Source organism: Helianthus annuus, chromosome 9 (assembly GCF_002127325.2).
Source record: "Helianthus annuus cultivar XRQ/B chromosome 9, HanXRQr2.0-SUNRISE, whole genome shotgun sequence".
NCBI classification, from domain to species: Eukaryota; Viridiplantae; Streptophyta; class Magnoliopsida; order Asterales; family Asteraceae; genus Helianthus; species Helianthus annuus.
This window is the reverse complement of record NC_035441.2, coordinates 33,069,250-33,141,338: the sequence shown is the minus strand read 5'-3', so window position 1 is coordinate 33,141,338 and position 72,089 is coordinate 33,069,250. Positions and strand designations below refer to the sequence as shown.

General features: G+C 39.5%; 2 protein-coding genes, 2 long non-coding RNA genes and 1 pseudogene across 4 annotated transcripts; 4 read left to right on the top strand and 1 right to left on the bottom strand.

Annotated features, from left to right (window-relative positions):
- The first annotated feature begins 14,254 nt into the window (after positions 1-14,254).
- On the top strand, positions 14,255-14,975 carry LOC110874247. The gene is made up of 3 exons (XR_002555770.2): positions 14,255-14,577; positions 14,661-14,739; positions 14,900-14,975. It is a non-coding gene; the product is annotated as an uncharacterized LOC110874247 (long non-coding RNA).
- Positions 14,976-18,214: 3,239 nt separating this feature from the next.
- LOC110877453 lies at positions 18,215-20,223 on the bottom strand. The gene is made up of 2 exons (XR_002557057.2): positions 19,582-20,223; positions 18,215-18,501 (listed from the first exon to the last, which is right to left on the bottom strand). It is a non-coding gene; the product is annotated as an uncharacterized LOC110877453 (long non-coding RNA).
- Positions 20,224-26,804: 6,581 nt separating this feature from the next.
- LOC118481695 (myb-like protein X) lies at positions 26,805-27,584 on the top strand. The gene is made up of 2 exons (XM_035976899.1): positions 26,805-27,047; positions 27,111-27,584. Exons 1-2 carry the CDS (start codon positions 26,805-26,807, stop codon positions 27,582-27,584), a joined length of 717 nt encoding a protein of 238 aa, XP_035832792.1.
- Positions 27,585-28,835: 1,251 nt separating this feature from the next.
- On the top strand, positions 28,836-29,935 carry LOC118481694 (annotated as a pseudogene).
- Positions 29,936-35,533: 5,598 nt separating this feature from the next.
- Positions 35,534-44,619, top strand: LOC110877455. The gene is made up of 10 exons (XM_022125605.2): positions 35,534-35,834; positions 37,163-37,240; positions 38,269-38,433; positions 38,531-39,229; positions 39,608-40,184; positions 40,278-40,363; positions 40,493-40,621; positions 41,813-41,952; positions 43,012-44,063; positions 44,141-44,619. Exons 1-9 carry the CDS (start codon positions 35,748-35,750, stop codon positions 44,060-44,062), a joined length of 3,012 nt encoding a protein of 1,003 aa, XP_021981297.1. The 5' UTR covers positions 35,534-35,747; the 3' UTR covers position 44,063; positions 44,141-44,619.
- The last annotated feature ends 27,470 nt before the right edge of the window (positions 44,620-72,089 follow it).

Below are 72,089 nucleotides of genomic sequence, written 5' to 3'. Positions count from 1 at the left end.
TTATTTTGATAGTGAATCTTTCCCAGTTCCCTTTTTGTTGGTGCATTTCAGTCATTCGTGTTTTTTTATCCTGTCATTGAAGTTATGATAATCTAAACATAAGTTTATTTGGAATTGTGCTTCCAAACTATTACCTCACTAAGGCTTATTGTGTTAACCTGTCTAGAACAAGAATAAACTGTTTTGGGTTAAGATTGTTTTTTCAGTTAGGAGTCCATGCGTTCTAATCTGGTAAAATATATACTTTTTAACAGGAAAGTCACAAAAAAAAAACTTGTAATGTTGAAATGTAGTGGAAATTGTTACCTCAATAAGGTTATGATTGTTTTATAACGGAGAAAAATGGATGAAGGTATCAATGCTTTATGTTACCTTTTCATTCTAAAGTTTTGTTTGGTGCTTTAATACTTGGTCCAGAGACGTAAAGCCTAACTTTGGAAAGGCCTAGAACAAATGATAATTTACATGGGCTTCAATGCCAGTAGATATTATATGTTTGTGTTAAGCCACCCGCGAAACTCGTGGGATCTTAGACGAGTTATTATTATAATAAATGATTTTAAAGAATGTCACACTACTAGAATCACTCTCCTATATTTATCTTTTACACTAATTTTATTTTAAATATTAACTTTTAAATCACACAATATAGGAAGGTAGATGTTAAATGTTTATATAATCCCTGTTATTATCGGTATCTATATCCTTTCACTATCTATATCTCTCTTTTATACCTAATAAATAATTAAGGGAAAATTGAATTTAGATAATCCAATCTTATTGTTTTTGGCCAATAATAATCTCATCTGAGATAGATATTCCGGCTTGTGGTCCAATTATTTTCATTTTAATTTTGTTTGTATAATGGTATGCCATTAAAAATACAAACAGATGCTTTAGAGCAACACGGTTAATCATTAAAAAGTATGAACACATAATGTAAACAATTAATAAACCCGTTCACCTATCCTTATATGTTGTTGAAGAGCAACACGTTTTGATTGGGTCAAGGGTTTGGAGGAACTAATGTTTGAGAATCCAGAGTTTCGATTGAAGTTTTGATATTTTGTATTTGAGGGTTTTGTTTTTTGTTAATCAAAACTTTATGTGATGGATGTTTCAAAAGTATCCATACACTACTTTTGAAACATCCATCACATAAAGATTTTCACCTGAACTTCCAAAGTTCAGAATTAAAGTTTAACCGCGGAAAATTGGTTATGACTTCTTGAAAACATATTATTTTCCCTGATACGGTGCTGCAACTGATGATTAAATTGCAAAACAATCAATGTGACCACATAATTAACTAGTTGAACCCGTCCGTAGGCCGGGTACCTTAACGGCATAATAACATGAATACCCATAGAACATAATAAAGAAAACGATAAAACGTATTTATAATGCCACTAAATAAATAACGAAACATTATAATGAACAAAACAAAAGAGCATACTTAATAGAACTAAATATTTGGTGAAGCAAGAGTCTCGGTGTATATTGCTCCTTATAACCCATGAAACCAAAGTACAGGATAGTAACAATCATCCCGTCCGTAGGCTTTTTTATACTAGTATATTTACACATTTGTAAATGGCCAATAATACACTAAGTTGATACTTCTTTCAATATAATGTGTGTCGATATTATCTATTAATTAATTAAATAACTATAAATTTGTAACAAAGAAAGGCATTTGCGAGTTGTATGTATATAACTATAAATTTGTAACATAGTTAGGCATTTGCGAGTTGTACGTTGGGCTAATGTGGTGTTTCTCGCAAGGTTGCTTGTACATTTTGTTTTAGGGTTTAGACATTCTTCTGCTTTTGACAAGTCCCTTCCTTTTTTCTTACTCATTATCCACCAATGTTTTTAAAACCGGACCGGTAATCGACCTGGTCGCTCTACCGGTTCACCGGTTCGACCGGTCGAACCGTTTCAAGAACCGGGTTAATCTATATAATTATTATTAAATTAATAAATACAAAAGGTATAAAATTGTAAATATGGTTATAATTCATTTATGAAAAATAAGTTAAACATACTGGATGTTTATTAAACTATATGATATTAAATCTATACTATATAATAAAAGAAACCAACTTTGGGACACATGTTATTCATTGGAGCCATCTATTTTTTAGTTTTCTCATCTTTATCTTCTACTTAATTATAGATAATTAATATTAATTAAAAGGTAATTATAAAATTAAATTTAAACAATTCGTATAGGAGATAATATAATCTTTTGAAATATTTATTAGATTAAAAATTATTTATCTTGACATTAACAAAAGATGTACACTAAATATAAATTAAAATAATGTAAAGAGTTAAATGTCATTTTAGTCCCTGTGGTTTGGCCATTTTGTCATTTAGTCCAAAAGTTTTATAATAAACAGGGTTTATAAAGATATAATAAGATATAACTTTTTATTGATTGGTATATAAAATTACATGTGTTCAACCCATACAATACATGAGGTTCTTAAAAATGTAACTTTTTTCATTATTAATATATAAAATAAAATTTACTCAAACCGTACAATACACAGAGTTCTTAAAGATATAACTTTTTATTTTTTAATATATAAAATTACATTTATTCAACCCATGTAATAAATGAGATTTTTAAAGATATATTTTTTTATTATTTGGTATGTAAAATTACATTTATTCAACCTGTGTAATAAACGAGGTTTCAAAAATATATTTTTTTATTACTTGATATATAAAATTACATTTATTTAACCCGTGTATTACACGGGGTTCTAACTTAGTCTTAAATAATATACTAATTATGAAACAAAGATATTTAATAAAGAAATTTGCATTGAACTCGCAAAAACAAATTGCCTGCAATGAAACCTTACAACCCATTAAATAAAAACTACTTTTACTTAAGCTACACATCTACCCAAGCAACATAGGGTCTTCAACATTTAAGTCAAATAAATAAATCTGAAATCTTACAACCCATTAAATAAAAACTACTTTTACTGAGGCTACACGTCTTCTTCTATACGCTTCTTTTTCCACCAAACAAAATAAACACACAAATCTTCTTCTTGGCTACAACCTACAACCAAATCGTCACTCTAATTGCCTCTGGACGGAGCCATTCCTGAAAGCTCTCACCACTTACGTCTCCATCGACGCCACTCTCTCCTTCAGCTTCCGGCGATCTCAAATCTCTTACAGGTATAATCGCATCTTTTATTCAGTTTGTTATGGTTTAGAGTTGTGATTTACTCTGCAAATAGTTGAATCGTATTGTGGTTTCCTGAAAACACCGTTACATTATGTGCAATAAACCGGTATCATGGAGATGCAGACGGTTCAGGGGGTTCTACCCAAGTTAGGGTTCTGGCGAGTTTTCCGGTAAGTTGTATTTCACCTGCATGTTCTATTCTTGGGTACATTGGGGTTCTTATGATGAAGTGATTAAGAAGAAACCCTTTTTGGTTTGTGATGATAATCTCTTGGTTCTTTTTGGCCAATGATATAACCAATTGTCCTGGCTATGATGATGCATTTGTATATGTCTGAGCCTATGCATACCCTTTTGTTTTGATGAATTTGGATGATTGAAGGGTCCAAAGAGCACCCTTTTACCCCTGGGTTTGCTAAATTGTAACTGAGGTGTGTGATGAACTGAATTCGTATAATAGAATGGAGCAATTTTGGATCTTAATGTAGTTTGATTTCTGGTAATTAGCAATGAGTTGATAAAGGTTGCTATAAAGCTTCGTTTGGATGTCAGTTTGGTACTTTTAATGATATCAACGGATGAGTCTAATGGGCGTAACGTTGAGTTTCAGTGACATATATAACTAAACTCGCTTTCACCCAGTAGCCTCTTATTTAGCCATGACGTATATGTAATATCGCATAGCTTGGCTTGGCATTCAAGTTGGTTTGGTCTCTGACAGAGCTCCCCTTGGTGTAAGCCAGTTTCAATGGTCAATATTTTGATGGGCTAGCTTATGATGTAAAAAAGGTCCATCTATGGCCCCTCTCAAACACTGTCAATTATTAAAGATGAAAAAACAAACATACTTCCATAGCTAGGGGTGTATGTTTCAAATGCCCTCAAATCTGTTGACCTTTATTTGGCGAAATATAATCTCCAGATGGGTGTTAAGGTAACTTGCCTCTTAAATCATCTTTAGAAATCATCTCTGAGATCTCAATAAATTTTGTCTAATATTATTTCTATATGTGCAGGTGGAGGGGTGGATGTTTGAAATTCGAGTAAACATGATGAAGTTTATTATTTAATTTTCTGTCTTTCTACTATGTGCAATGCACTTATTATTTGAAAAACTTGAAGAGGGTTCTAGATAACTGAAATTCGAATAAACATGATGAACACGGAGGATAACTCGAATTTTCTGGTGCGTGTGTTTGTTTAATGATTTTGTTTGAAATCTGAATTATAAATACATGTACAGGATTGGTTGTTTCATCTAATCTAACCTCTGTGCCTTACATGACTTAGTAACTAACTGTTTATTCTTTTTTATTCATGTAGACCCATGAGGTTATATTATACAAACAACATTTTCATTTCTTTTATGACTAACTATAAACAAATACACCGACTCCATTTTTTCCGTTATGCACCTTTATAGTTTTGAGAAATCTAATGGAATTGTGCAGATATTCTTTTAGATCTTTTTTATTTTTTATTTTCTTTATTTTTTAGAATTCTTTTAGATTTTCTATTTTTTAGAATTTTTTTTATTTTTTAGAATTTTTTCAGATTTATTTTATTTTTTAGAATTTTTTAGATATTTTTGAATTTTTACATTTTTTGTGATTTTTTTAATTTTTAGAGGTTTTTTATTATATTTTTTATATGGGTTGATCGGATAGTGATCCATCCATTAAAATTATTTGGATATAGATCGGATCACGATCCATTATGTTGGATCATGGATCAGATCATGTTCCATTTAAGTTGGATCATTAATGGATTGGATCATGATCCAATCCATATCCATCCATTAACAAACCTAGTTGTAGGATGGTTTTCACGACCAAACGAGTCGTTCAGAAGAGTTTTTCCTCAATACGAGTGGTGGAAACAAACGTATCAAGTTGATTCAGCTTGCAATTCACTTTAAACTGTCTTTTGATTGATACAACAATGTTTTACAGCAAGTAGACACTTCGGCAGCAGTTCAGCACTGAAACCGGAAAGTTACAAATGACAAGGCACATCAAGTATTTATAGGGCTGGCTATTTCGTACGAAATAGCTCACATGAAATCAACTTCACACGAAATAGTCATTTCGTGCGAAATGCCCACAAACACACATTTTGACATTTTTCTCGTACTACGTGCCCTGATCTATCTAATACAATACAAGACTCGATACAAGACGAAGTCGACAGACATATGCACCAACAGAGTCCCCCTTGGTTGTTGACGAAGTCTTTAGTGTCGAGTCTTCAATCTTCAGTCTTTATCAGTCTTCCTGTTCTCTCCCGAAGTATCTGACAATGTATAGCATCCTCAACCTTCTCTTTATCATCTAATCTCTCTTCACTTTATCAATTAAACTCCCTCTTGGATGTTGATCTTCATAGGTTCAGAATCGCAACCTGGCTCTCAAACCTCCTAATTCTCTTAATCAGATCTCTTGATTTCTTAAGTTCATCAGCATCAGCAGATTGCGTGAATACAGCTCCAGGATCAGAATCTGGCTCTTTTCATCTAAAGACTCCCCCAACCAATAAGCTAGGATCAGGATCATGACCTGGCACACACTCTGCTTAGGAATCCAAACCTAGCTCTTTCTCATACCTGCACAATCTCTACCTCACAATAAATTTCACAAATTTAAAATTTGACAAATTTATACACCACTTGCAGGTATCAATCAATCAATAAATGATTTTACAATGTTAATATCTGATAAACCACTTGTAGAAATAACATTTTTCTTTTCAAACAATTTTTCAACATTCACAAACTCTCCCAGACCTTTTGTTCATCATGATTAGCACTTGGAATTTTGAAAATCAGCTTTTCAACATCAGTTGTCAAAAAATAAGATGAAATAAAATCTTTTTGACTTTTTCAAAACTTTAAGCTAAAACACATTCTTTTTGGATTTTTGTTTTTAATAAAAAGCAGTAAAGAAATATATACAGACAATATTTTTGAGAATTTGTGTAAGAGGATCATATCAGTTTATGATTCAAATCACTAACACCATTAAGCTTTAAACATTTTAAGATCTAAACAATTCACTTAGATTGTCAGTATACTGATCCATTTAATTTTCATACAAATTTCAACTGTTCTGAGATACGAGATTAGTGTTTTAAGCACTTAAACTTATTTGCGTGTCCCACCTCAGAATATACTCCCGTATCCGGACTTCTATATTCAGTCTTACAGGTGAATGTACACTAATGATATCTGTAAATGGGTAAATGCGAGACCATGAGAGCTCAGGTTAGAACTTCCGTTCAGACAAAGAGATGATGGCTCGTCTTTAGGTGTGTCCCGTTTGGGGATCTTTTCTTCAATAGCACATGATTAGCATTTTTCAATGTTTCATCATTTATTGTACTGAGGGTTGGCTTTAAGATTAAAGCTTTTACAAAGTATTATACGAGGACTAGGCTATTGCTTCCGCAAAATCAGAAGTCCAGGTATAATATCCCAGATATCACCACGCACAAAGACCTAGTATGTCAGAATTAGAAAGCCCTTCAAACAAGATTTTAGGGGTTACCTATATATCCGAGAGATGTTCCCCACGAAATAAGTAAGTTTAATTTTTAAGTTTATGTCTCGAAAACAATCTACTGAATGTATAAAAACCTACTGGCACATCCTCAGTGAGATTGTTTATCACATTTTGACTTTCCAATTCTTTAGCATGCTGTGATAGTCCACTAATGTACTATCATTTCCTCTTTTCACAACAAAACTCTTTTTCATTTTACGATGTTTTTGGCCTTTTTCAAATTTTCTAATGTTTTTGGATTTTATGAAATTTCTTACTCCCCCTAAAATTCAAAACCATTTAAAAAATTTGAAAACAAACTGTACAAGTAAAGTGACAACTGTTGTGAATTGCTTCAATTCACCATCCTCTTGGCATAAACAATCCGAACTCCCCCTTTCAACAAACTATTTTCCCATTATGATTTCAAAACACTTAAGTTTGTTTTAATCAAAATGGTTTTTCCGGAAAATTAGTTTTGTTGATTTTACAAACCACTTGTAGGTTAGGGGATAAACTCATCATTTTGTTTTTCTCAACCACTTGTATGAAAGCTAAAATAAGTTCAATTTAATGACCTTGATTAACCACTTGTAGGAACACAAACCAAACATACCACTTGTAAAGATAAGATATGACAGTTTCAAGAAAATACCACTTGTAGGATGAAATATCACAGTTACCAACCTGTGAATTTCTCAAGAAAGATGCCGATTCCTACCCCCCAATTACCAACCTGGGAGTTCCGGCAAGTCAGGTTTTTCAGTTAAAGAGATTCTCCCAAGCTTGACAGTCCTTGGGAGATTTCGAGTTATCAACACTCGGTTTCTTTCCTTTCATTTTCTTCTCATAAAATTCCTTTACCCATTTGACCTTCCCATCAATCATTTTTCCAAAAATATTTTTCACTTTGGGGTTAAAAGCTTTTTCAACATCAAATTCTTTCTTTTCAGAGAAGAATTGATTTGAAATCTCAACTTTGTCAACTTTTTGTTTAAAATTTTCAGCCCTCAATGGTGGAAAATTTGCATCATCAACTGGAGGAACTGATTTTCCACCTTTTGATTCAACTTGTGGCTCCTCTGACTTTATGGAATCAGATTCATCGCCAGAAGATAGCTCCTCTGATTTTGATGAATCAGAATCATTGCTAAGACTATCATCAGATTTCTTAACAACCCACTTTTGGTTGTCAAGATTTTCTTTTCTCTTGTAAAACCTTTTTGAACATTCACCAACCTCAAATTTTCAGTTTTTGAAAACTATAAAAGATTTGGTTGGTGGTTCATTTTCAACCAACTTTTCTTTCATTTTAAGAGACACTCCCTGTTTTGTTTGAATTGCCTTTGGACAATTCCTGGTAATATGACCAATTGTTTTGCATTGAAAACAAGTTCTCATCTCTTTCTTCTGAACAACTTCATTTTTCATTTCTTCTTGCTTCTTAGCAAGGAATTCTTTGTTTGTCTGCTTCCAGAATACACTTTTCTCCTCTTCCTTTGAGCTTGCTCCTGAAACAAATACTGTTTTTGGTTTATAAGTTTTCTCATTTTTATGATTTTCTGGTGGTATAAAACCAAGACCTTTCTTTTTGAAATTACCGTTATGGTTTGGTTTCTTTCGATAACCATAACCAAAATTGTAACCCTTTTTCTTGTTTTCTCTTTTTTCTACTCTTGAAGTGGATTTTTTAGGTTTTTTCAGAAAGATTTACATCTTTTATTTCAGAAATATTAATTTCTATTAGTTTGAAAACCTTTTTGATCATTTCAGTTTTGACACCTCTTATTAGAAATTCTTCATCAGAATATAATTTGTAAGAATCATTCAAAGTATATGCAACTTTGAATGTTTCATCATTCAAATTAGATTTTGATAACAAGAATTCTTTATTATAAACCCTTTTGTCCTATTTAACTGCTTGACTTGGAGTGCCGAACTCAGACTTTGACCCTAACTTTGACTCCTCGGTTTCATCTTTATCTAACACATGATCCACCACTTTCTTCATCAATTGAGATTGTTGATCAGTGTCAGACGATGTATAAGTGACATCAATGTTTTTTGGCAAATTATCTGATGGATCAGATTCCCACACTAAGTTGATTGCCGTTTCGACTCTTTCTAAATTTGGATTTCTTGGAGAATATCCATTTTCAAGTGGGGGTGGACACTTGTTGTAACTGAAACCTTGTTTCTTACTAGAATCTTTCACATCAGTTTCTTCTTTTGTTTCAGAAGTCTTTTCTTCAGATGTAACTTCTTCAAACGCATTCATGCATTCAACGGTTGGATAAATCCTGTCAATAACACAAGAAGTACATGAGTAACTTTTTAACAACCTATTTACTCTTTCTGTTTCAATCCTCTGAGTTTCCAGTTTCTGTTCCAGAACAGCACATTTTTCAATATAATTATTGACAACTTTCTGCTTTGTCATGAAAGCTCCTTGAAGTGTCTTCATGGCTGTTGCTTGTTCACTTCTTGATTGGTTGTACTGATTCATTGCTTTGTTAAGAACAACATAAGATTCTTTCAATCTGTTCATGTTATGAATCAAAGTATTGTTTTGCTTTTTCGCTGCTTCACAGTTTTCACATTTCACAGAAATCTTTTGTGCATCAACTTCTGCTTCAACTGTGAAAGCTGGAACTTCTTTTACCTTTTTCTTTATCACACGAACTTCTTCGTCATCACTGCTAACTTGTTTTTTAACTTTCTTCTTTTTCTTTCGAACTTTTCCATCATCACTGTCACTCTCCTCCATCATTCTTAAATGCTCTTTCATTCTGTTTGCATAATAATCATCATCATTATCACTGTCTTCAACAACTCGAGCAACAAAAGCTTTGGCTTTTAAAATCTTTTTATCCGGACAATAATTATCCCAACTAAAATTTTCCCAGCTAAAACCTTCTGGTAATTTTTCATCATCTTGATCTATTATACCATAAAGAGCTCTCTTTGATGACTCCTCGATCGCTTTCTTAGCATGTGCAGTTTGTGGTTCTTGTTATTGATGTGATTGTTGAGCAACTTGATGATAAATCGCTTTCCGATAATAATCATTATTGTTGAACGGATTTTGAGCTCCACTTGCTTCGCAGTTCGTGCACTCTCTCTTGAAGTGTCCTTTTTCCCTGCAACGAAAACAAGTAACTTTAGATTTATCAAATCCTAAAGTAGAAACATTTGCATCACGGAAATCATCTCTTCCCGTAATTTGTTTAAACTTTTCTGCTCTTCTTAACACACTCGCCAAACACCACTTTATATCCATCAATTCCATCTCCTCGGCATCAATCTGATCATAATCCTCTTTTGTTAACATTGGATTCCCGATCCTTCCTGCAACTAAGCTCCCATATGACTCTAATACAGTCACCAGCAAAGACATATGACTTTTTGCAACTTCTTCTGAGTAATTCTGATCATTTTCAAGGTTTAATGCAATATTGCATTGAAGAACTTTGCCATTCTTTGTTGTTGACAAGTTTGGATCAAATGATGGATATGAAGAAAATCCCGTTTTGCTGTTTGATCCTTTAGATGACCCTCCAGACGAACTCTTAGCATTGAATGCAGTCTCAACCTTTGGTGACATGTTAGTCTTATCATTGATACCTCCTTTGTAATAAAGGCTAATATCTTGTTCACCATCAAAATCCTTCATTCTTGAAATCTTCCTTTGTTCCATCTCTTGAGCTTCAAGTTTTTCAATGAACTTACTCAGTGTTAGATTGCCAAAATCTTTCTTATTTCTTAACATCATAAGATACGTGCCCCAAGTTTCATGTGGCAGCGCATCAGCCAGCTTCTCAATCAATTCTTCATTATCCTTTGTGATGCTTACCCTTTTCATGTTGACTAACAAATTGCAGTATCTTTCAATGATCTGCTTGGTGCTCTCAGTTCTCAAACCATGAAATAGATCAAACTCCTTTTTTAAAAGTGACTGTTTGTTCTTGATCATTTCTTTACTTCCAACAAACTTCGATTTTAATGCTTTCCAAATAGAATATGCAGTTCCATTGTGTTGCAATAAAACCAAGATATCTTCCTTAACAGCTTGATGCAATAAACTAGTCATCATCTTTTCATCTTTGTATTTCTTTTTCTCTTCAGCACTAAGATCTTTAATTGCAATAACCTCCTCATCGTCATTCACTGGTCTAACATATTTTGTTTCAACACATTCCCAAGCATCCAAATAGTTTGCTTGAACCCAATTCTCGAATCGTTCTTCCCATCCTTTATACTCCTCGATATTCATGAGCTTTGGCGGTTTTTGCATGGTGCCCGTTTCATTTCTAACATTGTGTTCTGTGCAATGGTAATCGGAGTAGCAAACGCATTATAAAATTCCCCTTCCATGATTTTGTTTCAAAATTTCACAAAAACAATCATTCAAACGAAATAGATCCTCAAACGAAATGACCCTTGGTGCGAAATACCCATGTCAAACGAAATAACCCTATTTGATGTGAAATGACAGATTTCGTACGAAATACCACACTTTCAAACCAAATAGATGATTTCGTGCGAAATGGTCAAACGAAATGCCAAATTGGTGCGAAATAGGCTGATTTTGTACGAAATAAGATAATCTGATGTGATTTCGTGCGAAATGAACGTGAATATGCTATTTCATGCGAAATGAAAAACTCATTTCGTGTGAAATGCTGCTGATGTCATCATCTCGGTCATGTTTTTGTCAAGTTGATCAGGTTTTAGTCCGATTTTAAGTCTGAAACTTTCAAGGCTTTGTTAAAACACAGTTTCGCATATAAAGTGAAAAATTCAAGCCATTTTAATCGTGAAAACTTGTTAATTTTGAAAAAGAAGGTGTAGAAATAAGAATATGCAGCTGAATTGGTATGAACTCTTCCTCCTGAACTCTGATACCACTTGTAGGATCGTTTTCACGACCAAACGAGTCGTTCAAAAGAGTTGTCCTCAATACAAGAGGCGGAAACAAACGTATCAAGTTGATTCAGCTTGCAATTCACTTTAAACTGTCTTTTGATTGATATAACAATGTTTTACAGCAAGTAGACACTTCGGCAGCAGTTCGACACTGAAACCAGAAAGTTACAAATGACAAGGCACATCAAGTATTTATAGGGCTGGCTATTTCATACGAAATAGCTCACACGAAATTAACTTCACACGAAATAGTCATTTCGTGCGAAATGACTTTCATGTCATTTCGTGCGAAATGCCCACAAACACACATTTTGACATTTTTCTCGTACTACGTGCCCTGATCTATCTAATACAATACAAGACTCGATACAAGACGAAGTCGACAGACATATGCACCAACACTAGTAAGTAATCAAACTGCTCTGATCACCTTCAATGGCAGTTGCCTTCATGAAAAGGTCAGCTTCGGTTTCTGGAAATATTCCTGCAAGAATGGCGTTACAGTGGTATTCATCCTCTTGCAGCTGTTTCTAGATCTGATTTTTTAATACAGGCAGTGGGGATAAGCCAGTAAACGCAACGCTTGGTCAATGCATGTAAGTAAGATATCTTTTACTTGAGGTAATGATTCATGATATAATAATAATGAAAGTTGTTTTGTGCTAGTTAGGATAATAGTCTGTCATGTACTATGAATGCTTTCTTTGATATCATCTTTATATTACCTCAACAAGGACTTGCCCTGGATGTAAGTGTTTTATCTCATACCTTAACAAAATTAGAAAATCTGTATAAATAGGTTGAACTAATAATCTGGGCATAATACTTTTAGGTGGGGATTTCAGTATTCAAGATGGTATTACAGATGACACGACCAAAAACAGTGTTGTTGGGGAACATACCTAGTATTGGCACATTTAGTCCCAAGTTTCTTGATTCCAACCATTCAAACTCCAATTTTTTTGCTTGATTCTAACCATTCAAGTTATAATTTGTTTTACCATCTCAAATTATCTTAATGAAAGGTAACTTAATTTATCATATGATTTAGTTCATCTAGAATTTAAACTTTAAGATTCTGGCTGTTGTAGAGAAGGATTTGTTGCTGGAGTATAATGCGTCGTGTTTGAAGACATTCGAGGCGAATAAATTCGCTAAGGTGTGACTTATATAAATTATAATTGATAATTGATTAATTAAGTATTAGTTGTAGTTATGGGGATTTATATGAATTGGAGTGATTACTGTATTATTGTATAGGTGAAAGGTGTAAGGGAGATGATGAATCAGATGATCGAAGCTTAGAATGCGTTTTTGGATGTGCCGACGGTGGTGTCATCGCCACAGGAATCACACTGTTCTAAAGGTATGAAGGTTTCTCATAAGTGTGATTCTAAAGTAGAACTTATTGCTGTAGAGAATTGAATGCATGATTTTATGCTCAGATTTGATACATGAGATTCATATTGTTATTGATTTAAAGTTGAAATGCATATATGTCAATGACTTCATCCTATTTCCAATTTAAAAGACATGTTTTCTTTTTATTGCTTTTCAAGCTTCTGAAACTGAAATAGAAAAAATACATTTTATAATGTAATTACATATATATATATATAGGTAGAGGATCCTGTAAAAAAATGCCTAAAGTGTGAGAAGGGTAAGAAAGAATCTCAGCCATTAGATCTTTTGATCTAATGGTTGAGATCAATAGGGACCAAATTGTAAAATATTTTCATTAATTAATTTGGACTGATTTGAAATATCTAGGGGTAATATAGTCTTTTAAACCTACTAGAAATTAGGTAATGCACATGTAACTTCCCCCCGTCTTTTTTAAACGTCAATAACTTTTTATACGTAACTTTTTTTAAAAAAAAAATACACCATAATAACGAGCGTTTTTTTATCTTTAATATGAGTATCATATTGCTATACTTATATAGAGAAAAAAATATGTTTCGATCAGATGTTTAGTCAATGAATGGTGTTATATACTTGCTGAATGGTGTTATATACTTGCTGAATGGTTTATATACTTACTGAATGGTGTTATATACTTGCTGAATTGTGTTATATACTTGCTGGATGGTGTTATATACTTACTGAATGGTGTTATATACTTGCTGAATGTTGAATGGTGTTATATACTTGCTGAATGGTGTTATATATTTCCTATAATTAAGGTGGCGGTTATGAGAAGTTTTTAATTAATTGAATTAATGATAAAATTACTTGTTTACCCTTTTCAATTAATTTAGATCTAATGGCTGAGATTCTTTCTTACCTTTCCCACACTTTTGGTCTTTTTTACAATAACCTTACCCTATATATATATATATATATATATATATATATATATATATATATATATACTACTTTATAAAGCATATAGGAAGGATAGAATGGTCATTTGCCACTTTACAAGTCTTTGAAGCCCATTGTACAAACCTGTTAAGCACAAAGTGTTGAAAACTTGTTTTCAACACCTGATACCTACGCGGATCTTACCCGGATTAACTTGACCTGTTTTTAGTTTGATGGATCCAGTATAATCTTTCATTCACTCTATCTAAACCACAATTCGTTTCATCCGCCGCTCCACCTTTCTCTACAAACCCTAGATCCTCCACCGCTCCTCCACCTTTCATCCATGGAACCGGTCGTCGCCATCACCGTCTTCTCCCCTTCTCCACTCCAACAGTCGCTTCATGATCTAGGGTTTCACTGAGAAACCAGTCGTTTCATGATCTAGGGTTTTTCTGTAGATCCGATGCTATCTCAACAGATCCGGCACCAGATCCGACACCAGATCGATTTCTATGGCTTCTTTCCCGGTGGCTTCAAGATCCGACACTATCTCAGTAGATCCGACACCAAATCTACTGGTTTGACTGTAGGGTAGGGTACCTTTCTTTTTACCATATCTTCTTATTATTATTATTTTTTTTTGTTATTTGAATCTAATCTGGGTAATGTTTCAGATCTTCCGTTTGGTTGTGGGTTCGTCAACGATGGTGGTTGTGGGTGGAAGATCTGGCCAGATCTATGGCTCTGTTCTTTGTAGGTATATTTTTTTGTATTGATTAGTGTTTTTGTTTTCTTGAAATAGAAATTTCTACGATCTGTGTTGGTTTTCTGTTTTTTTAATGTTTTGTGAATGGATATACGGAGAAAGTATATATTTTTGTCTTGATTAGGCGTTTTTGTTTTCTTGAAATAGAAATTTCTTGGAGGATCTTAAGCTCAGGTGCAACGGGAAATGTGAATAAGGGTTCCAAATTTTCCAGATCTTCCATAGTATCAGATTGGGCTACTGTAGGTTGAGACCACCGGTATAAAACAGTTTCAGACCCGGCCGAAGAAAAAAGAACCGAACCGGAATCGGATCCACCTCGACAATGTGTTATTATCAGCTTGGTTTTATCTCTCTGAAAATAATCTATTATAGTATCAGAGTGGGCTACTGTAGTTTGAGACCACCGGTTAGGCCAGTCTTGCTGAATCAACCAACCTAGACGGTATGGTTTGCTGTTTATAAACATTATATTTGTGGAAGTATGAAGCAACAAATCTTGGCAAAATTATCTTTTTGTATCATAAATTTGATGTTGATGATTGATGTGTGCGAAACAGACTATGAAAATTAACTATATTAGACTCTCTAAACTAGACACGACAAAGCTTTAAATTTATAAAAACAGACTCTCTAAAACCTAAACCACACAACTGGCAAGTGTACCGATCAATGTAGTATAACCTAGGAAGTCCGGATATCGAACCACAGGACTCTATGTATCACGTAAACTAGACTCTAATAGACACTGACACACATGACTTTACTTGTTTTAATTGTTTTGGGGGGGGGGGGGGGTTACGGAAAATCTAGGAAATCTATATTAAACTACTAAATTAAACTAGAATTAACTAATATGAAATAAGACTGAGGACTTTCCTTATGTGAGAACGAGACCACCTACTAAACCTATTAAGAACCATCGAGGCCCCTCGACCCTTCTCAAGGAGAAACCTGTGGAACTACCTAGGCCGCTAATCCTACCGGTTATTAGACGCCTTTCCAGTTGTCTAATTATTGTGTAAGTACCCTAATGTTGACCTATTCTTTTCCAATCCTAGGTCTAGGGTAGTTTGAAGTAATTAATTTGACTTGATAGACTAATAATACCGACAGGTAAACCAAGACATGACCTTTTCCAAGGACTATCTAAAGCAATTCGCCGGGTAAGACCTACCAATAGCCCCTCACTTTCCAGGTATTAGGACTAGTAGAACACTAAGACTTAGCAAATTATTACCAATTACTTCTAGGGTTTATTGGCCAATTCTCCCTAAAGAGTTAAGGTTTTCTTATGTGATATAGACACTCACCGAAATCCTAAACCCTAATATGACTCTATGTTGTGATATAGACCGTCACTAAGAATCATATGAAGCAAGTAATAACAATAAACCAATTCAAAGTACGCATACACATCAAACCATTAAATCAAACCTCTTACTAAACACAATCACCCATAACAATCATGCAATTAACAAAACTGGTAAAAAATTTAAATTAACCCATTCATCAAGTCTAGGCGGTTAATAAATCTAGCCGAGCATGTTCATAAACGAAAACAATTCAAATATGTTCAACAAAGAATTCATTGTAACAAGTTTCGTAAGAAAAGTCAAGAACAAAGAACTAGAAAACCCGATTAGATCTTCAAGTCTTCTTCCCCGAACTCGTACCGATGATTCCTAGGCTTCAAAATCTCCGAAAAAACTCCAAGAATGCTCAACTATTGCCCAAGAAGTCCCCAAAGTCTAAATTAGGGTTTTTCCCACGTTTAGGATGTTTATATGACTTTCCATAACAAAATTCGCCAACTACAGGCTTCTGGCTGGGTGCCACAAGATCAGGGACTGGGTGGTGGGGTGCCACCTTGTTTTTCAGCTCATCATGTATTAACTTCAGACTCTCGCCAGGTGCCAGAAACTTGCTTAGTGGGTGATGGGGTGCCAGAAAGTGATTTTTCAGCTTTTAAACTCTATTTCAACTCCTCGACCTTCCCAACATGCTTCAAGACTTGACACTTCAATATTTTAACTTGTTTTACTCGGTTTCTCGCATATTTGAGCATCAAGACCTGCGAAACACGATTTAATTAATAGCATGCATATTCTAATGAAAATCAAAACTAAATATAACGAAAACTATACAAACTTTACACGAATAAAAGATGTATTTTGCAATACATCAAACATCCCCACACTTACTCTTTTTTCGTCCTCGAAAAAGAATTATGCAACGGAATCAGAAACAAATAATCACTCGGGTCAAAAGCATAGATATATTTAATTAAAACCAAGACTTGCGTTAGCCGCGATTGCGAATATACTTGTCCCCTTAAACCCGAATCCAATCCTAAGCCCTTATCATGTGAATTTAATTTAAGTGCAGTCAGTCTACCTAGGGCCTCACACTAGAATCTACAGTCCACCTACTCCCGCCTCAAGCTTATAGGACTAAAGGAACGATCATTTGACCAATTCCCAACCGTCTTATATCAAAACCAAAAGAGTTTACAATCAATTTTTTTTCTTTTTTCCATTTTTTTTCTATTTTTGCTTTGCTTCTTGCTCTCTTTTTTTTTCACTCGTGAGTCTAGACGATGCTTTCCCTAACCAAGAGGTATTCCGGCTGTAGAGTCGCTATCCCCAACCACAGATTACTTAGGTTTCGGTACTTTTAATCGGCAATTCGATTTCACACATCCCAGAGGCATTCCGGCTGTAGAGTCGCTATCCCCAACTCGGATTACATAGACCTGTGTTACTTTCATTTAGTTTCTAGCTCACTTTTTATTCCTTTTTTTTTTCATGACCACAAACTCTGAAAGTTTTAACTTATAACGGTGCCCCTTATACTATTATTGGCGGTTTTAATTTCCCATATCTCTCAGGCGAAAACCCACTAGTAAACCGACAATTAAGGTATATTAGATCAAAGGGACTTAAAACCAAACCCGAGCCTATCCACATATCCCTAACTAGACGCAAGCTCGATTTATTATAATCTCATATTATTATTATTCGAACCCGAGCAAAAATTCATCTTTTCTATCACTTTCCGCTTAAAAAAAATGCAAACTTCTTTTTTTTTATTCGAAAGACATTTTCTATTTTTCTATTTTTTTTGGATTTTTCAATTTTTTTAATTTTTTTGTGTTTTTTCATATTTATGACTCAAATATTTACAAGTATCCCATCCCCACACTTAGAGATTGCATTGTCCCTAATGCAAGAACGAAAATACGACTCAACAACTACCTAAAAAAAACTGCAAATGAAATAAATAAAAAATATACAACAACAACAAAAAGGGAAACGACTTAGCTGAGTATGTGAGACTGTCAAAGTGCCAGTCGTTTCCACATAAGCCCTCCAATTCGAAACGCGCTCAGCAAACAACTCTAATCTCGGACACGCGAACGAAAGCGGCTACTAATACCAACCTAATCAAGCAAACACCAAACACTAGCAAAAGATAATATGTAAGCTACTAAGTGTTAGTGTGAACATCCAACAACCAAAAGTCAACCATCCCCAAAATCCCAACCAACCTGTTTAACGTATTTAAGTACAAACCAACAAACGAGGATTAAAAACAGCATAAAGATAAAAATAAACAAAAGACATAAGCTGTCATCCTCGCTCTACTCCGCATCATCCAACACCTCATCACCCGCCTGTGTCCCACTCTTCGGTGAGTATCTGGCCTCGTTTCCTGTTGGCCGACTGCATGATCCTGAACATGACATTCTGCAAAAACAATTCACATATGACAAAACAAAGAAAAGCAGAATATTAGTCACGAACTATATTTTTTTTTTGTGTGTGTGTTTTTGAATTTTTTCATTTTTTTATTTTTTTATTTTTTTTGAATTTTTTTTTAAACGAAACCGGTAAAATATACAAAAACAACGGCCGTATAGCATTTCGTTCGCGGCTGTAGTTTAAAACAAAGTGATGTTAGAGCGACGTTTTGCAAATCTCTTTTTAAGCATAAACCGAACCTCGCCCGAATGGAGATTGAGTACGGGCTAGTGGTATCACAAATCAAGTGAGCAAAATACGCACTAAGACACTAAGACGACGCAAAGACAATTAAAACGACACCAAAGACCCTAAACTAACCATTAAACTGGACTCGATCTAACGTGGACGCAAACTACACAAATTACAAACTATACCTCCTCCCGGCACTTTACTTGCCCTCAAGTAAACCCAAGTGCCTACCAAACCATCATCGACATCCAAACTTGCTTAAAATCAGCCATGTATTAATTTAAAACAAACTTTAGCGTCGAAAAGTGCCGCCTAATTAAAGGAGGTTTTGATTCTTCGCAATTTTTTTTTCAATAACGCAAATTTGGCGCTTTAGACGTCAACGTATTCCAAGCCAATTGCTAAATTCAGCAAATCAAATTCCAATCCAACCCGCCAACCATCGATATCCCGAAAACAAACCACAAACCAAACCGACATCGAATGCGAACCAATATAAAGTTGAAACTTTAGTGTCGCCTTAGTGAAACGGGTCAAAATGGATGTTATAAATCTGAATTTATGTCCAAAATTTTTCCAAACCGAATCCCCACACTTAATGTCGGCAAACCCGAGTCTAAAATATGACCGATATGTCGAGCATACCCCAAACCAAGCCACCCGCAACCTTCAAAGGCCAATTGCCTCAACCCATTCCCAAGCTGCAAATTCCTATCATCACTACATGACATGACTGAAACACTAGACTCAACAAAAACTAACCCTAAATTCATAACTAATCTAAATAAAAACTAAAATATAAGACTCAAAATACAAAATTTACAGGAGGCATACCTTGGATTTGAGAGAAATAAGAAGAGATTGAGAGATTTTTCGTTTGAAACTTGAATCCCAAAGAACAATTTAGACTTTAAGTGAAATATGGTGAATGGATGGTTGAAATCGGATGAGTGAGGGAGTAGGTGGTAATGGAGATTTTTTTTTTTTATGGTTCTTTTCTTTTGTTCTTCGGTGGGTAACCAGTGGGTGAAAAAGTTTAATGGTGATAAAAGGTTAGGTGACAATGTGGGTTATTGGTAGTGGGGGTAGGGGACAAAACATGGTGGGCTAATGGTTGAAGGGGATGTGTTGTCTGTGGAATAAGGGGTAATATCGGCAGTGAAGAGTAGGGGTTATTCGGTGGTTATGGAGGTTGACGGCGAGAAGGTGGGTGATATGTGAGGGGGTGGTCGGCGGTTAGGGGAGAGGAAAGGGGTTGAAGGGTAATTGTTTCAGCGATGGGGAAGGGAAAAGGTTATCCCGTGAACCTTTGTTGGGTTTTAATTAATTAAAGTGGCAGATAGGCTTAAGGCGGGCCGCTAGACTTGCAGGTGATGGGTGGCGGGGTGCCACCACGCTAAAGCTTTCCGAAAAAAATTAAAAGTGAGATGTGGACTGCAGATATAGCTCCTGGCGGGTGGCGATAAGGTCATGTGGTGGGTGGCGGCCCGCCAGCACGATATATATTTCTGAAAAATTTTGAGTTTTCACTTTTTTTTTTCAGAAAGTTTACCCAAAATCTCCTTTTCATGCCTTAGAAAAATTTTGATTTAATCCCCAAACCATCCAACAACCAACAAAAATTTTTCTAAGTATAAAAACTCACCTGAAACCTTAATTCCTCTCGCAATTTCCTGCAAATCCTCAGTGATACATTCCTGCAAACGACTCAAGAAACAAACAAGGACCCGAAAAACTATGAAAAACAACTGTTAGCTACCGAAAACTACGAAAAAGATACGAAGATACAAACGGTACAAACTCTACAAATGAGTAACAACTTCTCACATACTTATGGGGGATCATAGAGGTGCAGCTCACCTCCAAACACACAGTCACGGGCTGTAGCACCATTATACTTATTGCCCGAATCAACCCAAACACCCTTATCTCTCTCATAACCTCTCAACTCCTCATCTTGCGGTTTGAGCTTAGATTCTAAACGCACCATTCTCGCTTCTAATTCCTCTACTCTCCTATCAGGTGGGTCCCTACACTTGAGTTCTATTACTTTTTCTAGACTCGGACCACTCATCACCTTTTCCTCATCTTTCTCGTCCTTCTCACACTCACCCACTAACGATACCGCCTGCACCCTATCACTTGACCCTCTCGAATTCATAACCTTAAAAACTACCGATTCCTCGCCCGCTCTAAGTGTGATGGTGCCTAAAAAGACATCTATGAGAGCTTTAGCGGTGTTCAAGAACGGGCGTCCTAAGATTAACGGTACGTTTTCATCGGCTTCCATGTCGAGAATGACGAAGTCAGCAGGAAAAACGAACTTGTCCACCTTAACAAGCAAATTCTCAACTATGCCCCTAGGGTGTTTCACGGATCTATCAGCTAAGGATAATGTCATTCGGGTGGGTGAAAGCTCGCCTAAGTCTAGCTTTTCGTAGAGGGAAAATGGCATCAAATTGATGCTAGCACCTAGGTCGGCTAAAGCTCTAGTATTAGTGTTACTACCGAATAGACAAGGAATTGTGAAAACACCGGGATCGGTAAGCTTTTCAGGAAACTGATTTGAGACAACGGCTGAACATCCCCCATGCAATGGGACATTCGACAACTCCCCTAACTTCTCCTTATTCCTAAGAAGGTCCTTTAAAAATTTCGCGTATTTAGGCATAGACTGGAGTGCCTCGATAAAAGGAAGATTAATCTTCAATTGCTTGAAGATGTCTAAGAATTGCCCGTATTCCCTCGAGTATTTTTTATTCTTAAGACGGGAAGGGAACGGGACATACGCATGGTTCACTAAAGGCGAAGGCCTAACATCCACGGGAGGTTTCTCTACTTTCTTCTCACCTTGAGACTCACCGGGCTGTGCGGTACTTGCTGGGCTCAGCCTCGATTGCACTTTGCCGGGAGCCTCCGTCTCTATCTCTTCGTCTACAATATCCTCATCCTCATCGACTACTCTCTCCTCTACGCTCGGGTCCCCTACGGTTTTGCCACTACGGGTGGTAATGGCCTTTACATGAGCATTTGGGTTATGTTGGGTGTTACCCGCAAACTGACCGGGTAATCTCTCCTCTAACTTCCTAGACATATCACCTACAACCCTTTGAAGGTCTTGGAAAGCAGCTTGGTGATTCTTAAGCATAAGGTCATGTTCGCTAAGTTTCTTTTGGGTGGTTTGATCCCTAACAATTAGTTGACTCATCATGGACTCCATCCTTTCTAGACTACCCCCAAGATCATAGCTTGACCCTTGACCTGTTTGAACCTGACTACTTGACCCCCCCCCATCATTAACCTGCCCATTTGAACCCCCACCAAAGAGTGAACCTAAACCCCTATTTGGATTTTGAGCTATTTGAAAACCAGGGGGTCCGTTTGAGCGAAAATTGTTGTTAGAAGCAAAATTATTATTACGCCAACCCGAACCAAAGTTATTATTACCAAGCCCACTAGGTTGACCTCTACCTTGACCTCCTCCTACGAAATCAACTTGCTCCTCACCAACTAGCAACGGACACGCACTCGTGTTGTGACCCCCTCGGCAAAACTCACACTTATCATCCTTAGCTCTAATCTCCTTAAGCTCTCGAGTCATGTTTTCCAATACAGCAGCCAAACTAGGGTCCATGGTGACATGGTTCACCCCTCGGGCGGGCGCACTAGTAGTGGTATTCGAATTACCACTTTGATACCGCTAATCGGATCGTGACTGGGATTGAGACTGAGCAAATGCCTCAAAACGCTCTAAACACTCAGCAACTGTAAGAATACCCATCATATGCCCCCCCCCCCCCCGCATTAGTATCAAACCTATCACGAGTCTCTTGGGTGAGACCGTTATAGAATTTCTCACATAAAGCCCAGTCTAAAAGACCATGTTGGGAGCAACGAGCACAAAGGTTTTGGAAACGCTCCTAAGCAAGGTAGTAAGGCTCGTCGGGCTCCGTGCGAAAAGAGTGGATTTGGTCTCTAAGACGTGAGGCTTTAGCGGGCGGGAAATACTTATTCAAAAAGGCTTGATGAAGCCCCGCCCATGTGGTGAAGGTACCGGTTGGTTGAGAGTCCAACCAAGTAGCCGCACGGCCGGCTAATGAAAACGGGAAGAGCTGAAGGTAAGTGGCATCATTTGGGGCTCCATGAAGGCTAAAAGTAGCGAGAATACGGGAGAACCGGTTTATGTGGGCCGGTGCATCCTCGTCCTCGCGACCGTGGAACTGGATGCTATTGGTGATGGCTTGCATGGCATAAGATAGAATCTGCCATGAGTTCTCGCTAACTATAGGTGGAACAGTAATGGGTGACGCAAGACCAGTGAAGCCTTGGGTGGCTTGTTGGTGAACGGTCTGCCTAGCGTTGGCCATCTGTTCTAGGTTCTCTGGGATGCTACAGGTGCTAAAAGTAGGGCTATCGGGTGGGGAAATCTTAGGTGATGTTTTGGGTGATTGAAGTGGGGTGGGTAATGGAGTGGAATCGAAATTGGGAAACTGTGATGAAATACTAACCTGTGGGCCTTGGCCCAAACGAGACAATGATGATGACTCCGTGACTGGTGGCTTCGGTGGCGGTCCGTGCGAGCGCAGATGTGGCATCCACTATCAGCAAAAACCTGAATGTAAGAAAAGCAACAGTAGTCACTACGACTCAAACGAAAATAAAAGACTCAAACAACTAAACACGTAGCACGTATATGTCAAATAAGGTCTATCAAAGCTAATAAACGCGATTGCCAAGAGTCCCCGGCAACGGCGCCAAAAACTTGATGTGTGCGAAACAGACTATGAAAATTAACTATATTAGACTCTCTAAACTAGACACGACAAAGCTTTAAATTTATAAAAACAGACTCTCTAAAACCTAAACCACACAACCGGCAAGTGTACCGATCAATGTAGTATAACCTAGGAAGTCCGGATATCGAACCACAGGACTCTATGTATCACGTAAACTAGACTCTAATAGACACTGACAGACACGACTTTACTTGTTTTAATTGTTTTGGGGGGGGGGTTACGGAAAATCTAGGAAATCTATATTAAACTACTAAATTAAACTAGAATTAACTAATACGAAATAAGACTGAGGACTTTCCTTATGTGAGAACGAGACCACCTAGACAAGAATCCTGGATTGTTTTAAGAGATTACAAGTTAAGTTAAGTGCACGAGTTATGGAACCGGGATCTTAAAGTACTAAACCTATTAAGAACCATCGAGGCCCCTCGACCCTTCTCAAGGAGAAACCTGTGGAACTACCTAGGCCGTTAATCCTACCGGTTATTAGACGCCTTTCCAGTTGTCTAATTATTGTGTAAGTACCCTAATGTTGACCTATTCTTTTCCAATCCTAGGTCTAGGGTAGTTTGAAGTAATTAATTTGACTTGATAGACTAATAATACCGACAGGTAAACCAAGACATGACCTTTTCCAAGGACTATCTAAAGCAATTCGCCGGGTAAGACCTACCAATAGCCCCTCACTTTCCAGGTATTAGGACTAGTAGAACACTAAGACTTAGCAAATTATTACCAATTACTTCTAGGGTTTATTGGCCAATTCTCCCTAAAGAGTTAAGGTTTTCTTATGTGATATAGACACTCACCGAAATCCTAAACCCTAATATGACTCTATGTTGTGATATAGACCGTCACTAAGAATCATATGAAGCAAGTAATAACAATAAACCAATTCAAAGTACGCATACACATCAAACCATTAAATCAAACCTCTTACTAAATACAATCACCCATAACAATCATGCAATTAACAAAACCGGTAAAAACTTTAAATTAACCCATTCATCAAGTCTAGGCGGTTAATAAATCTAGCCGAGCATGTTCATAAACGAAAACAATTCAAATATGTTCAACAAAGAATTCATTGTAACAAGTTTCGTAAGAAAAGTCAAGAACAAAGAACTAGAAAACCCGATTAGATCTTCAAGTCTTCTTCCCCGAACTCGTACCGATGATTCCTAGGCTTCAAAATCTCCGAAAAAACTCCAAGAATGCTCAACTATTGCCCAAGAAGTCCCCAAAGTCGAAATTAGGGTTTTTCCCACGTTTAGGATGTTTATATATGACTTTCCATAACAAAATTCGCCAACTACAGGCTTCTGGCTGGGTGCCACAAGATCAGGGACTGGGTGGTGGGGTGCCACCTTGTTTTTCAGCTCATCATGTATTAACTTCAGACTCTCGCCAGGTGCCAGAAACTTGCTTAGTGGGTGATGGGGTGCCAGAAAGTGATTTTTCAGCTTTTAAACTCTATTTCAACTCCTCGACCTTCCCAACATGCTTCAAGACTTGACACTTCAATATTTTAACTTGTTTTACTCGGTTTCTCGCATATTTGAGCATCAAGACCTGCGAAACACGATTTAATTAATAGCATGCATATTCTAATGAAAATCAAAACTAAATATAACGAAAACTATACAAACTTTACACGAATAAAAGATGTATTTTGCAATACATCAATGATTTTGGTTGTTTTGTGTTAGATGACGATCTGGGAAACGTTTGTTATGACGTCCAAAAGACAGTTGTGAAGGCTATAACTTTACGAGGAGGGGAAGAGTTAAATGACACGAGTTGAGGTAATAACTAAAGCATGAGGTTACATTGAAGCACGTATCCTTGAAGTTGGAGCTGAATGCTTAGTTTTGTGGTTCTCACATGCTTAGCTTACTACCAGATGATGATAAATGTGATAAGTTAGTCCACATTCATACTTGTTTATTGTTACAAGACTTCTTGGTTCCTAAATGGTTTCTTTTTTCATTTATGTGTAATGACTACATATCATTTATGGAGAAAAAAATACTTTTAAAATTACTGCACATTGCTGTAATTGTGTTCAAGGTATTTGATATGGCTGTGTTACCATTTCTTTTGACTGCATATGCTGATAAATCAGTTTAGTGACATATATTTTTTTTTCTTCTGATACTGTTCGTTTAGAAGATATACTTCATTTTCTGACTTCTATCATACTTCTATAGCTACAATATATGATTGATTTTCCGTTGGTTATTTTTTATTTGTTGAGTTATAGTGAAGTATGACTGATGATCACCGAAGAAATGACATTCTTTGGATGATTGGATACGTATCACTTGAACAATAGCGTTTTGTATATTAGTTGACATGTCATCTTTGGAAGACAAACTTCTAAAAGGGCGTTGATTGCATAATTGGGAATATTTACAGGGTTGTTCTAGGTTCATGTTTATAAGTTGGAACACCGTCACCTGTGAAGGTGAGTTGTGGTAAAGTGGATTAAGGTTTAGATATTCATTGTTCTGGTAAATGATGGAAATTTTGAAGCCGGCCATATTTCTAAGAGAGTAAATGCGCTTCTTAAGGAAGATTGCAGAATAAGCCGCCTTATTTGATGGTTAGCTTGGTTTAGAATAAGCTGCATGTATGAATCGTGTTATGAGTATCTTAGTATTTCCCTCAAGAGGGTAAGATTTAGATTGTAAGTATATAATCCAATTCGATGGCTATTGTAGGCAGAGTGTATCGACTAATTATTTGATTCTGGTTAGTAACAGATAACTTGAAATACAAATTAAACTAAAGTAAGCAAATGCAATAACCAGAATAGTTAATTTTTACTCTCTTTTATGACATATGGTTAGCACTTGAATTGTTTTGGGTTCTTTTCGTGTGGATATATACTTCTCTGATTGACTTTTAAATTGTGATTTGTTACTTGCAGCTCTTGCCAAAGAAAGTAGGGACACCAAAGAAAAACGAGATTGTGTTCACTACGCCAACTGGTGAAGAGATCACCACAAGGAAGCAGCTGGATCAATACCTAAAAGCACACCCTGGCGGGCCCAAAATCTCATAATTGAACTAGGGAACCGGTGAAACCCCGAGGCGGTCTTCAAGAATCATTGAGAAAGTCAAGCAAGCTCCACCACCGGTTGAAACTGAACCCGTCAAGAAAAAGCCTAGACGGTCTTCTACTTCAAAGAAGGACAAAAAAGACAAAGAACCCAAAGAAGATGAAACCCCAGGGAAAGAGAAAGAGAAATATGTTGAATGCAGGAAGCAGAAAAACCTGATGATGTCAAACAAAAAGAAGAGGCTTCGGAAAAAACTACAACGGAAGACAGCGAGAAGCAAGACAAGGACACAAACGTCCCTGTGGAAGGTGAAGAAAAGGACGAAAATGCCCTCAAGGAAACTGAAGGAAAAGACGAGAAAGATGAAACTCCTGTTGAAGGCGTGTGTGAAATTCCAAATATGCCCCCATCAGAGGAGGAAGCTAAGCCTGTGAATGAGGTTGCTGATGTCGATGAAGCCAATGAGAACAACAAAGGAGAAACCCCAGTGGAATAAACTAAGCATGTCAATGAGGTTGCTGAGGTCAATGAAGCCAATGAGAACAACAAAGGAGAAACCCCAGTGGAAGAAACTAAGCCTGTGAATGAGGTTGCTGATGTCAATGAAGCCAATGAGAACAACAAAGGAGAAACCCCAGTGGAAGAAACTAAGCCTGTCAATGAGGTTGCTGATGTCAATGAAGCTAACGAGAACAACAAAGGAGAAGTCCCGGTTGCACAAGATCAATACAAGACTGAGAATGATGGTGCCAATGTTACTGCAGAGACTGATGTCGTTATTTTCACCACTACTGCTACTGCTTCTCCTGATGCGGAAGGGCAAAGGGGTCATCTGACTGATGAGGATAAAGAGAGAGAAGCGAACAAGAATGAAGGAGGGGAAGCGGCATTCGAGAATGGTTGTCGTGTGGAGTCCAACCATGGTAAAGATAGGGTAACAAGCGTTGGTGGTACTTTTCTGTCACTGGCAGCTTGACATGTAGAATCAGCCGTACTATATGTTGTTAATGTTTCTACAGTTGATACAAGAACATATCGTGTACTGATTTAGCTTCGTTCATGCGTTCTATCGTCAACTCAGCACATCACGGAGTACGCAAGAGATTGGGTCGGGCAATGGGATTTTTGTTTAGTACGGGTTGAGATTTGCCAACTCAAGTTGGATTGACCCGTAAACACTTTTATATTATTTTTAAAATCTTTTTATAGATAACTACTTCAATAATTTTTTTTTAAAACAGTCAATGCGCTAATCGAGGAGGTTTTTGTGTTGCAGATCTACCGGTTGGAGGGTGCTAGAGGTATAATCAATAACCCGAGATTTTTGCAGACGTAATACTTCACAAGACGAACACAGAAGTTTATACCTGCATCACCAGATCAAATTCAGTCATTTCTGGAGCATATGTGTCCTTATTTTCATTTTTCACAGCAACCTGTAAGTAACAGAATAGTTATGTACTTATGTGCGTTTGTTTTATAACTTTTCATTCCTGGATTATTCATCAACCGCATACGCATAGAACTGCATTGGCAATAGAGGTGGGCATAAAACTCGGTTTGGGAAAAAACGGAAAAAAAACCCGATTCGGGTTTTAAAAAGAAACGAATTTTTATAAACCGGTTTCAACACAGACCGAAACCACCGGTTTCCCCATCACACATTGAAAACCGATTTAAAAAGAACTGTTTTTTTACAGTTTAAATAAAACTGGTTTTTATAAGTTTTAAGTGATTTTTTAGTAAATTGTTTGTTTTAATCCAAAAAATGTATATATGTAAAAAAAATCAGTTTTTTTATAACAGGTTTGAAGCCCGACCCAAACCGATCCGTATCAATTCGGATCTTAAGGCGATCAAACTGGTTTAAAAACCGACCCTGTTAAAAACGATCTTTTTATCAACAAAACAAAGATGGTGAGTGGATGCTTTTCGTATGGGATGGAACCGATGCTCCACCAGTAAATATTCACACAAAGTGAGTGATGTTTAACCTTTAGTGGTTAAGCTCACATGTTGACTCCATGTTATTCATGCTTATTAACCACTTATACACATATGTGGAGTCTCTGCAGTTCTTTGTTGATTTTCGTTCTAAATTTTGTCGTTATCTACATCTGTAGGCTTGATGAAGAATTTGACAACCCTCTTCCGTTGCAGCTGGAACCAATACCTCTGTCAAGAAACGTTTTGTGTAAATTCCCCAACTGTTGGAACTGTTTTAAGGATGACTAATGGCAACTGCAAAGAGAAGCTGGACCTTCACTTACTGAAGCCCGGTAAACGGGTTCAGTTTAAGAACATAAATTTTGAAGTTCGTTATGTTTATGGTGTGGCATTCTGCTCTCAAAATCTAAGTTAAGTTTCTTGCCTGACGATGATGACCATGCAATACATCGTCGAAGGTTAAGTATACACAATAAATTATTTGGACTGTTAAAATTGTAGAAAAATTCACACATTTTATCACGTGGTTCAGGACATATGAAGAACGGGCGGAAAGCAAATGGGATCGAAAGCTGTTCACGTGCCTCCCCTGGCCTTCTAAAGTTACAGGTCCAGCCCTTACACTTTGCATATTTTTTTTAATTACTTTCATTTATATACACTTATACAGTCCCACGTTTCTACTTTCTACATTTATATGCAGATACGAACCATCAAGATGTGCCATTTGTTACGCTAATGGACGTCCTCACCTATCCAGAGGTATAACAGTCTTCTTCCACTATCAAAGCATTTGTTATGTGATGATGAGTTTAAATATTCAGGTGATAGCCAAATTCAGATGTGTAGTTCGGGTAGTGGCAACACTGCCAGATCATCCTAGGGACTTCAAAGCTCCTTGTGTTGTGGTACTTACAGGATTAGACTCACCCTTGAAGATCCTACTGCCAGAATTCATGTTTATATATATGCAGAAGACGGGGTTTGTATTTTCTTTTTAAATATAGAGTAGCATAACTCTCTTTTGTTTCTAATCTTTATTGTCCTTGCTTTCTTTTTTTATTAGGTGAAGTTTTTTGGGGGCTATCCCTCCATTGATACGATGATTAAAAAGCATAACGCGTTGCTTGGAGTTGAAGAAACAGAATGCCGATTCGGATGAAAAGCTAAGAAATCCATGGGTGGAATGCTGCTTATGCTCTTATAATATTGATGAGACTGATGTCTGAAGTAGCATAAGATATCGGATCTTTGATACCACACTTGTTGGTTGAGTGCTTAAGTTATGACCTACAAATGTTCTATAACTTGTACATACGCATCTTTTTTAACCCCCCCCCCCCTTTTTACTCTCAATCGGCATATGAAATTAGGATTTGATTTTGATTTGTTGGGGCTATGCCTGGCAAAACGGACTGGTCAGGTTGGCAGGGAAACAGGTTTGGGTTAGGACGGGTTGTTTTGGAAAATGGTCATTTTACGAATGAGAAGGTAGAAGAATGTGACATGTGATGATTTATCATTCAGAGGTTAACTCTTAACCATTCAGACTTGAGCTTACCTCTTATTCATTCAGAGGTTTTAAACCATTAAGAGGTAGCATCTGAATGGTCATTAAGAGGCTACCAAACAGCCCCTTAAAAAAGCAAATGTCAATTTCATAGTGATCGGGCAGTTGCTCTTCGATGCAAATCTGAATTTAACCATAATTAAGCAGTTGCTCTTCGGTGCAAATCTTAACATCGAGCTCCAGCCGCTTCCCCCTTCAACTTCTTCCTGGCCGATGGGCGACCTTGCACCTTCCTATACCTGGATACCTTTCCTCCCAAACTTCTTGAATCCATCAAACCTTCATCTATGTGATGAGTGATGAAAATAACGACATGAATCCATTTCGTTGAGCATATACAGTATAGTTGCGATGAAATCATGAAGGTTATCGTTATTATACTTGGACGATCAAACATCATATAACACAATAGTTTATAAAGTTTCTTCCTAAAGCAAAGGTGAAACAATGCTCGTCCTCTAAATGACATCCACTTAAGATGCACGTCCATTTGTAGCTACTATTGTTAATGCTATAAGCACTTTTTGAATACAAAAAGCATCGTGTATTCCCCTTGGCTTCTAGGATACTTCAATATACAATACTACCTCATCTTGCAGTTATTGTTAACAAAGTTTGTCGGTTCACGTGGACAACTTTATGTTGCATTGTCAAGAGGGATTTCAAGACAAACTACGAAGGTGTTGGTACATCTCGCCAAAGATTTTAAACAACGCGGAGTTTACACATCAAATGTTGTCTACCAGGAAGTGTTGCGTGATTAATGAACCGCATTCGTATCAAAATGAAGGTAAGTTTGTAGATTTTGTACCTTAATTGCTTCCAGAAATTACGTTTTTAATTACTTTTTCAAAACACCAACACCTGTAAGCGTCTAACATTGGTTTTTTTGTGTGTCGAAATCTGGTACAGTAGAGAAGAAGATACAAGAAATTCATGGGCGAACGGATGTACTGGTAAAACAGGAAGAGTTACAAGAGCTTCCCCGTATTTTGTTTTTGGTGTTTTATCTAGCTACTTGCTTGTTTTGTACTATTCGTGTTTTTAATTACATCTACTTCCTTGTTTTGTACTCTTCTTGTAGATATATCACGCCGAAGCTACAGCTAAAAAAATTAACAAAACTATATCACCAAAGAATCGATAAACTAACAGAAAAACCAGTACCAACATATCATGAATAAGAAAACTAACTTAAGTACTATACAATATATCACGAGACGACTAATAAACTAACGGTAAACGAGTATCCTATTGTAAATCGCCACTCCCGCCGCATCGCGCGGGTAAACGACTAGTATATATTTATATATATGTGTGTGTGTGTGTGTGTGTGTGTGTGTGACAATGACTTAAAAATTAGACCATATGATATTATTGTTCAATTGCCAGTTATTATAAAACTCTTACCTTCCTGTGCATATCAGATTTGCAAGGACTAAAAAATTGATCATATGAAATAATCTCCATGTTTCCATTGTCAGATTAAATAATAAAAATTCAGGGAAAATTAGAAAAAATACCTTCTGAGAATCTTTGATTGGGTTACGAAATTCCTCTTTGTTGGTTGTCATTACATTTTAACCCAGCTGTAATTATTTGATAGAAATTTAGAAAACGGGTTAAACAATCAGATCATGTTTAAATTGATAATATGTGTGTTATGGAATGAGCCATAAAATCGCTTCTTCTTGCATGTTGTTTTGTTGGTACCCTTCATTGCATAGTTAGCTATTTTGAATAGGTAGTAGTCATCCATAGCTATATGTGAAGGTAAAAATAGACTAAACACTGAAACCATGTTTAAACTGCTAACTTGTGTGTGGAAGTAAAAAAAATACCTTCTGATAATTTTTTAGTTGGCTAGGGAATTGCTCCTTGTTGGTTGTCAACTTGTCATTGCATTCTTACTCAGCTGTAGAAATTTGATAGAAATTTAGAAAACGTATTAAAAGATTACACCATGTTTAAATTGCTAACCTCTGTATGTGTGTCAAAGAAAAAACAATACCTTCCTGTTATCTTTGAATAAGCTGTAGAATTGTTCCTTCTTGGGTATGGCTGCGTTGGTACTCGACTACAATAAATACGTGCGTTAACATATATAACAATATTTATTTTTTGGGTTAGTGGTACCTTCATTGCATAGTCAGCTGCTTAGAATAGGTTGTAGAAGGCATCAGTGTCATCCATGGCTGCAAATTTGGTGTAGTTCGAATGGGTTAAATGTGAAAAGAAGACATATTTTTGTGGTACCTCATTCTTCTTATATAGCCATCATATTCGGCAGTTACATTGTCCACTACCCCACTAACTTGCTAAAAATAAGGAAGGCTTTTTTAACCGTCAAATTATAACTTGCACTTTTGTTCGACCCATGTTCTGATAATGCATTTTTATTGGTGCATCTTAATAAATTGCAGGAAACTGCAAGATCATGGGTGAGAGAGTGTCGAACTGCCATAAACTGCTGCTTCTAGAAGGAATTTAGTGACTTTATACGGCTCAGATTAAAAGTTGATGACTTTGAACGGCTGTAATTAACCCAAATGGCGGTTACAAACAACGGGAACAATATAATATATAATATAGAATTATAAATAATAACCAAAGAAGCATCTTTGCATTCCATCTTTGCATTCCATCTTTGCATTCCATCTTTGCATTCCATATTGTAGTAACCTGCAATGGATGTACGGTAAACAATTAAAGAGATCCTTAGACTGAAGAAATAGTCATGCATATATCAAGTTCATTATGGATAGAACAGCCGAACTCCATAGAATTGGATAGATAAAATACACAAACCCGTTCATTTCAATTGTCAAACCTCAAAAAAACAGAAAATTTGATCCGTCAGTATGGGAAATCCCCAAATTAATAAGACTTGAATAACTCACCACTGGCATATGACTCACAAAACGCAAATCACAAAGACAATCAATTCACCAGGAATCCATGCTTCAAATTACCAACTTTCAACACACAAAAAAGAAGATCCAACAGGTATACAAATTACGAACACTTTCGTTGAAGTTGCAAGAGCATTTGGGATCTAAACAAGTAAAATCGATGAGTTGGCAGTTGGGTAGGACAAGATTCACCTATCTTATGCCCAGTCTGACCCGACCTTTATATTTCTTATTTTAGAGTATACTCATTTAGACCCATTATAAAGAGTTTCTATTATATTATAATATTTTAAAATAGCATTAAAAGTCCAAAATAACCCAAATTTATGTGTTTGGACAAAGATTGCCACCCATAGTTCCAACTCTTTCTATAGGTTGTTTTTCTTTATATTAGAAACCACTCAATCACTGAATGTAACTTGTGTGTACCTTAAGCTGTTATAGTGTTATACCCAAACCATCAAAGATTGTGGCAAATAACAAACAATAGTTAAACACAACTGGCATATATGAGAAACTACAAATAACCTTCATAACCTTTATGTAGTTATAACTGTTGATCTGCATATCAATTATAATAAACTATAAATATAAATATCACCAGTAATAAAATGGCTTCAATATCAAATTATCATTATCATCTGTTAAACATACTCAAAACGGACAAATTCAAGATTAAAAAAATCTTAAAATTTCTAACTAATTTCTCCAATTGGAGTCTTGGCATTTTCATAAAAAGTGAGCATATTGGCAAAATCACTCAACAAAACTCTAACGAAATGAGAACCGACATCAGTGGCGGACCCATGATTTTTTTCCTGGGGGCGAAATTTTTTTAGAAATTTTAGACCCTTAGTAGCTATATAAAAAAATCGGTTCATAGCGAGTCGGATCGGGTTAGGTCATGTAAAACAAGTAAACACAAACAAACAAAGTTTCATAGCGGGTCGAATCAGATCGGGTCGGTTCCATTTCAATTTTCAAACAATCAAATCCTACTTCCTAACTTCCTATCACATTAACAGACAAAAAAACATCAAAGTTCAAACCATCTCTACTTCTATTTCTCTTCATCATTAAATAAAAAAGAACAAAAAAGCTTATTTAAAGCATACTTTGGTCTTTAATTAGAAAAATTCGGCGAAAAAAGTGGTTCAACCCCTTTCCTCTTGAGAAATCGCGACATAACTTCCCTACTCATTGTTCCTTTCTAATCCTATCACATACAAAATAAACAAGGATCTTCAAGTGTTCAACCATAGCCCATGTTACTTAATTTTCAATTTAAAATTTTGAATTTCAAGCCCTAGTAATTGTTATTTACCAACCAACAATCATATAATCAACAAAACCACTCAACTAAAGACTAGAACAACCCAAAAATACATAAAAACATATAAAATTTTAAACCTTTTTAACAAATATATATATATTTGTTTCTATTGAAAATAACCCAATATAACATCAAAACCAATCGAATTACCTATTTACGTTCAATGTTTGAATTTCATCTTTTCAAAACCCTATATTAGAATCATATAATTAATAAGAGATCAAGAAACAACAAACCCATCATATAAAGACTAGAACAACCCCAAATTACCTCAAAAAAACATAAGAGTTTAAACTTTTTTAACCCATCCTAAAATCCTATTATCTCATGACTCTTGAACAAAATTGCATAAACATCAAAATAACAAAAAAAAAAAAAAAAAAAAAACCATGTACCTGTCAGGGGCGACCTGAATTAACCAGTTTGCAACATGAATTTTGCAGTTGTCGGCCGGAATTATGTTGTCGCTGGGAGCTGAAGTGAGGCAGAGGGAGGGCGGGAGTCGCTGGCAAGTGGCAGCGATTTGGGTTTTTTTTATTATGTGGACTGATTTGTTTAACAAAACTTGTAGTTAGGTTGGGTTTGAATGGGTATTAAGTTTTTTTTTTTGAACGGAAAATTTGGATCACTGACGGACCACTGGAGTATCATCGTGCCACCAGCAGAACCACCCGATCATATCCATCTCCACTAGACAATAATGCCTATACACCAATTCAGGAGGAAACCCAATAATCTGGGAAAACCCCCTTTGTGGGAATCGAACCCATGACCTAATGATCATAAGCCTTATCCCACCACCAAGATACCACTAGGCTATAATGCAGTGAGTTTAAGTTTTATTAAAGGGGTTAGTGGGCTAACTTGTTTACATAATTTGATCGGGTTTCAATCCGTGTTCACAATTTTTATATAAATTCCTAACATTTTTCTAAGGGGTGCGGACGAAAATTTCTAAGGGGTGCAGTCGAAATTTTCCAAGGGGTGCGGACAAAAATTTCCAAAGGGTGCGGTTATGATTTTTCGCGAAAAATGTCACTAAATTTTTTTTTTCAAGGAGTGTGGCCCCCCGCCCACTCACCCCATGAGGTGGGTCCGCCCCTGACCCACGTTAATAATATCATATTCATGATAATAGCGTTTTATCCATAATAGAGACACGCGCACCAAAAGATTTTTATTTATTAGAATCACGCCTTTTCTTTCTCCTATCACTTTCCTGTACTCTTCTCTCTCTCTCTCTCAGAACACCGATCAGCCAAAGCCCCACCAACCCACCGCTGGATCTCTTAACCTTTCATCATACCGCTTCCAGCCTTCCACCACTGCTCCGGAGTTTTCAAACCCTCACCACCATTTCCGACCAAATCGTTGACCATGAACGTCTTGACCACAAATCACATACCCTCAATGGATGTCGATGATGTGGAACTCAATGGATCCTATGAGATAAGCAAAGGAGAGGTAAGATGCTTCATATCTTTATGTTTAAGTAGTTTCGTATGGATCCTATGAGATAGAAGAAGTAAAGATCTTAAGTTTTGCTTTTGACTTTTAGTTTGTTTTTTCTTGTGGATATTAAATCTTGTTATGCATATATCTAAGAAAAGAAGCAAAAAGGGTAGTGGGAAAAGGTGCAGAAATTTGTTCATATTAGAAATGATTTTTTGCGAGAAATTTTAGTCTATGTTACGGATTTGTTTCAAGGTACACATACTCTCTCTCAGAACACCTATCAGCCTCAGCCCCACCCCCACCGTCGGATCTCTTCATAGCGCCTCCACCACAGCTCCGGATCTCTCAAACCCTAACCACCATTTCCGACCCAATCGTTGAACATGAACGTCTTGACCACAAATCACATAACGCTCGTAAAACATTGCTCTCCCTTGATGATGTGGAACTCAATGGATCCTATAATAACTTTTCCACCCTGGGTTTTGGAGGTCTTATTTCTGTTTCTCCAAACAAAAAGCTTAGGATGCTTATATTTGGTACCTACTCCGATGAGATTGTATTTAATACCGCCTCCCATGAACTACATGAACTCGAAGTATAAAAACTAGAAATATTTGAAACTATGAATGGTTTGGTTCGGTTAACTTTGGTTAAACGAGGGTACAAAAAACCAGTAGCCGGTTTTTGGTTAATTCGGTTTTCGGCTAATCGGTTTTCCATTAATTCAGTTGTTGTTTGATTTCGGTTATGTTTTAGTTAAGGATTCAATTATTGCTTACCCTAGACACCATTAATCACGGAAATTACAAAAACTGTAGCAATACTATAATCGAATTAAAGAGAATAAGATGCTCGTTTTTATTGTAAAATTTTTTAAAGGAATATTGATGTATGAAAAAATTGTGGTGCTTTAAAAATCAAGGGGTAATTAGTTTTTATAAGGGGGACAAAGTGTAACTACGAATTATTTACATATAATTTGGTTAAAGATAAGAGAATGAGAGTGTAATTAAGATGAGGGGATTAAAGTATAATTAGTGTTTGAGAAACAAATTTATCTTCATTTTATAGTTGTATCTTATGCATTATATAAAAAAATTCTCAACTTTTGGATATTTTAAAATGCAATTAACAAATGCATTATAATTTAGTATCAATAAAAAAACAAAAGGGTAGTGGGAAAAGGTGTAGAAATTTGTTAAAAAATGGGACATGAAAGGCAGTTGTGCCACTTATGAAAAATGTAATGTTGTTAAGCATCGACAGAGTTTGTTTCTTTGATTTGCCTGCAGGAACACACACTGTCACTAACCCCTTTTAAGCTTTTTTTGCAGTCATCAGTGGCGGACCCAGGATTTTTGGACAATGGGGTCCAAAAAAGAAAAAGAAAACACAAAAAAACGAAGAAACAGGTATCGAACCCATGACCTTTTGTGTGTTAACAAGGGGTTTTACCATTGCACTAGGCTCACTTTCATTGTTATGGGGTCCAACTAAATTGTTTTATGGGGACCATAGACAATTTTATATACCGTTTCTACTACTTTTTAAAAAAAGATTGGGGTCCGGGGACCCCGTTCCTCGTAACGTAGGTCCGCCCCTGGTAGTCATCATTACTTAATTTTGGATTAGTTGTAAGAAGCATAACCTTATTAGGCTATAGGGCTGGGTTTTAAAAAGCGCGCCTGAGGCGCGAGGCCCACTAAGGCGCAGATCTCAGCGCCTCATGGCACCTGAGGTGCGCTTTTTCCACAAAGCGCAAGAAAAGCGCATTTTTTGGGTTTTTGAGGTCTAAGGCGCGTGCCTTATGTATTTTGGGTGTTTTTATGTTGTTTTTATGCATGAAAGTGTTGGATAATAGGTTTTTTGGCTTGTACATGTAGGTAAAATCATATATAAACCTTAGTTATAACTATATTTTGGATAAGGGATGCTAAAAACCTATGAGATATATATAAAAATTTATATAATCTTCTTGCGCCTCGGGTACGAAAAGCGCAACGCTTTTGCGCTTTGTGCTTCGCGCCTCATTTTTAGACCTCGTCGCTTTTGTGCGCCTTTTCGCTTTTTAAAACCAAGCTAGAGAGTGTGGTATAAACCCCCTAGGGGCTTTATCATGCCACATAAGCGCCACCTCAACGCCATGTCACATAGGGGGCTTTAAAGCCCCTTCCATTAACTTGCATGCAATGGTTTAAAGCCCCCATCATCATTACCTAATTATTAATTTTTATTATATTTTGTATTTTTTTTTTTAATTTATATGCCAATTTTATTTAAAAAAAAACATAATTTCAATAAAATAAATAAAACATTACAAACTACTTAAAAAATAAAAAAAAAGTACAAAGTTACTTGAAATTTGGGTTTGAAGGAATAGATGACGTGCTTGTGTGCATCGGACCTTACATTACTAACTTTTTTTATGCTAAATTTGCAGTCATCAGCACTTAAAACAGATGCTTTTAATATGAAAAATCTACAATCGATCTACCTGTCTTGGCATGGATTCTGTTCAACAACCATACCCCCAGAGTTATACATGCAAAACTTGGTGGAGATAGATATGAGCTATGGCGGCTTGGAAGTATTTGAACCCCCTATGGTAGTGAATCACATATTTTCCTTTTGTTGTTCTTGATATTTAATGAATATTTTGAAACTTTACGGTGCTAAAGAAATTTGTCCTACTTTTGCAACAGGTTCTTCAGTCATTAAAGATTCTAAATCTTAACGACTCACACTATCTTATTGAAATCCGCAACATTGTCAAAATCCCTAATCTTGAGATTTTAAATCTTCGGAACTGTTACAATCTGGTTAGTGTTTGTGAAAACCTTGGAGACCTTACAAAGCTCGCATTATTGAACCTGACAGGGTGTAAAAACCTATACAGTTTGGGGCATAGAAAAAAACCTACTTTTTCCTTACCATTTTCATTACAACAGTTAATCCTCAAAGACTGCCGTCTTGCTTCTACTGATTCCATTCCTTTTAGCTCCATTGTTCAACCATGTTTGCAGTATGTGAATTTAGGAAATAGTAGATTTGAGTCATTGCCTTGCTGTGATCATCTTGAAAATCTTCGGATTCTCGACCTTAGTTTTTGCTCCAAACTCAAATGTCTTGTATCTCTCCCTAGTACACTTGCAGAATTGTATATATATTACTGTGAGTCACTAGAGAGAATAACGTTCCAGTCACATCGATTCACTCTGCAAGAGTTCCGTTATGAAGGTTGTAATAATTTGTATGAAGTTGAAGGCTTTATCAAACTGGTACCAATAGCTAAACTAGATGAAACTGATTTGTATCACATGAAGTGGCTAAAAGAATATCAAAACCATCAGGTGCCCCTTGTCGGGGATGAGCTCACAGTAGGCAGAAATTGGCAAATCCAGGTTTGTTGTTTCTCTCTGAAATCTTGGTTTTTAAATGTGCGCATCAGAAGCGCGTGATGCGATGCGATTACATGATGCACTCTAAATCGCATGATGCGCCCTGATGTACGAGAGCTTTCTTTTTGTCTTTATATTGAATTTTAATCTCTAGTTTTTTTAGTATTTAAAGCTAACAAGTTAAAATATTATCTATAAGTAATTTTTTTAAATAGCAAACGCCTCTCATATGTGATGCGCGCACATCACGCATTGCACATCATCTTTTGGGATCAAAATGCATCGGAGCGCATTCTAAAATCAAGTCTAAAATAAATCATTCATATACTGTATGCAAACCAATCATATAGAATGACTGATCCCTTTGTTTATGTGGCCCAGATGTTGTCTGAATTCGGTATAATGAGCACATCTTTGCCGGATATAAAGGATCCAAGATTGACGCCCAAGTATCTATCAGTATCAAACTCTTTGTTCTTCGATGTGCCTTTGTGTCCCAAAAATAAGTGGCTCAAAGGAATTAATGTAACATTCAAGTATTCAATATCTGGTGACGATTGTGCATGGTTTTGTAAAATTAGTACTACGAATGGTGTTGTTGATTGGATGTACAACCCGAAAGTCTTTGGCAAACCTGAAGTTGGTGAAGCATGTATATGGTTAAGCTATTGGCCAATTGGAAATAAATTGAACATTGGAGACACAGTTGGGGTCTCTATTGTTGAGATTAGTGGATTGGAGGTACATGAATGTGGTGTGAGCCTTGTGTACTCTGATCAGGAAATCTTGGATTATAACTTGGGTTGGGCAGAAATTCTGGGAGGAGATTTGTCTAGATTTCAGCTAAGCACAGGAGCATCCTATCTTTGTCGGCGTGATTTCTTTGAGTTAATGGAGGTTGGCAGATTGACTTCTGATTGGTTTAGGATTTTAGTTGGTGATGCCGTTGACTACACTGGTATGTTCCTTGATTGTGTCAAAGCTAATTCTATGTGTTTGTATTAAAATTTGAGTAGAGAAAGTTTATCATATCTTCTCTTTTATGTTACAGAGGTAAGAGGATGGGGAAAGACTGGTCGGCCAAAGCCGGTGATTCAGTCATTTACAGAGTTGAAAACTGTTAACATTTCTCAAATGGTGAGTTCACTTTGTCTTTAGAAAACGATGAAAAATTACTTTACTAGTTTTCCCTTTAATGCTCTCATTGTCTTATCTTTGTTATTGTTTTTTTTTTTTTTTTTTTTTTTTTTTTTGTAATTTGTTCAGGAACAAATAGAAAGTGAGGGCATATCTAAACCATTTGGTTCTGATGAGAGTAAGGTGTCGAACTCACCCACACATAGGGAGAGATTAAAATCAGTGGTTACAGATGAACTTAGTTGCCAAGATATAAAGGTAATTTCCCATTGAAATTATTATATTATATTATCAACTACTACAAAAACAAGTTTGCCAACCGACAGGGCAATAGCTATGGCCCTTCATTGGGCAAAATGGGTGGCAAGCTAATAGTGCCAGGCAGCTGCCTGTCACTCTCCTATTGGCCCAACAAATTTCCGATTTTATCCCACTTTAAAATTACGATTTTGCCATTAGTTCAAAATTATGTTTTCGCCCCCGCTTAAAAATAAATTTACGTTTTTACTCCCAGCTAAATATTTCAATTTTGCCCCCGGTTCAAAATTACGATTTTTCCCCGTTTCAATTTACAGTTTTGCTATTAGTTTTTTTCCCTTAAAATTACGATTTCTCCATCAGGTAAAAGTTATGTTTTTACCCCCACTTAAAAATAAATTTACGCTTTTGCTCCCAGCTAAAAATTCCAATTTTGCCCTCGGTTCAAAATTACGATTTTGGCCCGTATAAATTTATAATTTTGCCATTAGTTTTTTTTCTCACACCCAAGTTACGATTTTTCCCTCAACTTAAATTTACATTTTGCCCATCGTTTTTGTTTGTTTTCATGGTGAAATAACAATTTTCCCCCAGTGTAAAATTACAGTCGTGCCGGCAGCTTCCTAGCACTCCCCCGTTGGTCCATTTAATTCACGATGTATCCCCGAATTAAAATTATGATTTCGCCCTCAGTTAAAAATTGCGTTTTTCCAATCGTTTTAGTTTTTTTAGCAAAACTATAAAGTATTTTTTTAATTGGGTTACTCGATTTAATTTTTTTTCGTGTCAAGGAGCTGCCTAACACTCGCTCATTAGTCCTAAAAAAATACAGTTTTCCCCTGAGCTAAAACTTACGGTCTTATCATCGTTTTTGTTTTTTTTTTTCCTAGCAAAATTATAGTAGTCTTTTTTTAATTGATTGAGAATTATTCGGCCATCGCCCCGCAGCGCGGGCGGGGCATCAACTAGTTATACTATAAAGGGAAACACACTTAGTCTTCTAAGTCCATAAATGAAAATGAAATTTGTAGACAGAATAAAATTTATGCTCCATTGAATTTATTATATTATACTACAACAGAGCAAGTCTGCCAGCAGACTTCTTCCTTTTTGCAAGTTCTTATCACCCTCTGTGTAGTATTATCCGGAGCTATGTATTATATTTCTTTCTAATAACACAGTACTTTTCAGAAAATTACGCTCCAAGACATTGAATCAATGGATTATGAGGAAAATGAAGGGACATTGACCAGTCATGCGAGGAAGATTGTGGACACAAATTTCTCAGGTGTTGGACCTGCCTCAGAAAGAATTGCAAATCAACATGACAGGTATTATCCTGATTTCATGATTTATTTTATGATATTGCTACATATCCAATGCCAACGTATACAACATACTATTTTCTAGTATCATCACATGAACAGAGCATGAGTTATTGATTTCTCTTTTGGACAACAAATTTCTCAAGTGTCATGCACCTCATACCTATGTGGAGTGCGTTTCTGCACTAAGAGAACGAATTCACTTTGGGAATTTCATATTTGAATAGTCAAAGTTCATTTTGAAAAAGTTAATTATGCATGTTTGTAGGGCCGTAAACGAACCGAACGTTCGGCGAACAGTTCGTGAACCGTTCGGCGGGAAGTTCGTTTATGTTCGTTCGATAAGCTTAACGAACGAACACGAACAAAAAATTTCGTTCGATAAGCTTAACGAACAAACACGAACAAAGGTCTCGTTCGTTCGACTGCGTTTGTGAACGTTCGGTAATATGTTCATTTATGTTCGTTCATGTTTGTTCGTTTTTGTCTGTTCGTGTTCGGTTTTTTATGTTTATTTTTCTAAAAGTTTTTAGTGTTTTATTAATTTTTTACTTTCCCCATATGTATTATTTCCCTCTCTCTGGCCCTCTCCCTCTTTTGATATCACGCTCCTTGCTTATCTCTAATCGATTGAACCCAATATTATCCATCCCTTCAATCTTTAAATTGTTATATTTAACTACTTTCGTTGTGTACAATTTTTAAGATTAACGCTGCCTTTTTTAATTTTCAAAATTAAACTTCATTTGTGTTCGTTTGCGTTCGTGGTTAGTGTTCACGAACTGTTCGCGAACAACCAAAATTCCTTAACGAACGAACACGAACACAAACTTCTGTTCATCATGTGTTCGCGAACAGTTCACGAACATCCAAATTTCCTTAACGAACGAACACGAACATAGCCTTGTTCGTGTTCGTTTGGTTCGTTTACAGCCCTACATGTTTGTTTTGGAATTCTTTTTTTAATTTAAAATGGACTTATGTTGAATCTCTTTAAATAGTCGTCACCGTGCTTATTGACGGTTAAGTTGACAACTAGTTTTTTGTATGTAAAATACTAAGCAGGACAATGACCTCTGCACCTGAGGAAGGCTATAAGGCATCTTCATCAACTTCAGCACACACGTGTCGCAGTTTTTCCCTTGCAGAAATTCAAGCTGCAACCAAAAACTTTTCTGCTGAATTGGTTATTGGAAAGGGTGGATTTGGAACTGTTTACAAAGGTCAAATTTCCGGTGAAGAAGCTGGTCATGTGGTAGCCATCAAACGGTTGGATTCTATCTCCAACCAAGGGGAACTTGAGTTTAGGGCTGAGATTGATACTCTTTCTAAGTTGCGCCACTGTCACTTGGTGTCTCTCATTGGCTATTGTGATGATATCAAGGAGAAGGTCCTGGTTTATGAATATATGCCGAGTGGGACCCTCTACCATCATCTACATAAATCTCATACCCCCTTATGTTGGGTGACACGGCTCAAGATAGCCGTAGGTGCTGCACGTGGTATGGACTACCTTCACACCGGTGTAGGCACCCGATATGGAGTCATACACCGTGATGTGAAGAGTACAAACATTCTTTTAGATGCAAACATGGCAGCTATGATTTCGGATTTTGGGTTGTCCAAAATCGACCCAACCAACCTATCGATTTCTTGTATTGATGCTAGTGTTAAGGGCACATTCGGATATCTTGATCCAGACTTTTTTTATACTAGAAAATTAACAAGGAAAACAGATGTGTATGCATTTGGAGTTGTATTATTCGAATTGCTCTCGGGAAGGCTTGCAGTAGACCTAGACAAAGAGGAGGAGGACCAATGTAGTTTGGTAAGGTGGGCTAAAAATTGTGTAAAAAAAAGAAAATTAGATCAGATGGTTGATCCTAGTATCAAGGGAACGATTTCTACTAAATGTTTAAGAGGGTTTGCTAAAATGGCAGCTCGTTGTGTGGACAATGATCCGGAAAAACGGCCTACCATGGGTGAGCTAGTGACCTCACTGCAGGCTTTACTAAAACTACAGGAGAAATCTAACCGTTCTTCGCAGTCATCAAGCAAAATGGGTTTCCCTTGGAGGATTAATCAATATTTTGTTTCCACAACTAAACCAAACTAAGGTATGCACAAACTTTCATTAGTGTTGTACATGCAAATATGCAGTCAATATTTTGACTTTTATCCCCTTTTTTTTCAGGTTCTTAGACCAAAGTGGAACAAGTTCCCAAAAAGAGCCTTGACAAAAAGAATTAGCACTATGAATGAGTGATCAGACGTCAAATTGTTCACATGTGAAAAGAAGAGCAGGTGGACCATGAATCTCAATGGGACCGGAAATTTTGTTGCAAGGAAGAAAGGTGGCTGTTGGTTGTTTCCTGTAGCTGGAAACTCCATTTTTTGTCTAGTAAAGAAGGCGAACAAAGAGGCAGGTTGTAAAACGAGCTTCACAGCTGTAGATTTGATCTGTTGAGAATGTCACTGGCGGGAATACAGGGCTAAATAATCTTCTTATCAATACATGTATTGATTCTATGAAGGGCTTAATATCGGACTTCCCAACTCGATATCATTCATTCTTATGCATGCTAAATTAGTTGTAGAATTTTTCTGTGAGTTTTTCATTTTTTTAATATAGTTCACACGATCAACACTTATCATATACCTCATAAATAATGATATAATTGTATTTGTTGATACCCGCCTAGGCATACAATCATACATGTTTAAAGAGAAACACTACTACAGAATTGTGTTTGCAACAGCCAAAACTGCCACAATCTCGGCTGAAAATACCTTTGCCGCTAATCTGTTTTGGTGGCACTGTTTGCGACGAACTTTATCGACCTAAAGAGCCATCGCTAATTTGTGACAGTAACTGAAGGGGTATGGTCCCGGATCTCACGTCAGCATGACCGCGAGTGACCATTACCCTTATCAGAAACCCCCACCAGCAAGAACCTATCTGTGTTCGTGCGGGCACGCACGAACACAGCAGTCGAATCCAATCGGTCAAGCGATAGGAAGACTTACCTTGTGTATAAAAACGGGTGTACGCATAGCGACGCGGCCTAGCACCGCATCCTATGAACATTTTCGTCATGACAAAGGATCTGGACAACAGCAACAGTCACCACAAGTGGCGATGCGGCCTGACACCGCATCATACAGTCATCGCCAGAGTGAGAACGCGGAAACAACAGTAATTTCCGCAGGCAGCGATACCGCGCAGCACCGCATCCTGCCCACAAGGCAAGTGGGACTGACACCACAGGGCAAGTGGCACCAGTGACAGTCGCCTGTCAGCCCATACGTAAGCAACAGACTGACACCACAGTAGGACGTGGCTTCACCTCCACAGCCGACAAGCCTGACACACCTCCATGAGGGCGGCGCTTCTTCAGTCTGTCAGCTCAACCACCCCCCTTCACTCCTCGGCTATGAATACCCATCCCAAACCAGGTTTGAGGTATCTCTTCACAACACTCTCACTACTACTACTATCACACACTTTGCTTCTCAAGCAAATTACTAATTTTCACGCCGGAGAGTGGTAACAAGGAGCACCCCCCACCCAAATCCTCATTGTTACGAGTCACGGTGTGTTTTCCTTGTGCAAGAGACAACCCAGCTGACGGTCCAGCCACCGATCCTCGGAAAGAAGGGATTAACCTTACTTGACGAGACCAGTGAATTAACCTCTCTTGGTTAACCACTGTTTCATCATTGGCGCCCACCGCTACTCTTAGCACTTTTTCACATCTCTTCCTTTCTTGGGATCATGTCTGATCGTCCAAATAATGCAACCGGGGAAAATCTAAACCCCGCAAACCCAGGGCCTGCGGGGACAGCTCCCCCAGCCCAAAATGTTGGCCACATAGGCACATCTGCAGCAGGGGGCACTCCCCCCGCATCTTCAACAGATTTTTCACAGTATGTTACTGTGATACTTCCAGGCATGGACCTTCATACCTGGTATCTCCAACAATAAACTATGTTGGCCGTAGCATACAATAAAGCTTGCGCTGACGCGCAAATTCCAGGCGGTCCCACCCCCACACCACATACATCTGCGAGTCGTATCTTGCAATACGACGGCAGGGTCCCCACACACCCAACCTATCGCAGTAGGCACGAAGACCGCGGTTCCTCTTACTGGGACGTCCGCACACTTGATAAGGACGATTCCTCATATGGGTCCCGCCGTAGAGGCCCTATACAGAGCCGCCTAGGCCCTCATGGCGAAATTAGGCGGCAGTGTACAGCCCATCGCGGTTCCGGCATCCATAGCCGTCTGGGACCTCAGTCCCACAACGAAGAGTATGGTCGTACCTATCCTGAAGACCATACATATTGCGGGGAATCCCACACAACCAACAGCAGACCGGGAGGACACAATTATGTTCCTCCCGCTGAACCCCGCACAACATACCTCCGCGCTGCAAATCGCAACCAGAGCCAACCCTACAGACCCAAATCCGCGGCCAAAAACTCTAAATTCGTCACGGAGATTGCCCGCGCTGATATCACCACGACTAAATTCTCGCTAACGATTGGGAAATATAGTGGTTCGTCCGACCCGGACGATCACATGAACATCTTCACCGGCGCCGGTTGCAATGGCAAATGGGACGAGGCCACTTGGTGTCATTTTTCCCCAGACCCTTACTGGTCTGTCAAGGGCTTGGTTCGATTCTTTGCCAGTTGGATCACTGGCCTCATTTGAGGACCTGCAAGCAAGGTTTCTCGTACATTTCAGCCAGCAGCGACGTCACAAACGTGATTCTATGGACGTCATGAACATCTGGCGGGGAGACAACGAAACTCTGGAATCATTTGTCGTCCGCTACAATAAAAAGTGCCTGGAGATAGGCGCTGTCGCAGACCAAATGGCACGTAACCATTTCATTCAAGCCATAAAAGACGAAGAAATGATTATGACCATCTCAGGCAAGGAGGGCTTGCTAGAAAAATGGGACGACGTCATGGCCGCTGTCAAGACGTACGCCCAAACTTAGCGGTCTCTCAAACCGCACATTACTAAGGCACAACCCCAAGCGGAAGGCCAGTCCTCCCGCCAAGACTCCAGGCGCAATAACAAGCGCAACCGCGGCACGTGGAATCGCGGCAGCGATTACAAACCATACGTCCTGCGTAGCTACCAGCCCGACGCAAGGGCAACGATCAATGCCCAACGTGACAATCGGGCATCAAAGAAGGAATCTCGGGACCGCAACTGGACCGAGATTAACCAGTCGCCAAGCGACGTCCTCCTCACGGACGCGCAATTCTTGCGACCGGTCTAACCGATGAAGTTCAAAAAGAACCAGAATCTCACACTTTACTGTGAGTATCACAAGGACTCGAGCCACACAACCAATAACTGGATTAGTCTCCGACTGGAGATTGAGCGAGCCCTGAAAGAGGGGAAGTTGCAACATCTGTTGCCAGCTACGCAAAAACAAACCAAACGCATTACCCCCCACAACGAGGGCACCTCCACGGGTAAACGGACCATGTACGTGGCCTCAACCCACATGATCAATAGAGAACGTGGAAAGCCGCGCAAGGTGGCACGAAGACTGGACAATGACTGGAGAGATAAACAAGTCGTCTTTCCAAAATTCCGAGGCGGACTGCGCGACAGGCACACCGTCGTTATCACAGGCTACCTGGCTCACTACTGCACGAAGCGATTATTCATCGACCCGGGCAGTACATCGGACATCATATATGAGCAGTGCTTCAACCAGCTTGATCAAGAAGACAAGGATCGGTTGTAGCCGGTAGATTACCCTTTGGCCCGATTTGCGGGGGAAACCGTATTCCCCTGAGCCAAATAACTTTCCCCGTGCGCCTCACCAATGGAAGGCACACGCGAATAGAGGAGGTAAACTTCATGGTTTTACCCCACACCTCCAAATACGACGTACTTCTCGGGAGGGAGTATCAAGGCGATTTTAACATTATTACATACGTCCCCCACTCTGCCATCGGTTTCCCAACCGAGACGGGGGTCGCGATAATATACTCCCGCAGAGAAGTTATAACTACGGACGAGGTGCGTCCAACAAAGACGGCAAGGCTCACCCCCAACACCCAACCGGAGAAATGGGTTCTTAATGCAAGACACCCAGAACAAATGGTCACTTTGGGTCATGCCTTGTCCAACAACATCAGAGCGCGCCTGAAGCAACTGCTCTTCAGGAATCAAGATATTTTCGCATGGACACCCGCAGACATGACAGGGGTGCCACGCGAAGTCGCACAACATTTCTTGAATACCTTGCCAGGTATCAAGCTAGTGATCCAAGGCCAACGCCACCTTGGATCCGCAAAAAACGAGGCGATCCATGAGAAGGTCAAAGAACTGCTCTCCGCAGGCATCCTGCGGGAAGTCAAATACCAGACTTAGTTATCCAACCCAGTCATGGTAGAAAAACCAAACGGGGGCTGGCGCATGTGCGTCGATTATAAAGATCTCAACAAAGCCTACCCAAAGACTGTTATGCACTTCTTGAAATCGACGAGAAGGTCGATAACCTCGCCCCGTTTCGATGGAAGTGCTTCCTCGATTGCTACAAAGGCTATCACCAAGTACAAATGGCAATCGAGGATGAAGATAAAACGGCATTCCGCACACCTATCGGGAATTACTGTTATACAAAAATGTTGTTTGGGTTGCGCAACGCGGGCGCAACCTATCAAAAGTTGATGAACGACACTTTTGGTGATCAAATCAGCAAAAGTGTCGAGATCTACATGGACGACCTGGTCTTCATGAGCATGGAAGAGGATACCATGCTCACCGATATTGAAAGAACATTCCAGACTCTGCGTAGCGTCAACATGAAGCTTAATCCAGGGAAATGCTCATTTGGAATGGAAGAAGGCAAATTCCTTGGATTCATCGTAGCTAAAGATGGATTCAAGGTGAACCCGGAAAAAGTTCAGGCGATCGAGCGCATGCCATCGCCTTCCACGATGAAAGAAATGCAACGACTAGCTGGCAGGCTAGCCGCACTGAACAGATTCTTAGCCAATCACGCAGCTAAATCTTACCCTTTCATCAAAACTCTGCGGAACTGCTTAAAAAAGGAACAGTTCAGTGGACCGCAGAGGCTGAAAACGCTTTCGGGGAGATGAAAAAGTGTCTGATCCAACTCCCAACTCTAACCGCACCACGCAAGAAAGAACCACTTATCTTGTACCTATCTGCCGCAGATAACGCGGTAGGCGCGGTACTCATTGTAGAGCGGGAGGGGATTCAAACACCCATTTACTACATCAGCAAAATGCTCAACGACCCAGAGACAAGGTACTCCATCACGGAGAAATTGGTACTCGCACTGGTGCACGCATCAAGACGGTTACGACGTTACTTTGCAAATCACGTCATCACCGTATTAACCAATTACAGGATTAGGCCGATCCTCTCTAAGCCCGACATCTCTGGGAGATTGGCAAAATGGGCTATTGAGCTAGGCGCGCACACATTGATCTACAAACCGCGTCCCGCGATCAAAAGCCAAGTTATAGCTGACTTCGTTGCCGAAGTACCGGCGAATCGCATCCAAGAATGCGAAGAAGAACAAAACTCTACCTCACCACCATCCATAATGGATACTTGGGCACTATATACCGATGATGCATTCAACGAGTATGGTGCAGGTGCGAATCTGCGACTCGTCAGCCCCGATGGTCAAGAGCTCACACATGTAATCCGCCTCGATTTCAAAAGCACCAATAATGAGGCAGAGTATGAGGCTCTACTGGCCGGGCTGCGTTTGGCAGTCAAACTCGGCGTCCAACACTTGGAGGCACACGTCGATTCACTACTCGTTGCAGGCCAAGTGCGCGACGACTATGCCGCAAAAGGGGATATCATGATCCTCTATCTCGAACAAGCCCTGCAACTTAAAGCAAAGTTCACTTCCTTCAATATCCGCCATACCAGCAGGAGTGAAAACAAACCTGCGGATGCACTTTCAAAACTCGCATCCACTAGCTTCCAACATCTGACAAAGGAGATACGCATTGAGATTCTGCAGAATCCCTGAGTACCCCTGCGCCAAGTCAACGTCATCCAGTACGGTACAACATCCTGGATAACACCAATCATTGCATACTTGCAATCAAGTGTTACTCTCGAAAGCAAAGCAGAGGCACGCAACTTGCAATACAAAGCGTGCCATTATCAGATGGGAGACGATATTTTATACCGCAAATCATACCTGGGGCCACTCCTACGATGCGTCGATCCCCCAAGATGCCACGTATCTAATCAGAGAGATACACGACGGAATATGTGGCATACACGTGGGCCCACGCATGGTAGTGGCCAAAATCATGAATGTCGGGTACTACTGGTCTGGCATGCACCTGGACGCGATAAAGGTCTTGCGCAAGTGTTTCAATTGCCAGCGACATGCTCCCAAAACCTTGTGCCCCAAGAACAACCTGATCCCCGTCACTACCGCATGGCCATTTCAAAAATGGGCAATCGATGTGGTAGGGTCATTCCCAGACGCACCAGGTGCGGTGAAGTTTATCATAGTGGCTGTTGACTATTTCACCAAATGGGTAGAAGCAAAACTGCTAGCCTCTACCATCACTATGATAAAAAGGAAATTTGTTTGGGAACATATCATCTAGCGTTTCGGTTTGCCAATGTGCATCGTTATCGATAACGGCACCAACTTCGCGGCCGAAGACTTTCAAAAATGGCTAAAGGAACTAAACATTGAACACATATTCTCCTCAGTGGCGCATCCGCAAGGGAACAGCCAAGTAGAGAGTATCAATAAAAGTTTAGCCGAAGACATCAAGGCACGGTTGGGAACAGCTAGACGCGGTTGAGTCGATGAGCTCCCTAGTATCTTATGGGCTCACAGGATTAGCCCAAAGACAAGTAACGGTGAGACACCCTTCAGCCTGGTCTATGGCTCGGAGGCGGTGATCCCCGCTGAAGTAGGTCTCCCTTCACCCCGAATGTTGGCTATCAACAAGATAGACAAAAGCGTGAAAACGCAGCAATCAACGAGGCCAAGTACAAAACCAAACTTGAAAAGTACTACAATGCACGCGTTCGCGTTTGTACCTTCAACCCGGGAGACTACGTCCTTCGCGATAATGAAGCGTCTAACGCGGAACGCACAGGGAAACTTACCCCCAAATGGGAAGGACCCTACCTCATCGAAGAGGTCCTGGGAAAAGGCGCATATAAACTACAAACATTAGAAGGCGAACCTATCGCACGCACATGAAATGCACAGCAACTTCGACGCTGTTACATATAAGCCATGTTTTACATTTTCTATGTAACCTACCGGGCCGCAGGCCATTTGTAAATAAATAAATAAACGATTTAATACTATATTGTTTGTTTCTTTCTATTACAAATGCGTGTTCCACTTTGCGGTATCTGCAAAAACAGATTGGCAATTTCTTCATTCGCGATACCCACACAAAGTGGTGACCACACACAAATATTGTAATAGGCCAGCAAAGGCAAAACATTAAATGTCTATCCGGCTGGATACGCACATACGGTTTTCATAAAACCTACATAATTCCTAAACCTTAACGGGATAAAAACAGGAATTGACTAATGCTCGTACAACAAAGGTATAGAGTATACTCAACTGCGCTTTACAGCCAACAGAGTCATCCATATACGCGCTCACACAAAGACAAAGTAAATTTTTTTACACACTTTGAGCCGCACATACTTGCATATCGCCTAGATATGAAAAAGGCAAATTCAGACTTAATGTTATTCACAATAACATTAACTTATACAGATTCAAGAATGCAAGTAGTAAAAAAGACTTGTACAAATTGAACAAGAAGATGAACTTTGAATTCCAAAAAATTTCTACACCTACGCGGTGCACAAGAAATTTACATAAAGTTTTCTACACCTAGAAATTTACAAAGAAGAGATCAAAAAGGGCACGCAGGCCAACCTAGTCCTTCTTTGTACCACTGGTACCCGCATCACCCTTGCCACTACCAGCGGTCTCTTCCTCCTCTTCCTCTTCAGGATCACCAAACAACAACCGCAAGCGGTCCACGTAATCCTCCGCCTCCAAGTAGTTATCAATATCATTAATGGCGGAAATGGACAGGTTGTTGTATGCCTCAATGGCTACAGCATACCGCGCTTCAGTATCTACGCCTTGGAACCCAGACCTTTCATCCGTAAATTTGCTTCGGTACAAGGGGTTCATGTGGCTAATGCATCGATGGTAACCAGCCTTGAATCCTGCCTCCCCCGCGCGCTCCTTAAGCTCATTCATAGCAGCTGCGTTTTCAGGCGCGTCAAGAATGGTTCCAACAATCTGCAAAACACAAATAATAAATTTAGCAAAGGCAAAACTAAAGATAGCAAAGGCAACGGATACTTACATGCCCGATACCGTGATAACGCATCCAGTCATGGTCGGCCTTAAGCTGATCCAAAGAAGACATCAGGCTATCTCTAGCCTCAGCAGCTTCCCTTGCCCGCGCTTCACCTTCAACCGCGTGGGCAGTGACATCCTCAAGAATAGTCACTTGGCTCTGCACTTCAGCCTATCAACAACAAAGGAAACACAAGTATAGAATGATACTCCAGTATACTTGTAAAACAGAGGAAGAAACTCAAGAGCAAAAGCAACTCATACCTTGAGGCCCTCAACAGTCTTGTTTAAATTGGTGCGGTCAGCATTCACCTCTTCAAGACCCTTGGCAGCGCGGGCCTCCGCCTCCTTAGCAACCGCCTCAGTTGCGGCTTTCTCCTTTACCAAAGCAGCATTCGCCGCCTTGAGATTGGTCAGATCCTGACGAACACAAAATAGCTTTTCATTCTGTATTGCCCAAAATTCTTTCAAACTCTTGCGCTCATCAGAAAGCAATTTTGAAAGAGTACGAACCTGTTTAAGGCCAACAGTTGCAGCCCACTCCTCAGTCTGCTTATACTGCTCAAAAGCAGCCTTCTCCCTTTCAAGCTGCTCCGCACCATCCCGAGCAGCCTTAGCAACCGCCTCGGCCTCAACCCGCAGGCGAGCATTCTCCTCCTCCTTGCGTCCCAAAACCTTGTAGTCTTCCATAATACCATTCGCCATTATGGAACTCTCAACAAGCATGGAGGAGAGTTGGTTTATCCGATTTTCACGAGATAAACCGCGGGCCCGTAAAACCTCAAACGGTATGCCCAAACCACTCAAAATATCCCTACAAGCAGAGGGATCAGTAGAAACATCATCCCCTTGCATAACGTTCCAATGAGGACGATGATAATTCACACCTCGGTCTTCGGTATAGGTACAGAAGTAGAACTCCAACTCAGACTCACCCGGCTGAATGGATGGTTCTTTAAAACCCGTACCCCCAGAGGCAGAACCGGAAACTAGTATGAGAGATACCTGCCACCTGCGGCACCAAAGGAGGAACAACAGCAGGCTCATGCTTTTTCCTCTGGCGAAACCGCACAGTTTTCTCCACCTGTTTTTCGGGAACACCCTTCGCTTCAGTGTCTCCCAAAGCCCCAAGATCACTTGCGTTTAAATCATCAAACAAGCAAATTAGCAAGTCCATCTTCTTTACAAAGCAAGAAGAAAATTATCTACTATACCTTTGCCTTACGGCAGTGGTGCCTGCATCACATCGAGATCAGGAATGCGGAAGTTGTCGCGAATGGTAAAGTTAAAACCTTCTTCACCTTCCGCACATGCAAGCACCTCCACCTTGCCCTTGAAATCCGGATCGAATATTCTCCAAAGGGCAGCATCCTCTGATAGTACATTTGCAAAAAAATTCAATGCAAAAGATAAGGAAGTCAGAAACCGCACAGGAAGAAAGGTACTTACCACCACTTTTCTCCAGCACAACGGGCCTCGCCTTCCTGCTCGCCCTCCCAAGCATCATCCACAACACCCACAACTGCGTGTTGCTCAGTCTCTGCCACTCAATGGTCCGCAACATTGGGAACCAGTCCACCGTGTCAGCCCTGGGGACAGCAATAGTCTCCGAAATGATCGTCTCGGTCACAATCCGAAAAGTTAACTTTGCAGTGACCGCGGCAGCCTTGATATAGAAGAACTTTGTGTTCCACTTTGTAATACCCTTGGGAGGGGTCATCAACTTGGGACTACCTTCCCGTTGACGGAAGGAAAAGAACCCTAGTGACACCGTCATTTGATAGAATCGTCGGAAATCCCCGACAGTGCGCTCTATACCGAGAGCACGAAGGGTATATTCAAAATTCCGAATCCAGATCATGTCATACGGATTCAGTTGAGAGATATGGAGTTTATATCATTCCAGTACATCGGCGACAAACACAGTCAACGGTAACCGGAGGTTACAGTCACCGAAGAAATCTGCCCACATGGTGACGTAACCGGCTGGAGCATCAGCACCGGCATCACCCTCTTGTGGGTAGACAACCCCATATTCACGAGGCATCTGAACCTCAGTCATAAGATGATCGAAAGAGGATTTCGGCCATTTCAGCACCGGCAGACCACCACCTGGTGCACCACCTTCCTCCTCCTCCGCCGCCGCCGGTGACGAAGGATTAGGGTTCTCACCCTCAGTAGCATGAGGATTAGATGGTTCAGCCATTGTAACGAAGAAGACAGAGAGTAAAAGATGAGTTCAAAAACTTAAGAACCTCACCGGAAAATCAAATAAATAATCGAAGACGACGAAGGAATATTTCTTTCTCTCACCAGAATTTTTTTGAAATTTTGAACAAGTGAGGGGAAATTCCAAACAGTTTCCCCTTATATACTCATCGCAATAAATGCGGAGCAGAAACCGAAACGTCATGGGTATACAGAACAAACCACACAGCGACACGTGTAGAGCGACGGTTCCGCTGACGGTTACCACGCGCGAGTGGCCGCCCACGCGCCTGACAAAAGAGACTTTTACACTCCTGCTACAGTGCAGCGATTGTCTCGGGCAGTGCAAACGTCCTTTCATTCAAGCACATGTCAAGCAAATCTCACCAACTTCCACCAACTCGCACGTGCGGTCTACAACGTTTGCAAAAAGCTACAAATGAAGATAACTCTCATGTACGCGGCATGCGGTTCCTAAACCATAACCTAGACCGCATGTCGTTTTTTACATCCCCTCAACAAATAGAAAAAATATATTTACACCATGTAAAGGGGATAAATCAATATCCGCATGAACCCACGAGCACACGTGGAATATGCGGAGATGACACACACGAGCCCGTAGAGGTGTGTCAGATACTCAGAACCAGCGTTGTTCTTTGGACTGCGAAAACCGCTTCTCAGGAACAACAAAACCGCATCACCTTGAAGTTCTTCAAGCTTCAAATCCCTCGTGTCCGGTTCACAATCACAGAGGGGACGCAAACAGCTTCTCGTTAGGGAAAAGGATAAGTATGATGAGCGACCGCACATCAGCAACCCTGACTCCTGATCCTTCAAGAGCCATACCCAAGTACAAAGCTCTTTTAAAGCGAGTCTTCTGTTACAAACCGCAGACACTCATGAGTCACTGCGGTTACACATAAAGCTCCGCGATCGGTAGCTACGGAAGAGCCACAACTAAGTCATCGCGCAGATGAACGAAACTAGTTCAAGGAAAATTGTTTCCCATTGAAGCGTGAAGGAAAGTGGCTACAGAATGAATGCAGACGATTTCACCCAGATTCCAAAGCATCTAAGGTGATCTCCTTGAGCAACAAGCCAAGGAACAGTGGTAACAAGTCTGCTTATGACTTTTTTGCCCACTTATGAGCCGCATAGAATAAACAATGGTGGGCATTACCATGCCTATGACCATGTTTACTTGACCATTAGCCAGATTCACATTGTTCAACCAAACACGGCCAACAATGACGCAAGTACCCCACATTGTTCAACCAAACATGGCCAACAATGCAACGTAACGAGGTAACGGCAAAGGACATGCGGTTACTTGAGAGCTAACTGGAAGAACATGAACACCCCATAAAATAGGGATCATCTTTACATGTCCAGTTGCTGAACATAGAGCTTGAGCAAAGCACCTACAGCATTGCATCAGCTACCGCAGAGGTTACAACTAGAGTTGCGGACGCGGAGTTCTCTCGACACACCTGAATGGGTTCGTGTGTGTCACTTCCGCATATTCCACGTGTGCTCGTGAGTGATGCGGAAAATGTAATATATCACCGTCTCAAAGGTTGGTTCGAACCCAGCCGACATCTTCAATCACGATTTCAGAAGTTGGTTCGACACACCAACATGTGGCAATCAACCTGATGACATCAGAAAAAGGTAGACCATACTACCGGATCAAAAAACCCTAGGCTGAGAATTTCGCATCAGACGAAACTTGCTCATCGGTACGGAAGATACGTCACACGACTCTACCAGATCCCCAACTTGATTTACGAAAAGCGGGAGCCATCTACATGGCCTAGAATCTTCTCCGGACTCCAAACTACCTTCTAGACACCATAGTCCAGTACTCCTCATACATGCAACTTGCATGAGGAAGCAACACTAGAATGGGGGGGACATGAAGGGGTACGGTCCCAGATCTCGCGTCAGCATGACCGCAAGTGACCATTACCCTTATCAAAAACCCCCACCAGCAAGAACCTATCTGTGTCCGTGCGGGCACGCGCGAACACATCGGTCGAATCTAATCGGTCAAGCGATAGGAAGACTTACCTTGTGTATGAAAACGGGTGTACGCATAGCGATGCGGCCTAGCACCACATCCTATGAACATTTTCGTCATGACAAGGGATCTGGACAACAGCAACAGTCACCACAAGTGGCGATGCGGCCTGGCACCGCATCCTACAGTCGTCGCCAGAGTGAGAACGAGTAAACAACATTAATTTCCGCAGGCAGCGATGCCGCGCAGCACCGCATCTTGCCCACAAGGCAAGTGGGACTGACACCACAAGGCAAGTGGCACCAGTGACAGTCGCCTTTCAGCCCATACGTAAGCAACAGACTGACACCGCAGTAGGACGTGGCTTCACCTTCACAGCCGACAAGCCTGACACACCTGCATGAGGGCGGCGCGTCGTCAGTCTGTCAGCTCAACCACCCTCCTTCACTCCTCGACTATAAATACCCATCCCAAGCCAGGTTTGAGGTATCTCTTCACAACTCTCTCACTACTACTATCACACACTTTGCTTCTCAAGCAAATTATTGATTCTCACGCCGGAGAGTGGTAACAAGGAGCACCCCCCACCCAAATCCTTCTTGTTACGAGTCACGGTGTGTTTTCCATGTGCAGGAGACAGCTTAGCTGACGGTCCAGCCACCGATCATCGGAAAGAAGGGATTAACCCTACTTGACGAGACCCGTGAATTAACCTCTCTTGGTTAACCACTGTTTCATCAGTAACTTTTTGCAAAGAAACTTGCGTTCATAGGCAGATTTAATGACTGTACAATTTCGAACCCTTTTGCAACATGTTTAGACCAGACAAATTTGAGAAATTTGCTACAATTTTTTTATATTAAAATGCCCTTTTTAAAAACTTTATAGTTTATTCTTGTGTATTCAGATTCCATAAATATATACAAATCAAACCAAGAATTAAATTAAAAAAATTCTTAAAAGTGAACAAAATATCCATATTTGAGTTTGGAATTTTTACAAAATACAAGGATTGTTTGACTTCTGAAGCTGACTGCGTTTTTGTATTGGATGTGTTAATATTTTGACTCTAAAACTCTATGAAGTGATTTTTCAAAAGTCGTAAATTCAGTCAAGATATTCTTTATAAAGTGCTTGTTTTTCGTTAACAACTAATTCTTCCCCAAGCTCCTGCTCACTCACTTTTTTACTGTTTCACTAACTCAGAAGGAAAATAAAAACATAAGCAAAAAAAGAAGCAGAGCTTACTGAAACAAAGCATATGGTGGGACCTTATGAGGCTCATTTGACTTTAGTTCCAACTCGGCAACTAGGCCTGCCAAAACCGGCAGGTTGGGTTAGGCGGCATAACGGGTCAAAACAGGCCTCTATACACTACTTTTGAAACATCCATCACATAAAGATCTTCACCTGAACTTCCAAAGTTCAGAATTTTAAAGTTTAACCACGGAAATTGGTTATGACTTCTTGAAAACATATTATTATCCCAGGTAAGGTGCTGGAACTGATGATTAAACTGCAAAACAATCAATGTGACCACATACAGGCCTGCCCAAGCTCAAGTATATAATGCCTTCTTACACTTCTTATTTTCTAGGAGCATTTATAGAATAACTTAACCCTCTATTAATTATCGAAATTACTTTTCAATTCAATATCTTGATGCATATGACATATACTTTCTCTCTCTCATTTGGAGCCCCTTTATATAGCAGGCTTCATGTTCAGGTTTATATAACAGAGGAGAGAATAGATCCATGGCCGTTGCTTTATGATCCAACGGTGTGGATGAGATCTTGTACGCGTTCAGCAATTACGAATAGTGTAAAACTTGCACTTTCATGGTGGAGTTTGATAGGTGATGGTGTGTGACGGTGAGGTTAGACGGTAGGTCGGTGGTATATATAAAAAACTAAAATTTCGTTTGGGCTTGTTTAGGCTTGATCTTTTCAAACATTTATCATCAACAGTCCAATACTTTCTTGAGAAGCGATCCCCAAGTGTTCTGTTGTTTCTAACTCCTTCGTAACTGTTGACTTTTCCTTCTTTTTTTATTTATTGTTATTATTTTTTTTCACTTTGAATTGGCAGGGTTTCTTTTGACATAAATAAATTGGTAGTTATTTGATATCCGTAGGTTTTTGTCAAATGATCTATGTAAGTTAATAGAGAGCCAATAATTGATTATTATCCTTCTAAGTATGAACAAACCTATATTTCCAGTTACAGGCGGTAACTGCTGCTGGAGCTTTTCTACATGGGCTGGAGGATGAATACTATAAGGTACTACTTATGCTGATGTACTGCATTTCTTATATTAATTCTTATCCATATACTTAGGAACGGGTCTATTCGGGTTATGTTTAATCTAAAATGGGAAAACTTAACAATTTATTCATAAATGAATCAAATCAAATGGGCCAAACAGCTAGATATTAATTTAATTTTCTTTTATTGATATTTAAGTGATGTGAGTCCTCTATAATTAACTTATATGAATCGTACTGTAATTGTCGCACCCCGATTTCCACGTGTTTCACCGGTGGGCCCGGTGGGGGATTACCTTGACGTAGTTGGCAACAATATAGTCAAACCACAATATTTAAATGCACAGCGGAAGCATAAAGATAGTTTATATTTCAACCATCGATTGTAATATCCAAGTATCACGAATAGTCGAAAATAAATCCACAGGGGATCAAAATGAAAATATAAATATTGTTCAACAGATATGGCATCCCAAGCTTGCGAGACTCTAACGACGCTTAAGGAGTGGCCAGCCTATTACGTGTAGAACCTGCATTAATCTTTTTGGGGAAAATACGTCAGTTTACACTTGTAAATACATTCAACCGACACTTTTGTAAAATGTTTAATAAAATTGAATTGAATGCACAAGGCACAAACTCTTTTTATCTTGGGAAAATTTATAAACCAAATCTTGTAAAAGAATTACATATTCGCTATGGGTTCGGTCGCCCGGGTCGTGCCGGGTTAAAGGTTAATAGACACACCACATAGCATAAAACCGTGGCGGGAAAACCAACGGTTATACCATTATAATTATGGACACATTGTCGGGTGTACGTCTACACCCGCGTGTCAAGGTCGTGACCATTTCGTAAAATGCTGCCAAGGATATCCGGGACATGGTCATTAAGCTCCCAAAGGCGTAAAGCCAACAAAACCAATTTTTAAAATGGGTCACACTGAAAACACCCAACTACTAATGAATTGGGGTCAATTGCCCGACCAAGCGGTATTTTAAATACCGTAACCCAAGCCCATATAACGGAAAATAAGTTAAAAGTATTTACCTGAGTAAGTAATAACCTCAATCAAACAAATGCAAGTATCTTTTACTGGTCTCCTACTCTGGAACGAAGGTTTAAAAAACCTATTAGAATCCTAACGGGTCTTTAATTTAGCCTTAACTTAGACCGGTCAGTTTCGAAGGATAATTACGGTTTAATCGCGTGAAAGGCGAAAACCGGGAATGGAACGTGGTTTGGACCCAACAAGTTTGAAGACTTGTTTTATATGGGTATAATAACCACACTCTGGATTTTAAAGTAAAAATAATAAGGTTTGACCCGTTTCGGCTAGTTTATGTAAACTAGTTACATAAACCGAACCGTACGCGTGAAAGGCGTAACGGGTAACCGTAGGAGTCCTACACAGATTTCCTAAGTTAATATGCTCTAAAGAGGTTGTGGTATCAGTAGGATACCTTCCATTATGCCCATAACGAGTTTAATTCCAATATACGCCCCGTAGGGGTATTTCGGTCTTTTTAAAGATTATAAAAGAGGTTTCCGAGTTCTACAGGAAATCTGAGTTTTCCGAATAGTTTATAAAGTTAAAAATACTTTATTTATTATTTAAAATCAGTAGCAACTGGAATCGGGTCAAAAGACCATGTAGAACTCAAGTTATGTTCGAAAAGGGTATATTCGGTATTTACCGAATCGATGCCATAACCGCAGGTTATGAGCAGGTTAAAAATTATTAAAAATCTTTAAAAATCCCAAAATATTATTTTACATCAGTGTGTAAAAGGTTTGGTGTCGAAATTTGGGTTTAGATAGGCTTTATGCTAATTGCGCCGTTTAATTACTAAAGTTTCCGTAATTGCGCTATTTAGCATAACTCCTATTCTAGACCTCGGATTGACGTGAAATTTTAGGGACATGCTTAGAAATCAGTAACTAAGGTTATTGTCCTTTCACATGTCCAAAATTCTCGTTTTAAAGTAAAAAGGGCGTTATGGTCAACTTTTAGGCGTTTAACGGAAATGTGTAAAAGACTCGGACAAACAACGAACCGGTCACAGAGGGTTATACCATCATGTAACCTGGTCCTAAGAGAATCCTAAGGCATCATGTAACTTGGCTCTTCAAACTCTGTTTGGCCATCGTTTTCTTGCATATTGAGCCCTCAAAATTGACGTTTAGGGGCTTCAAGACTTATACCCATTTCGTTAAGTCCCCGGTTAACTTTATTGTTACCCGAAAAGTCCTAACTTTCAACGTTGACGTTTTAATCCCTCGCATACGAATTTGATCACAACTTGCTCATATGATAACGAAACTTTATGAAATTTTTTTTCGAGTATTCTAGTGAGCATAATTAACCGTTACAAAGCTCCGGGTTTGTCAAAAGGCCACTCAGAGGTATAACTTAAACATGTTGACACATTTGACCCCTGTAGTTTGTAATTCCTCGCTTTCTTCCACATTTCGTTCCGTACGATCCATGATTCATTCGTTTGACGGCACGAGCATCATTTAGGGTTACCGTACAGTATAATTATCCCTCGTTGACATCTTTAACCCTCGAATTTGCATACTTTCAATGTTTGTCAACTTTAGTCCTTTATTTAGTATTTAACACCACGTGTAAACCTAAGACACGTGTCAATACATTATTGGACGCAAAATTTCGAGGTGTTACATCCTCACCCCCTTAAAAGAAATCTTGACCTCGAGATTTATTGAAATAAATATGGGTACTTTTCTTTCATCGTGGACTCTACCTCCCACGTGTATTCGGGACCTCTACGAGCATCCCATTTTACCTTCACAATTGGTATATACTTCCTGCGAGGTTTCCTAACCTGTCGATACTCGATCGACACAGGTTTCTCAACGAACTTTAAGCTCTCATCGATGTGTACATCTGTATGCGGTATAACCAGTGATTCGTCAGCGAAACACTTCTTCAGGTTACAGATGTGGAACACATTGTGGGTACCACTGAGCTCCTCTGGTAAGTTTAATTTGTAGGCAACCGATCCGACACGTTCGATTACCTCGAAAGGTCCAATATATCTCGGGCTTAACTTGCCTTTCTTACCGAATCGCATCACCCCCTTCCAGGGTGATACCTTAAGCAAAACCTTGTCGCCTACTTCGAAATTGAAAGGCTTACGCTTCAAATCTGCGTAGCTCTTCTGCCTGTCCCGGGCAACATTCAATCGATCGCGAATTTAGACAATCTTGTCCGTTGTTTCAAAAATTATATCAGGTCCTGTCATCTGGACATCTCCAACTTCTGCCCAACAAACGGGCGTTCTACACTTTCTACCATATAAAGCTTCAAAAGGTGCAGCCTTAATGCTCGTATGGTAACTGTTGTAATAGGAGAATTCGACCAATGGTAGGTGTTTATCCCAACTACCACCTAAGTCGATCGCACATGCACGAAGCATGTCTTCCAACGTTTGGATTGTACGCTCACTCTGTCCATCTGTCTGAGGGTGGTAAGCCATACTAAAGTTCAAACGTGTGCCCAAAGATTGTTGGAAACTTTTCCAAAAGTGTGACGTGTATCTGGTATCCCTATCAGAGATGATAGACACAGGCACGCCATGAAGGGCTACAATCTTATCTACAAACAACTGGGCTAGTATATCGGAGCTATGAGTCTCCTTTATGGGTAGGAAATGTGCTGACTTAGTCAGTCTGTCCACTATTACCCATATTGTATCGTTTCCCTTCTTTGTTCTTGGTAACTTGGTGATGAAATCCATCCTTACCATTTCCCATTTCCACTCGGGAAGTTCGGGCTGTTGTAGCAAGCCTGACGGCTTTTGGTGTTCAGCTTTCACTTGCGCACAAGTCAAACACTTTGCTACGTAGGTGGCTATAGACTTCTTCAAGCCTATCCACCAAAAGTTTGCCTTCAAGTCCTGGTACATTTTATCAGCACCAGGATGAACGGAATATCGGGAACTGTGGGCTTCCTAAAGGATAACGTCACGAAGACCTCCATAAACAGGAACCCATATCCTTCCATTCAATCTCAGAATTCCATCCTTGCCATAGGATAACTGCTCTTCAGTTACCCCTAGCTTTTCGTTTGGATAGTTAGCTTCTGACACAGCTCCCTTCTGTGCAGCTAACAATCTCTCATTTAGGTTGTTCTTGATTTCAATGCTCTTGGCATTGATCCTTATTGGCTTCACCCTTTCTTTTCTGCTCAAGGCATCTGCGACTACGTTGGCCTTGCCTGGATGGTATCTTATTTCACAGTCATAGTCGTTTAGAGTTTCCATCCAACGTCGCTGCCTCATATTCAGATCTTTCTGATTGAAAAGATGCTGAAGGCTTTTGTGATCAGAGTAGATCACAAATTTAATGCCATAAAGGTAATGCCTCCAAAGCTTTAGTTCAAATACAACGGCACCCAACTCCAAGTCATGGGTGGTGTAGTTCTTTTCATGCACTTTTAATTGTCGCGAAGCATAGGCAATCACCTTGCGCCTCTGCATAAGCACACAACCCATACCGGTGTGTGATGCGTCACAATATACGACAAATTCTTCCATTCCTTCCGGCAAAGTCAACACTGGAGCATTGCTCAGCTTTTGTTTGAGGATATCAAAAGCTTCTTGCTGCTTAGGGCCCCAATTAAACTTTATATTCTTCCTAGTTAAAGATGTTAGGGGTGCAGCAATTCTTGAAAAATTTTCGATGAAGCGTCTGTAGTATCCTGCTAGACCTAGGAAACTGCGAATCTCCGTAGGTGTCTTCGGTTCCTGCCCGTTCATGACGGCTTCAAATTTGGCGGGATCCACTTGGATACCACGCTCACTGACTACATGTCCAAGGAACTGGACTTCTCGTAGCCAAAATTCACATTTAGAGAACTTGGCATAAAGCTTTTCCTGATGAAGTAGTTTGAGGATACATCGGAGATGTTTCTCATGGTCAGCTTGACTTTTGGAGTAAATGAGGATGTCATCGATGAAGACAATGACAAATTTATCCAAGTAAGGCTTACAAACGCGATTCATGAGATCCATGAATGCGGCAGGTGCATTGGTGAGCCCAAAAGGCATCACTAGGAACTCGAAATGACCATAACGAGTCCTAAATGCAGTTTTGTGCACATCTTCTTCTTTGACCTTTAATTGATGGTACCCTGACCTCAGGTCAATCTTGGAAAAGTAACTCGCTCCTTGTAACTGATCGAACAAATCGTCGATCCTGTGCAAAGGATACCTATTCTTGATTGTAACTTTATTCAGCTCGCGGTAATCGATGCATAGACGCATCGAACCATCTTTCTTCTTGACGAACAGGATTGGTGCTCCCCAAGGAGATGAACTGGGTCTAACAAAACCCTTGGCTAGCAGATCATCTAGCTGCATCCTCAATTCTTTCATTTCCGTGGGTGCCAATCTATAAGGTGCTCTTGCAATAGGCGCGGCTCCTGGAATGATGTCGATACTGAATTCCACTTGCCTATCTGGTGGCAAACCAGGCAGTTCTTCCGGGAAAACTTCAGGATAGTCAGAGATGACTGGGATGTCTTCAATTCTGGATTTCTCCTCCCCAATAGTCACCTGTGCCATATAAATGACACATCCTTTCTTCAAACATCTGGATGCCTTTAGCATAGATACTTGTGCAGGCAATCCATGTCGAGTATCTCCTTGGATGGTAAGTGGTTCTCCAGACGGAGTCTTGATTACCACTTGTTTCTGGTTGCACACGATTTGGGCTTGGTTATGCGATAACCAGTCCATACCCAACACTACGTCGAAACCAGCGAGTTTAAAGGGTAACAGGGATAGAGGAAATGAGTGATTCCTAATGGATATAACACATCCATCTAAAACAGTCGAGACTGTTCCCGTAGTCCCATCAGCTAGTTCTACTTCATTTCACATTCAAGTTTTTAACAGGCAATTTTAATAACTCGCGGAACTTATCATCCACAAAGGATTTATCTGCTCCAGAATCAAATAACACTCTTACGAATACATCATTGATAAGAAACGTACCAGTTATGACGTTGTCGTTCTGGATAGCCTCTTGAACATTCATCTGAAAGACCCTCGCATTGGTCTTTTTCCCATCTTCAGCTTTCTTCACTATCTTCGGGCAGTTAGTCTTGATGTGCCCTTTCTCGTTGCAACTATAGCAAGTTGCATCCTTGAGTTTCTTGCACTCAAGAGTCCTATGCTCAGAGGACTTGCATATCCCACATGCCTTCGGCTAGGATTTCTTTTCAATCCTGCACCTTCCGAAATGGTGCTTCTGACAAACCTTGCACAAGGGCTTATCGCCCGACTGTCGGTCATTCTTCTTGTTCTCTGACCCCTTCTTGTGGTCACGATTTCCCCGATGCTTCTTTTTGGATCTTCGTGAATCATCGTCTTCACGTTTCCTCTTCTCACTATCAGCATTTCTCAACGATCTCTGCCTCACTGCATCCAGGGTGAGCGACAGAGATATATCTGCCACGGATCTGAAGGTAGCAGGCCTAGAAGCCTTCACGCTAGCATTTATTTCTGGGGCCAAACCCCCAATGAAGCGCGCGATCCGTTTGGGTTCCGGTGTAACAAGGTACGGAACCAATCTCGACAGAGTGTTGAAAGTCGTGAGATAAGCCTGGCAATCCAGGTTCTTCATGACCAACGATAAGAAGTCAGATTCTATCTTCTCAACCTCGTGCTGAGGGCAGTAGTTTTCTTTAATGAGAGCAATAAATTCCTCCCATGACATGCTATACAAAACAGCCTTCCCAGAGGCTTGAACCAGAGATCTCCACCACGCTAGGGATTCACCCTTGAACGACTGGGATACAAACTTCACCACGTCTCTCTCAGCACAACCACTGATGCCCACAACAGTGTCCATTTCGTCTAACCAGGTCATACAATCCACCGCGCCCTTTTCCCCAGTAAAGTCTCTAGGCTTGCAGGAGACAAAGTACTTATACGTGCAACCCTTGGCGCGAGATGCATTTTCGAACACTTTCTCCTTAGGACGGATACTATTCTCATTGGACGAGTGCGTATCGTCGTCCTTCTTAGGCTTAGACGGAGTCGAGGGTGGTTTACTGTGAGATTTAGAGTGGGTTTTTGGCTTTGAGTGTGGTGTAGATAAGGTCCTGCTTCGAGACTCGCTGTACTCTTATATTGACGATCTAAGGCCGTCTTTACAGCGTTGTCTACTAAAGCTTTCAATTCAGCGCCCGTTATATTAATTTGGGCGTTATCATTTTCATCCTCTTTCGAATGACTATTAACTCCACTTGGGTCAGCCATCAAGATCTTGATCTGCTACAAGGAACATGACAGAATTTTATTTAGGAGTTTATTAGGGAATTGTCTTTTATGGCAATTCATTTAACCATGGTAAACATAGACCATATTTGGTTAATTTGTTACTCATTTTTATTTAGGATTTGGATATAGCTTATCCTATTTACAAATAATATTGCTAGTGGCACAAAGCCTAGTCACAAGGACGTTTTATATATAAGCCAGGATTTCAGAGAATCAAGGCATGAAGGTTTGAACCATAGTTCTTTTACCTTTTCTGACAGGGAGTCATAGACTACCACTGTCTTTTGTCTTATTTGACAATAAGTATGGCCCGTAGGCACTACATCACTAATGGATGTCTGATAATTGGTCATCTTTATTGACGACTTAACCCTTCATTTACAAATCATTAATTTGGGTTTTGGGAACCCTTGAAGGATTCTTAGATAAGAATGACGCGTGTGATTTTAACGAATCACATCTGCCAAGAACGTTAACATGTTTACAGAGGTTAACAAGAATCTGAATCTTTTAATCGGGTCTTACCATCTTGGCCGGGTCTTATAATGACACCAGGCTAGGTTTCACCATTGAGATTCTTTATTTAGGCAGACTTATCTAAAAGGAATGATTTTTAATTTATTTTATATAATAAGGTATATAACGACAATAATGAAACTCATAAACTAACATTCCATTAATCATAATAATGATTACACACTGCGCTAAACGGGACTTTCAATAAACAAATACCTACGCAGAGGTTTACAGAAAACAAGTCCACGCAGGGACCAAATACAAGGATAGATGTCCGCACAGGGACAAAAAGATAAGTCCACACAGGGACTAAACATAATAATTGTCCACACAGGGACTAAAACAAATAGATGTCCACACAGGGACTAAAACAAATAGATGTCCACACAGGGACTTGATTAAAATAGGAAATACAATAGTAGATCTAGAGACTAATGATCTCGCTTCTTCTTTCCCTTTAATAGGTTTGCTTGGCCTTTAAGGAATCCACGATTGTTCTTACGTTCTTGCTCAAAGTCTCGTTCCACACGATTCAAACAGTGGAGGATTTCTTCCTGTTCTGGTGGGGAAAAACGTGGCTGCTGCGACGGTTGTTGGACCGGAGGTCTAGGAGGTGCTGGATACCCATGAGCTGCGTATCCAAATCCCCAAGGATCCCCATAAGGTCTGTCGGGATGGAGGGCGTTGTAATTAGCCGCTACCACGTATGGGTCGACATCATAATTATAATTGTAGTGAGTGCGAGACGGCTGCTCAAACAGGTTGTACGCTGAGGGACCGGCGTACGCAGGTATTGGGTTATCATAACCAAATGGTGGCGAAGGTGGTGCAACTGGTGCAACTGGCGCAGAATTCGCCTCTTGGACTGGGCTTGAAGGTCCTTCTTCTTGCAGTGGCGGATAATGACTGCCACTGGAGTGTCGAGGGGTGCTGAAATGGAATTCCCCTCTTCGAGTGGACATACGTGCACCTGATCTCCTACACCTTGGTGGATCCGGAGGTGCTTGCTGAACTGGTGGCGGAGGAGGCGGTGGCGTGACATCCACGAAACGCGGATCCTCGGAGAGATCCTGCTGCTGCTGCTGCTGATGAGGCGATGCTTGATGAGAGGGCGTGAAATACCACTCATGCTGGTTGAATAGCGCTTGGAAACTGTCTGGACCTTGATAGGGTGTTACGTGGAAAGAAGACCTGTCAGAGATTTCAATAGGGTGCGTGGGAGTACCGCGTGCAGGTTCTATGGGATCCGTGTCCTCATCCATATCTACCGCATTATCTTCGGAGAAATGATCTTCGGGTCCTAAAGGATTATAACCTATTGGTTCTTGGACATAATCAGCCGGGTTGAACTGGCCTTGGAAGAAAGGAGTAGGATCTCCATAGGAACGGTGCGAAACAGAACGCTGGAGAGGTATAAACGAAGGTTGAGGGTTACTGGGATCGTTCTCTGAATTTGGTCCAAAAGAGTGACGGTATGAAGGTGTCGAGCGGTGTGAGGTAGACCGTCTTGCGGGCTCAAAGAGGTTTCTTCTACGTCTCTGAGGCTCTTCACTCCTCGTGCTGGAAGGAGCTCGCATGTTTGAAGGTCCGGCCTCGTGATCATTATGAGTAGTGATCGGCCCTTTGCCTCTTCCTCCTCTTCTAATTGCTGGTGGCATATTTCCTGCTTAACAAACTTTTAAATCACAATAAACAATAAAAGACAAACTGGAATAACAATTCGAATTTGTCGCGGGGGGATCAAATTATCATCAGCATCAGCAAACTAAAGGTTCAGATTATCTCGCGGGGGGGATCAAATTATCATGAGAATCCACAGTATCAAAGATTTGATCCGCGGTCTTCTCCCCAACATTCTCCGCTTGCACGGTAGTGTTAGGATCTAAGGCTGTCTGTGATTGTGTTTGTTTGCATAAAACGAATAAGTGCAGCGGAAATGAGTAGCAAACTTTGTAAACACAAACAAAGGAAAGTGTAGATTGATAAACAATTGCTTTTCATTGAGTCAAAAGATTTACATAAAAGCAAAAGATTATAGTGCAGGCTTACAATCTAAACTCCCCCTCAGCCTGATACACCAGAGTTGGTTGCACAAGATGAAAGGATGAATTGAGGAGAAAAACTCACTCAAAACGATCAAGTGTAACAGTACAGAGTACTGTCATACTTATAGGCAAACCAAACTACTGATATACTTCAGCTGACGTCACCATGATAGTGACATCTAACGACCTGACAAACTATAAATACTGTTCTATACAAACTACTGTTATGTAACATCTGATAATCACTAAAGTACAAAACATAAGGAAACTACTGCTTCACGTTCCACTGTTGTAGCCTTAGCACAGATGTTGAGTCTTCAGTGCTTTCTTCAAAGTTGATCAGTCTTTGAGAGGGCAGTGCTTGAGTCTTTAGCAGTACTTAGGATACAACGGTAGATAGAGCAACAGAGTTTGTCTTCAGCAGTTGTTAGATAATCATCAGAGTTTGGTTTGTCAGTTGTTGTAGTTGAGCAGCACTTAACATCCATCAGCTGTTAGATAACCACTGTCAAGGGGAGAGATTAGAGTAAACTGCTGCTTATTAAGTGTCCACTGATGGGATCCGGTTTTGGCTTTACATTATCTGTTCCTCTGTTAGGGTTCAATCCCAACAATCTCCCCCTGGAACAGATAATGCCAAAACCATTCCTTATTCAGGACCTTTATTACTCATCAAGAGTGCCCTAGCTTGTTCCTTAAATTCAGCTTCAAATTCTTTGGCACTCTGGTCATCTACATCCCTGCACAGTGAAAGCTCAAGGAGATCCTGCAAATCTTGAACACTAAGGCCTAGTGCTTCTTTCCTTGATATATGCTTCACCTCACCATTGGATCTGAGCAAAGTCAATACGTGGGTCTTTTGATCAGACTTCCACTTTAGTATTTTTGAATCCAATGGGTTTCTTGGGAGAGATTTATTATCAGATGAGTTGAGGGATAATGGCCTTGAAAACATCTGCAGACTTTTAGACATTCTATTGAAAGCTTCTTCAATGACTCTGTCTGCTGCAGCTATATCATCTGCAGTTTCTTATTCACTAAGCTCTTGTCTTTCAACTTCTGTCTTGTCTTTTGCAGTGTCTGGAGATGCATGTTTGTTGAGTACCTTCTTAAAAAGGTTTTGAAGCTTTGATGAGCTGTCTTCATTCAGACCCATTTTTAAGATGGTGTCCTTGAGATACTCTGCTTCTTTTTCTATGACCTCTTCTTCAGTCAGCTGTTTGCCTTCATCTTGATTTGACCCAAGAGTAGGACTGTCTGCTGATTTTAACATTGTCTTGAGGTTTTCAATTTTCTGTTCAAGCTTCATCATCTGTTCTCTTTTCTTTGAAGCATCTGAAGCAGTTTTCTTCTTTTTCTTTAGCCTCTCATAGGCTTCATCAGTTTGCTGCCTAGACCATTTTGATATGGCTTCAGCAGTGTCCATCTTAGCATCCACTAACTCCTTTTTCTTTCCTTTATATTCAGTAGTGAGGTCAGCAATGAGCCTTTTGTATTTACTCCAGTTTGGAGCATTTTTCTTCTTTGAAGGATCATTCTTGATTCTTTGGATCCTTTCAGCCTCATGCTTTAAGGCTACTAATGGCCATTCCTTAAACTGTTGTTCTTCAGCAGGATAGAATTTTTCTTTCATGATGAAGGCTAGAAGTTGTTCTCTTAACTTCTTCTTTTGATCAACCTTTTCCTTTTCTAGCTCTTGTGCAAATTCTTCCATCTGCTTAACCTTTGCAAGGTAGAACTTCAGTCTATTAGTAATGCCTTCTTCGCTTAACTTTTCTTTTTCACTGTCAACCTTAGCTTTTACTTTAGCTTGCCTTGCCTTGCCTTTATCTTGAGATAATCATTAATATCTTCTGGTGCTATGTAGCCTATGAGTGAAGATAATTTTCTTTTTGAGGGATCTTCTTCTGTATAAAATTGCCTCATCTCATTTTTAATGGCTTCAAGTTCCAGTGGATACTGTGCGGCATTTGGATCATGTATCCCTTCATTGGCAGTGATTGGCTTTCTTTTTCTGCTAAAGAGGTTAGGTTGAGATATAGGAAAGGATAGAGCAGTGGTGGATGGTTGACTAACAACTGTTGAAACAACTGGTGTCTCAACTGCTGTTGTCATTACAACTGCTGATGTGTCAGCAGATGCCTTCTGCTTTTGAGCAGGGGATGGAGGATGTGATGGTGGTGGTGACTCATCATCAGGAATGAAAACCCTTCTCCTTTTTAATGGAGAGGAGGCTGGTGATGTATTGGGTGGATCAGTGGTTTGTGACTGTGACTGACTGACAATAGTTGAAACAACTGGTGTTTCAACCACTGTTGTCATTACAACAGATGTTGTAACATCTGCTGTCTTCTGCTTTATGGCAGGAGGCAGTGGTGGTGATATGATTGTAGATGATGACATTGGTGGTTTTTGTGTTGTAGACACAGGTGGTGGTGGTGGAGCAGTAGTTGTGGTGGTGTGTGATGAAGTGGTGTGTGTAGATGTAATGGCAGCTGTTTGGCTACTGACAGTAGTTTTTGTAACTACTATTGTATCAGCTGTTGAAGTTTTTGAGGATTTGGGTTTCTCAGGTTCAATGTGCATCCCATCTTCTATACCTTTCTTTTTCAACCTGATTTTCTCCCCCTTTTAGCCTTATCTGCCAGGGGTGTATCCATGAAGAAAATGGTAGATGGACCTTTCTCACTTTGAGCATTCTGTTGTATGCTGGCCTTTATTGCCTTGATGTCTGCTTGAGTGTCTTTGAACCGAGATTCCACCATGTTGGTCAGCATTTGTACTTGATTTGCGTGCTGTTTAGCAGCCATTTGTTGCTGGTGTTCAAGCAATGGTTGGAGAATATTCCAAAGCTCATTTGCAGCAAATGCTTGTGGAGCAGGTGCTTGAGCAGAAGGAGCAGAAGATTGGGCTATTTGAGCTTCTAACAGCTGCTGCACCATATCTTTTATTTCGGCAACAGAAGATTCTAGATTTTCAACTCTGGCCGTCAATTCGTTGTATCTTGAATCATCACCTGATTTAACAGGATCATCTGAATCCCCACCAGTGGTGGTTGTATCAATGTGTGACTTTGGAGCTGTTGCCCAAAAGTCATCCATTGATGCCCCTTTTTCTTGGTACTGGGGACTTCTTTCTTCGGCACTCGATAATCCTTTGACGTTACCAGCAGTTAAAGATAACTCACTGGTGGTTACCGATGTTGCCATGGAAGAAATTGCCTTCAAGGGAGTCTTAGTTATGTAACAACTGTCCAACTGAAGATCTGTTGATCCATCAGTTGTAGTTGCTGCTCCACTTGAACTACCACCGAGAGTTACTTGTAACTCAGGGGGTGTAACCTCCTCAGCTGTTGCTGGGATAGCAGAGGTAAG

What these genes read in the sequence shown, in the direction of transcription:
- LOC118481695 (XM_035976899.1), top strand. Translation starts at nt 26,805, where the DNA reads ATGCAGGAAGCAGAAAAACCTGATGATGTCAAACAAAAAGAAGAGGCT. An exon ending in AAGCTAAGCCTGTGAATGAG is followed by an intron (nt 27,048 to 27,110) that starts GTTGCTGATGTC and finishes GAATAAACTAAG; the next exon opens with CATGTCAATGAGGTTGCTGA.
- LOC110877455 (XM_022125605.2), top strand. Translation starts at nt 35,748, where the DNA reads ATGAACGTCTTGACCACAAATCACATACCCTCAATGGATGTCGATGAT. An exon ending in ATGAGATAAGCAAAGGAGAG is followed by an intron (nt 35,835 to 37,162) that starts GTAAGATGCTTC and finishes CTTTTTTTGCAG; the next exon opens with TCATCAGTGGCGGACCCAGG. An exon ending in CTGTTAACATTTCTCAAATG is followed by an intron (nt 40,364 to 40,492) that starts GTGAGTTCACTT and finishes TAATTTGTTCAG; the next exon opens with GAACAAATAGAAAGTGAGGG.